This window comes from Dysidea avara, chromosome 6 (genome assembly GCF_963678975.1).
Source record: "Dysidea avara chromosome 6, odDysAvar1.4, whole genome shotgun sequence".
Classification (NCBI taxonomy): domain Eukaryota; kingdom Metazoa; phylum Porifera; class Demospongiae; order Dictyoceratida; family Dysideidae; genus Dysidea; species Dysidea avara.
Genome location: NC_089277.1, coordinates 14,512,150 through 14,573,097, shown reverse-complemented (window position 1 = coordinate 14,573,097; position 60,948 = coordinate 14,512,150). Strand labels below are relative to the sequence as shown.

At 38.2% G+C, this 60,948-nt stretch overlaps 5 protein-coding genes across 10 annotated transcripts in view; all 5 read left to right on the top strand.

The window, feature by feature from the left end:
* Nucleotides 1-12,511: 12,511 nt before the first annotated feature.
* LOC136257767 (rap guanine nucleotide exchange factor 2-like) lies at nucleotides 12,512-27,949 on the top strand. Of its 2 annotated transcripts, XM_066051078.1 has the most exons (9): nucleotides 12,531-12,606; nucleotides 12,665-13,277; nucleotides 19,871-19,902; nucleotides 20,222-20,329; nucleotides 21,617-21,724; nucleotides 21,972-22,054; nucleotides 22,132-22,201; nucleotides 22,302-22,451; nucleotides 27,815-27,949. In XM_066051078.1, exons 3-8 carry the CDS (start codon nucleotides 19,894-19,896, stop codon nucleotides 22,449-22,451), a joined length of 528 nt encoding a protein of 175 aa, XP_065907150.1. In that variant the 5' UTR covers nucleotides 12,531-12,606; nucleotides 12,665-13,277; nucleotides 19,871-19,893; the 3' UTR covers nucleotides 27,815-27,949. The 2 variants fall into 2 exon arrangements, with proteins under 2 accessions (XP_065907151.1, XP_065907150.1); XM_066051079.1 differs by having other exon boundaries at nucleotides 12,512-13,277; nucleotides 22,132-22,156.
* LOC136259274 (uncharacterized) lies at nucleotides 14,287-15,975 on the top strand. Its single transcript, XM_066052763.1, has one exon. It carries the CDS (start codon nucleotides 14,287-14,289, stop codon nucleotides 15,973-15,975), a length of 1,689 nt encoding a protein of 562 aa, XP_065908835.1.
* Nucleotides 27,950-31,701: 3,752 nt separating the features above from the next.
* The window catches only part of LOC136259180 (rap guanine nucleotide exchange factor 2-like), a 117,282-nt gene continuing 88,035 nt past the window's right edge, over nucleotides 31,702-60,948 (top strand). For 4 of the 5 annotated variants that reach the window (XR_010703234.1, XM_066052639.1, XM_066052636.1 and 1 more), the window contains exons 1-11: nucleotides 31,702-31,843; nucleotides 31,909-31,985; nucleotides 32,040-32,139; nucleotides 32,202-32,259; nucleotides 32,328-32,408; nucleotides 32,513-32,614; nucleotides 33,182-33,281; nucleotides 33,340-33,388; nucleotides 33,557-33,635; nucleotides 33,689-33,841; nucleotides 33,897-33,971. Coding sequence is in view for 4 of the 5 variants with exons in the window: in XM_066052639.1 (XP_065908711.1) it covers nucleotides 32,331-32,408; nucleotides 32,513-32,614; nucleotides 33,182-33,281; nucleotides 33,340-33,388; nucleotides 33,557-33,635; nucleotides 33,689-33,841; nucleotides 33,897-33,971 (636 nt within the window). In the remaining variant the exon portion in view is untranslated. Of the gene's footprint in view, nucleotides 31,844-31,908; nucleotides 31,986-32,039; nucleotides 32,140-32,201; nucleotides 32,260-32,327; nucleotides 32,409-32,512; nucleotides 32,615-33,181; nucleotides 33,282-33,339; nucleotides 33,389-33,556; nucleotides 33,636-33,688; nucleotides 33,842-33,896; nucleotides 33,972-34,107; nucleotides 34,240-34,340; nucleotides 34,438-34,566; nucleotides 34,723-34,774; nucleotides 34,844-35,546; nucleotides 35,848-60,948 lie in introns of those variants that run through there. The other variant, XM_066052638.1, reaches the window with a different exon arrangement.
* Nucleotides 35,981-53,033, top strand: LOC136259190 (tripartite motif-containing protein 2-like). The gene is made up of 2 exons (XM_066052673.1): nucleotides 35,981-36,072; nucleotides 50,477-53,033. The coding sequence occupies exon 2, from the start codon at nucleotides 50,483-50,485 to the stop codon at nucleotides 52,673-52,675; it is 2,193 nt and encodes a 730-aa protein (XP_065908745.1). The 5' UTR covers nucleotides 35,981-36,072; nucleotides 50,477-50,482; the 3' UTR covers nucleotides 52,676-53,033.
* Nucleotides 38,978-60,948, top strand: part of LOC136259174 (tripartite motif-containing protein 2-like) — a 58,753-nt gene continuing 36,782 nt past the window's right edge. Inside the window, exon 1 of the mRNA XM_066052623.1 lies at nucleotides 38,978-39,105. The gene's annotated coding sequence lies outside the window, so the exon portion shown is untranslated. The remainder of the gene's footprint in view (nucleotides 39,106-60,948) is intronic.

Here is a 60,948-nt window from a genome sequence, read left to right as displayed (position 1 = left end):
AGTTAAAGCACCGCACACAGCTGCAAGAACAGTGTACAAATACAGTTTACAAAGATTGAGAACCTCTAGTGTTCTAAGTTGAAAACAGATTAACACACAACCACAAATGACATTAAATGGTGATAACATAATATTAATATACCGCATTTTGCTTTTTTTTCGTTGTAAAATAATTTTTGTATGCAAAACTTATATGAAAATTTCTTACACGAAATTTTTACATAAGATCAAACTATTCTAATAGAGTAGTTCATTCACATAAATTATATGAAAATAATTTTACACCAAAATTGTATCACGAAATTTTTTTTGCATGAAAATAAAGTGTATTACGGTAGTGGAAGGCGAATTTACAGGAAATACAAATACGTATGCAAAAATTTCTGGCTGTCTGGCTGGGTCAAAGGGTCACAAACCTCAGTGGCTGTCTTATCTGGTCCATGTTCTGTCAGTGATATGGTAAGTAAATTACGTGGTTTGAACACTACAACTGAAATTGAACCAAAACATATGCAATGTTTATAAAGGTACATCCGCAGTTGGAATGTTCAACCCAGTCTGCTAGTAGGTACACATGCACACACACTCTCTATCCCCCCCCCCCCACACACACACACAAGCTTCCCAGCAAATCAGCACCGGGATGTCTGTAGGCACTTGAGCCTTGTGCAGGCAAATCCACCTGGGGCAAGGCTAGTAACGCATAGGAGGACTGTCCAGGTCTCACATGGAACCTGAAGTTTTACAATGACCCCAACACCACTAAATGAGACAAGGATAGTTGGGCATTTACTTACCCAGTAAACATCAGATATCCGTTGATGTTACAGCTGGGTGGGCTGCTTCCCCAGTTGACACCAGGCCACCAATATACAGCTGGATAGGCTGGAGCAATGTGAGTAAAGTTTCTTGCTCAAGAAAACAACACCACCAAATTGACACACACACACACGCGCGCACAAAAAAAAACACCTTCAGCTGCCGTGCTAGCACAGTCATGCCTACCCAGTGAACCAGCACTGGGACACCTGTGCACTACTCAGGTGTTAGGAGTCAGTGCAGGAAAATCCTCCTGGGGCAGGTCTAGTAACCCACAGGAGGCTGTACCATGTCCCACAGGTGAAGGTGAGGGCACCCGAAGTCGCACCTGAACCTTCACCGGCTGTGTGAGACATGAACAGTTGGCATTTGCTTCCCTAGTTAATACCAGGTACCCATTGATGTTACAGTTAGGTGGGCTGCTTTCCCAGTTGGCACCAGGCCACCAGGTCCCCATCTAAACAGCATAGCCAAGTGGCTAGAGCATCAGCCTGGTAATCGAAAGGTCCAAGGTTCGATACTCAGTTATGCCAAGTTGGTGTTGTTGTTTCCTTGACTAATAAACTTTACTCACATTGCTCCAGTTTACCCAGCTGTTTAGATGGGGACCTGGTGGCCTGGTGCCAACTGGGATGGCAGCCCACCTAGCTGTAACATCAATGGGGATGCTCTAGCCACTTGGCTATGCTGCCAAGTGGCTAGAGAACACACGCACACACACTAGTTACACTGTCACTGTACACTACATGTGTACCCTTGTTTCTTAACACGTTTCTTCCTAAATTCTTTCTGATCGACAGGAGGTTGTAGTGTGCAACCCATATCTCTACACAAACAGCATATTTTTTAAATTATGGAACACAACACAACAAAGATAAACTATTATTTTTAAGACTTTTATACAAAACATTACAAATGAACTTTTAAGTTTCAACAAAGACTGGAGGTGTAACATTTTCTACTAGATCATTTTGAGATGAGTCAAAATAAGGGTCTGTGGTTTACATTACCACCCCAGTGATCCCTTCTTGTTTCATGGCTTTTTTCAGTGATCCCTATTCTCCCTCTTAATATTAGAATTTTTTGTTTTTCTAGTTTATGTACTTTTTATTAATCCAGTAATGGATTGTGGATACTGTAGCCAGTGAGAAGGGAGGTTGGTTCTTTTAGCTCTGTTGTAGCTTCTTTGTTTTTGTCTTCTTAACTGTATCAACCTATATACAAGTATCAACCTACATACAAGTTATCCATGGTTGTCAAGAATTATTATTTTGTTTCTTGACTTTAATGGAACAAATGTCTCTAAGAGTTTGTCACGAAGAGCACCCCATAGGGTATCAACAGGAGTGTCTACAGTAAACAGGTGTGTAAATACTTGAGCATAATTTGTAAGTGTTGCACTCATCTCTTTTAAGTTAGCCTTTTTCCATATAAACAGATTTTGTGACTATGTGGTTCCTGGTAGGTAATTTTAGATTTAGCAGTGATTAAAATTATGTTGTGATCACTAATACCAGGGAGAGGTGTGCATTGTTGGATGAGAGATGGGTGTGATGTGAAAAATAGGTCTAATGTGTTTGATTCATGAGTTGGAAAATCCACCATTTGAGTGAAGCCACATTCTGCCGACATAATTATTAATCAGCAATTCATTAAGGGGTCATCCATTATTTTCAGCCTTTACGCAAGAGTACAAAGAGTACACTAGGGGGGAGGGGATTAAATCACATGTACACTTATAAAATGATGAATAATCATCATGTATATACTGTACATAGTATCAACATTTATACAGTATGCTTTGTGAAGGAGGGAGGGGGTTAGAAAAAAGAGTACTCTTTGTACGCTTGCATAAAGACTGAAAATTATGGATGGTCCCTAATAAGAAACAGATATCTATGTGCTGAAATAGAATCATCTTCCCAGTTGATATCTGGTAGGTTAAAATCACCTGTACAGCATACAATCACTTCTGGATGTTTAGAGACTAAGCTACATCAATCACGTAATTACATAAATTTGTTTGATAAGATATGTCAGGATATGGGGGTCTATACGCACAAATGACAATCAGTTTTTTTGTTGTGGGATAGCTGGATTTGAACAGAGCAAGCTTCAGATTCAGAGGACAAATCAACTAAATCAGATAGGACATTACATTTTACACCAATAAGTATGCCACCATATCCATCAGTACGGTCCTCACGAAATAATTTGTATGATTGGGATAATACTTCATTATTCAGAATGTTAGGGTTTAACCAATTAAGTCTCACATACACAAATAACATCAGGGTTATGATGATCAAGAAGGTTCCAGAGTGACTCCTTTTTATTCATGATACTTTGAACATTAAGGGTTAAAAATTTTAATGGAGGAATCAATGCTACTAGGGGAAGCCAGTCAATTTGAAGAGGATGTATTATTCATTGCTGCTGGAGCATTTGAGGGTTTAGATGTTTGAAATTCTAGCTGTGTTCCTACTACTTTACAGTGCAGCTGATTATTTTAAAAGATGCAATTACGAAGCTTTATCTACTTACGTTCAGTACCTTTTTGGATCAGTGAGCGTCTTTCTTTCAACAGTAGAGACTCTTTATTATATAAGCTTGACCATTATTGTTTATACACACAAACTCTAGAAATTTCAGGGAGCTGGCAGCTAGTAGCAGTAGCACAGTGGAAACATGCAATCTGATGTATTGTAAGTAGTGAGTTCAATCCCAATAGCTACTAGAAATTCCAGTTCTTTTTTACCCTCAGTTTACTTTTATACATTTTATAGTGGCAAGCTAAATTAAAGGTCGAAAGTGTGCGTTACACTATACACAAGTTCCAGAACACACTGTCATAGCAACACGTCACACATGTGACCTGACTATATAAAATGCTCAGCACAAATACAACACTACAAACTGTAGAGATATCTGCAGTGATGGCAATTCAAAGAACGTACTAGAGAGAATAAGGTGAGGTATTGCCACATTTTCAGTGTCACCATACTTTAATTTTGTTTAATAGCTCAACAGAAATACTGCATATGAAACATTGCAGCAGATAAAACTGAAGCGACAGATGAAACAGGACACATGCCAGTGGTAATCCACTCTCCAAATTGTGCAGCATACTGAGTACACAGGACCACAATAGAATTGGGAATGAATGCAGTTTGTATGTAGCTCGTACCCCAACCACACATAAACCCACTGGGGCCATAGCCATCAAACTACAATTATATGTTTTATAGTAGCAAGCTAAATTTAAGGTCAAAAGTGTGCACTATACACAAGTTCCACAACACACTGCCATAACAGCATGTCACACATGTGACCTGACTGGTGGCCTATAAAACGGCCTGCACAAATACAGCACTACTTCACTATAGAGATTTTTGGCAGCAATGGGAAACAAGCAGCTGCTGGAAGAGAAGATTGGAGAGGTACTTAATAGAATGTACGACAGAGGAAAAGGTGAGGTATTGCCACGTTTTCAGTGTCACCATGCTTTAAATTTGTTTTTAATAGCTCAAAGGAAAGATACACAGTCTATGTATATGAGATCACAAGGTGAGGTACTGCTACATTTTAGTGTCACAATACTTTACAGTTTGTTTAATATAGAACAAGAAAGACTTACGTTACATCTACAACACATTGGTGCAAATGAATGAGTAAATTAAGAAGAAACGTAAACAAGTGGTGAAGCAGACGAAGTACATGGGACCACTACACTGATAAATGGTTTTGTAACAAGCTGCATCCAAGATACCTACCCATCTGGTCATCTAATGCAAGCTGACTTGATTCTGTAATACATGATTGTATTGATTTATGATTATTAAATATTAAAGAGGCATGCAAGTCTCGTGCCCATTAAGCTACAAGTGTTTTCTTCTTTACAAAGACACACAACTATATTGTTTCTTCTACAGCCAATACATCTTGAGATGAAGGCAATACATCTTGAGATGAAGGAAATATGTATGCAAAGTCTCGTGCCCATTAAGCTACAAGTGTTTTCTTCTTTACAAAGACACACAACTATATTGTTTCTTCTACAGCCAATACATCTTGAGATGAAGGAAATATGTAGTTTGAAGAGTGCATCACTACTGAGAAGTGGCAATGAAACAATACAGAATTTTATCTGGGCTCCAATTTTAATCAGAGGGCTCTCACCCTCCTCAAGTATTGCAGAAGATTTTACTCAGATCTAGTAAAATATTTTTGTCATGTCTGATTTGCCTTATTCTTAAGGAGAGATGCAAGCACATGTCTCTACTACAAAGAGTGATGTCTGTTTTGTTATTATGGTCATGGAACTAGTCGAACAGGTACATACATTGGCAAGTAACCTCTTCTTAAGGAGCTTGTGATTTTGAATTCCCTTATTTGTACCACTTGGCCAGGATTCTCAGTGAATTCTTTTGAGAAGCTGAGTGAAGAGAAAGCTTACCTATGTGCACCTTGTCAGAAAAGCTTAGTTAATTACAATAAAACTGTTGTTAAAGATTTATTGACGTAATTTCCAATTTAAGTGCACTACCACAAACAGAGTTGTCATCTCATTCTAGACCACACAACGGAGAGAAATGATCTGTTGAGACTGCCCAACTACAGTAGGAGAAAGATGCTGAAGATGATGAAGCTACTCTAAGTATTTATAAGCACAGATATAGTTTATTTGAATTCTATATCGCATAAATCAATGTTAACGGAGTTTCTAAACATCTCGAGCAGTTCAGTTCGGAATTGTGCTTGGAATTGCAGGAAGTAGTTTCTACACTTAGGAAAACTTTAAAAATGTCTACTACCTAATCCAAGGAGATATTTTATCTGCTTTGTAGTTTCAATGGTGCTTAAGATGCAATGTAAGCAACTGTGCCAAGTTCAAAAGGCTGTGCCAATGATGCTGCATGGGAATGGAGTACACAAACAGGTATTACTGTTTTCCATTAGCTGGCTCTTACTTTTGTACAACAGGTTTACCAGTGCTTGCAACCTTTTAATGATAACTGTATCAGTGACAGCTGCTGCCAACATTGTTAAAGCTTTGTCTGATAAACATGAAGATGTGATCTCCTGGGAAACAACTTTTTGATGAATAGGTTAGTCATTTACATAATTCATTAGAATTATTCTTTTACTTTGAAATGAAATTAGATCACTGATGACTATCCACAGGCCAATACTGACCCATTACTCTGCTTGGATGTATTAGAGGATGAAAGTGATGATGATGCTACCAGCAGCGACTACTCAGTTGGAAACGTTGCATTATACGCTGTGTTGAATCAAGACACATGGTAGTGTGCCGTGCGGCCAAGAAAGCCGGCGACCACACCGTGAGTATATTGACAGGAAGAAAGAAAACAGCTTTTCCATGCGTGCATAGCTCCATGGCCACTTCTCCAAAGCATACCATTTTTGCATTATAGCTGTCCCCCAGGTAGGGTACACCACACAGCAAATTTGATTAAATTCCCAACAGCCATTTGTGAGATATGGGCGTTCAAAAATTTGTTTTAATTTCTTCGTTTTTTTCTTCTTGTTATGCTGTACAGGGGCTACGGGGGCTTCGATTTCTTTTCACATACTTTGCAGAAATTGCTATAAAATGCAAACGTGTAACTCGATTGCCTCAATCTTGGGCACAAATGAAGAGCATGTAACGGTGGATTCACGTACCAAGTTTGTTGTTAATCTGAGGAATATTCAAGGAGTTATGAGCTTTTATTCATGTAAAAAATATCTAACTTCAGTTACAGCTACAGGGTAAACCGAGTACAGAAATAACTTGAAAATAGGCCAGTTTCATGTAAGGGAAAGTATTTTAATTGATCTTTTGTCACATAGAATCTAATGGAAATATCCGAGTTTTTAAAGCAGCACTGTAGACTACATTGATTTCTATGCCCTGTGGTGTTTGTCTGCTGTAAATATGCTAAGCCACTAGCGAGTTTATGAGCCAATAAAAGTTAGAATGCATGATAAAAATGCTTTCTGAAGACGAAACACACAAGCAGCTGCTTGCTATCCTTGTTTACCAGATGTACAGTACAAGAGCAAGCCTTACTATCACCTGGATGATGTATCTGGGCTCCCTGAACACACTGTTAACTTATTAGCTCACATGCCAATTCAGTGCTTTCCTGCAAAGTGATTCACAACAAAGGCTATTGTTAAGACTTGTTGAAGTTCCTGTGTTATTTTCTACTTCGAACTTACAAATATCAGCTGTGGAAAGCCTTGTCTGGTGACATTTCTAACTTCACCACCCTATTAACTCGGGAATCTTTCGTCCTATTCACAGCGGACAACCACGAAACGAAAGAGAAATCAATGTAGTTTCTTTCCATGTACAGAAAATAAGAACATACCGTATACTTCATAAGTTACCGAAGTTTTACTGCCGGTTATCATCATTTTCCCAATGGCTTCATGGGCATCCACAGCATCCAGTGGTTATGCAATAGACAATTAACATTTTCTTAAGGCCTTATGTGAAACTGGCCTATTGGTCTGTAGATAGCTGATCATCGTAACAGTGCCTTTTGATAGTTTGAATAGCAATAGAGTTACAGCGACAAAGTTATAAAGCAAAAACCCAAGTAAGTGTAAAATTGGGGGATCAAGATACTCTAATAAAGCAGTCACCACGGGGTAAAAAAGGTGTGAAAAAATGTTGAAAAAAAAAACAACTTACCGGAGTTTGAACCAAGGACCTCCATACCTAACACCTGCATCCTTAACCACGGATATCTTGGCTGATCACCTCACTTAATTTCTGTTTTATAAATGCAATTTCTAGTTGAAATCTGCTTATAATCAAACGTTTGTAATTTCATAGACCTACCAATAGAAGTACTAGATTGTTCTAGAACATTCTATGTATGTTCTAATAGAAGTCCTCAAAAAAAAACGTGCACTCTATTAGAGTATTACAATAATATTATCAAATATTAAATCATGCAATGAAATACATTTATAAGTCTGTCTTCAATAATCATCATTGTATCTACATAGAAAAGAAGAAATGTGAGTAAAAACAAACCTCAAAGTCAGCCATAGGCTGGTTTTGGGGCCTTATAAAGTACAAAAAGAAGTGAAATCCACACAAAAACAGCCAAGCTGTGAAAAAGTGGTGTGGCCCTCAAAAGCCTGGGCGAAAAAAGTTGTGAAATCAAAGGTGGCGGCCAAGAAATGGCTGCAATGATGTTAATGATAAAAAAATTTAATAATGGCTGTCATTGTTAAAATTTATTAGCATTAACATCATTGCAGCCGCCACCTTTGATTTCACAACTTTTTTCACCCAGGCTTTTTAAGGCAGCACCATTTTTTCACAGCTAGTTGTGTGGATAGAATTAACATAGCTGATTTATTGGAAGATCTCCTTTCCTTCTCCAGATAAAATTTGCCCAGTCCAGTTGACGTAGAGAAATTGTTCAGTGAATATGAGGTCTTAGTAGCACGGCATTTTATCACTACTGGTTGCACCAAGAATTATTAACTCTTGGTTGTATGGAATACCAACATCATTTATGCAGGATTGTGGTGCAGAGCATGGACCAATTTAAGGGCCAACAACGTATGGTGACATGGCACATCCTCAGTACATTTTCTAAGGAAATGTCTTGTAAATCTGAAGTGGTACGTTGATAAAATGTACTTATTAACACAATTTCTCTTTTCTAGTTTGTGTTTTTAAACGTAATATCAAGCACAAGAATGGTGTGCTAATATTTTTATGGATTGTAACACAGCCAGTGTGCATGTTGATTTACGTTCCTGTCCAGGTGGCAACAAAAGACGGTGTCTGTAAGAGGAAAGGATTGCAATGTTGATGACTCAAGATTGATCCGAATCTTGCTGTTTGACGATCACCTGACTATTGTTCATGGTAGAGGTGCCATTACATTATGTGATAATGGCAAATCAACTTTGCATTGTTTGGAGGGCTTTGTTCCAGCTGTTGCTGACTGGCATACCAGAACGTGCCTATACAGGTAAAATATTATCTCCTAATAAGTACTTAACATATTTTTAGTATACTAAGGCAAGGCTGTACAAGAAGTCCGGCAGAGACAAAGTATCAACTAAGGAACTTAATACATCGGACAGTCATCAAAGACGATCCTTCTAAGAACATGAAAGCTACAGAAGATTTTTTAATGGTTATATTGCATGGGGATATTGTTGCTGAAGCTACAAAGCTCATGAGGGATGAGCTACGTATTTAGAGATTTTACGTGCAATGACATAGCCAAATGCTTAGTGAGGAGTTGGATCAATTATCTTCAAGCAATACTACCACAGCCACACGTACAGAGACACCACCCAAATGTATACCGACTACAGTTATGCACTGGACATCCTGAGTTTAGGACTGCTGTGGCATGGCTTCCACAATGCTGCGAGGGAAGGTGATGGAGATCGCATCATGAGATATTGGAAATTTCTGTTGTCTATTTTTAAACATTCTGGCTGCTGAAATTATACGTTGGAGGCATTCAAATTACTAACACAATTAATACTATACTTTTGTCACCAAGGCAGGTCACACAGTTAAAGTAGGGAAGAACTGTCAACAGTTGGGGGCCTAAGCATATTTCCTATTATGCTTTTAAAATTTCCTGTTGCGCTTTTGAGCAATGCTCCAAATTTTCCCAAATTATGCTCCAGTGTGCCTAATTATGTGGCATTATGCTCCATAAGTTCTTGTACACTAAATTTGCTTTATATACAGACATGGGTATAATGTTATCCTGTAGGCTTCTTTCTTGCTGGTCATTGAATGAAGAATTTAACAGAGAAAAATACTCTTTCCGTAGCTGCAGAAGATGGTTGAAAGACAAGCACCTTGAGAGTAGCAGACACCAAATTGGCAGCTTACCAGCATTCAGTTTCCACCATGCACTCAAGGGGATCAAACTGTTCACTGACATCAGCTGTTGTTGCTAAGTATTATAACAATTCACTTTGTAATGATGGTATTTGGCGTATAAGAAATGGAAACACTTGTAATGTATCCACCATTTCATCATTGGATAAGTCTTAAGGAGTGAAAACAGCTGCATTAAACATCTATAAACTAGTGGTGCTAAGTTGTCCATTGTGCAGTTCTTAACATGCTAAGCTTTTCCTTAATTGTGTGAGACCCTTTTGATATACAGTTGATTTACGCCTCAGTGTTATTTCTATCCTTTTGATAGCGAGTAAGTATCTACTATTTCATGGCGAATTCACCAAGTAGTGATGTTCCAACGATAGCCTCATTGCACTGCATTGATGTACGAAACTCAGTACTGCAAGGGAATCCGTATGCAAGGTGAGTGGAACACTGAACAGTGTCTTATCAAAGTACAGTTGCTATCAAAGTTTCGTAAAGGAGAAGAAATTATCCATTAGCTAATACACACTTTGACCACCGAGTACAAAATTGGTAACAATAACCTATTAGCTGACATGAGAGATCAAGCGTTCTCTAATGGTGTTGCTATGAAGACGGTGAAGGTTCTGTGTCCTAATCTGGTTGACACATAGGATGCTTCTCACACACGATTGACAGGGAGGGAGAAAATTTTTGTACTCCCATACTTCATGAGTTTGCATTGCTTGGGTAAGTATGAACCAAACTACTTTGGAATGAACTGATAGGAAGGCAAAGGATTACCTATTGTCCTACATGATGGTGGAGCTGGTGGGAAGTATACTATCAGATCATGGTATATTTTGGGGATGTAGAGCCATTTCTAAAGAAAAATGAGAACCAGACTGCTCTCATTCTTTACCAGGAGCTTATAAGTGCCGAATTCTATACTGATGACAAAAAAACAACAACTTCAAGTTGAGTTAGCAGCTGTAATTGATTATGTGAGGAGTTTGTTACAACAATGACCATAGGCAGTGGAGATGGGGGGGCATGACCACTCCACTTTTATGGGACAATGTTTGCAAGAAAAGATGAAGATACTCTAATAGAGCAGTCACAGTATTTGGAGAAGCAGTGTAGCAAGCTATGTAGTAGTTATAAATAAGGAGTATAGTTTTTTATTTATTACAAGTACGCAAAATACAATAATAGCTAAGTGCTAAATTGGCGGAGGGCAGCTATTCTCAGCAGGTAGTTACTTCTTTTTTTTTGTCTTCAGCTTAGTTGGCCTGGCCCCCTCACTCTTTGGCCTGCTCCACTGCCCGACGTCGACCACTTTATTTGTCAGGTCTCCATCAACCTTCACTGGATAGCTACTAACTTGAATCATTACAACTGTAGATGACTCACTGCTTCTCAAGGGGGTGACACACAGGCACTCACTGTAGGTAGATCTGCGACCGCAGTCAAAGTCTAAGTCAAAGCCAACAAAATCATGCCAATTCAACAGTCAAGGGTAAAAGCTTCCAACCCACAGTTGAAAAGTGCTGAAATATCGTTGCTAAGTCACCGGTCTAAAAGGCTCTTAGTCACAGGTCAAAGCGAAATTTTGGCCGGTCAAGACTTTGACCGTGGTCGCAGATCTACCTACAGCGCGTACCTGCATGACACCCCCTTGCTTCTCACTGCAGTAGATGATCATAAAGTGCAACAATCGTGTGCTTGGTGAATGACCGATGTCCACCTCTCACTTTCCTTTTTCTACTCAAGCCTTCAGCCATGTCGAAAATGTAGTCTATCTACTCTTAATTATTTATACTACTCACGTACTCCAGTAGTCTCGCGTGGCCAGACCGCTTTTTCTCCGTCACGGCGCTTATCGATTAGAGATTATAAGCGCCTACTCCGAAATAGGGTCTGGTCCAGAATCAATACGTAAACTCGTTTTCACATCCCAAGCAAGAGCTCGGGGGTGTTTAATCAACTTTCGTCATAAAACGTATACTTTCTTTTAATTTTCAAGCCACGTACGCACTGTAAATGCCATGAACGATAGCCGGTAGAGTCGATAAGAAACACTGTGGCTGGTTTTCTAAGGCTAAAAAGAACACGGGTTGATTCCTTGCTCAGTTCGCCTTTAGCCTTTTCGTTTTCACAAGGAATCGATCCGTTACCTTTTTAACCGTAGAATACCAGCCTCAGTGTCTCTCATCAACAGTCTACCGGGTATCGTTCATGGCATTTCCAGTGCGTACGTGGCTTGAAATTTAAAAGGAAGTATACGTTTTATGACGAAAGTTGATTAAACACCCCGAGCTCTTGCTTGGGGTGTGAAAACGAGTTTACGTATTGATTCTGGACCAGACCCTATTTCGGAGTAGGCGCTTATAATCTCTAATCGATAAGCGCCGTGACGGAGAAAAAGCGGTCTGGCTACGCGAGACTAGTACTCCAGTACAGTCTGGCGGCAGCAATCAGCTTCACCAGGATTCCCACCTCTGGTGCTCCCCCATCCAATTGAAGAGCACCAACTAAAGTGTAAAAGGAAACAAAAACACTTAAACACAGTTTGTCACTTGCCTCTTCGGATACCATTACCCCGGTACCAAGGAATTTTCTCGTTTGGGAGGCGAGCGTCTCTTAACATAGGCTTGCTCAGCCCCACAATGCTCGCGAGTGTAGTAGCTGACAGTTCGCTGCGTCGTGATCGGCTCGAAGGACCATGTAAGATATTATCATGGAATATCCCCGAGTTCTGGTTCTGACTACAAAGTGGTCAGTCTCGTGATCTAATGACTAATCAGCTTAGCACCGTGGCGTTTAATCTTAAATAATTATTTCTGATAGGTGCTACTTGCTGCTGGGGATATAAGCAGGAAAATACAGTACTTTAGCATTTCACTACCTAAGAGGTACGTCTCGAGGCACGTATACTGGACATATTTAGTAAAATGACGTTTAAATACGCAGGATTTAAGGAATGAGCTGAGGTGAGCTGACAGTGGAAATGGCGTCGAGACTGTCCTCAAACACTCGCTCAAACATCAAGCGAATATCGAAATACTTCGCCGTGCTGATCAGCAATTGAACTTTTACGTTAACGTTTGTATAGTCTATACACCTTCATCGATATTGTTAACTCCTTACCGTCCAGACACAATGAAACATGCAACTCTGTGCATTACGAGGTGCATTACTTGACTTGCCCTTTGGATTCCATGCAACATCTGGAAGCTGCGAGGGATCGTAAGCAATCCAAGGAGGAGTACCTTCAAATTCTTGCCGAGTTATGGGATTTCCTTCTCATTATGACACAGTGTATTGGGTCATTGCTTGCTTTAAAACTGTTCACTATTTCCACCAAGCAATCTCAAAGTCTATATGTAGGAGGCTACTTGATAAGGCAGCTGGGTTTTCGGTTTCAGCTTCACGGAAGATTTTTCTGGCTAGAAATTGTTTGGAGTGAATGGTAATATGTGCTAAGTCAGGAGATGACAGTGAACTGGCCAGTAGTAATTATAAGAATGGCAAGAGTCTGGATGTGCCCGGCCACTTGAGTGGATCCGTGTCTTCATTATTGTCTGTAAGTATGTGTGTATGCAATAGGCGCATGTACACTACACACACACAGAGTACACATACACACATGGTACACACTCACACATGGTACACACACACACACACACACGGTACACACACACGGTACACACACACACACACACGGTACACACACACACACACGGTACACACACACACACACGGTACACACACACGGTACACACACACACTCACACACACACACACTCACACACACACACACACACACACACACACACACACACACACACACACACACACACACACACACACACACACACACACACACACACACACACACACACTCCAGACAGGGATATAGACAACTAAAAGTGATAATCTAATTTGGAGGGCACTTAACTCAACAAACACAATCACATTTGGAGTCACATCAACTCCACTACAACCACTATCTATTGGAGCCATCTATTGTCATTAGTAACACCTGAATGGTGTGGTAGCCAGTAGCCCATAGGAATGTGTTTTGTGTTAGAACTAAACCATATACATGCACTGTTTATGTTTTGTGTTGTAGCTTCATGTTGTTGATTGCTCTAGGCTATGTTACATATATATGTATGTGCTCATATTACAATGTATTAAACAAGATTTGGCATTGTATGGTTGCTGGATATCTAGTATAATTACGATGGGTGTGTGTACTTAGCAAAAATTGACAAAACTGTAAACTGTTAACAGTTTCCAAAATTGGCAACTTTTGTTTTTTTGCTTTGAACAACCACAAGATGGTGTTCAAAGCTATCAATTCTGGCAATAAGTGTACTACTCCTTTAATATAAAGGATGATGAACTGATTGATTGTGGGATTTAGTTTGCCAAAAATGGCAATTTTTTGATACCCAAAAGTGCCATTTATACAATAGACCATATGCATGGTCTAAAAACGCAACGGAATTATTTTACAAAAAAAAGTTGACGGTGAACGACTACCGGAGCGATTATTTTGAACTTGAAAACTAGACCAACGACGAATGATGTCTAAGCGACAATGCTGTGTTTGGGGTTGCCACAACAGGAAAGGAAGATGTGTGGAGGATATTGATGGAAATCGTCTTTGTGGATGCCCTCAGCTGCAGGTTGATGGTTGCCCCAAGCCCGAATTGGTGACACTCTACACCATTAGCAAAATGCCCCAGTCTATTAAACGCGCTGTTATACAAAGAATCAACCTTACTAGACAAGGTCCAGAACAGAGCAGGTGGAAAGCTTCTTCAACCGCGGTGATCTGCAACGTGCATTATGAGGACTTCATGGGTCCTAGCAAGACAAACAAATTTTGTATTCCTGTGTATTTTAAGAAGCCCAGCACCACTCCAGCATCAAAGAAAGCTAGGATAGAGGAAGAAGATATGCAGGATACAACCAGTGGATATCAGGATGAAGATCTTGATGATTTGTCACTGCAAGATACTCAGCCAGAAACTATCCGTGTAAGCCTTGATATTTGTACAGCCTCAAGTACTTCTCAACTGGACTTGGATGCTGAGTTGTACCTTGAATCTACTGAATTTACTGATAGAACTGAAGATACTCAGTCAGATACTGTTCCCATACAATCACATTTGCATGGTCTTGATGCTGAAGACCCAGGTACAGCCTCCAGTAGTACTCAACTGGTTAATGCTGAGCTGTGCTGTGAACCTGCTATGATAGTAAGTGGTACACCTGTTTCACAACCACATGATCTTAGTTCACCTGATGTTGCAAGTATTGTCTCCAGGTGTGCTCAGGTAGAGCAAGAAAACAGTGAGCTACGTGCAGAGAACTTGGCATTGAAACAAAAACTTGAGACTTTCAACAGCACTGTGCAGCGATTAAGTTTGAGCCTACTTACTGAAAGTAAACTACAAATGTACACTGGCCTTCCTCGGAAGGTATTTGAATGTCTTTTAGCGTGGATAATTCCTGCAGTAAGAAAAAGAGGAGCACGTGATGAACTAGATCCATCTCAAAAGTTGCTCTTGGTTATGATGAGGGTTCGTTACAACTTTCCGCAAAGTGATTTAGCTTTTCGCTTTAATATTGATCAAAGCACAGTATCCCGTATCCTAAATCAGTGGATACCAATGCTGAAAGTTCAGTTGAAACAACTTATTAGATGGCCACAAACAACTATTGGCCCAATTGATCCTCCCTACAATTTATTACCCAATGCTGTAGCCATTATTGATGGAACTGAAATTTTTATTGAAAGGCCAAGTAACTTAGCTACACAGAAATCTTCATACAGTGATTATAAAAGTCATACCACAGTAAAGTATTTAGTAGCTATAGACACTTTTACTGGAGTTTTTGTGTATGTTTCACCCGGATTTTCTGGAAACAGCAGTGATCGGTTTACTATAGAGCATAGTGGGATACTAGATCAATTGAAACCAGGCCAAAGAATCCTTGCTGACAAAGGATACAATGCACGGGATCTTTTTGCTCAGAAGAGATGTTTTTTGACCATTCCGAGTTTCTTAAGTGAAGGTCGCCTTACTGCACAGGAAGGTTTGAATTCTCGGACAATTGCCAGTGCACGGATTAGAGTGGAGAATGCCATCAAACGGTTAAAGGCTTTATCTGAAACATTAAGCAACAGAGTGAACAAGAAGATTGTGGATGATATGGTCCTTGTAGCTGGTGCACTATGTAACTTGAAACAAAAATTGATTAAGTAGCTATAATGTATACATATATATGTATTTTTTTTATTTTCTGGGTATTGTACAACAATAAGTGTAGTTGGTACTTTATAGCAGAACATTTATTGTAATTTACAAGTGACATAAAATAATTAGCTTACATTGAACTACACAACCCATCAATACTACATGTATACATAACCCATGCGTAATAACACACATAACCTTATATAAATTAATACTACATATTACATAACCTATCTAAAGCTTCAACACCTAGTGTAGAGAAGTAAAAATGAGAGAGTTTATCCTTCATATCTGTCCATAGTTCAACATCAAACATAATCCGCTCAATATGAATGTCTACGTCTGTCCATACCACAAAATCACAAAATTCTGCACCTGTGAGTGCAATCTGACCTGTCACTTGAAAGTAGTAATCATGCCGGCGATTGAGAGATATTTGGCCATTTTCGGTATTTCTAAACAAACAAAATGCAGGGTCCTTGCAAGCCACTTCAATAGAATTATTTCGGTGCTTATAGGGACACTTAACCTCTACCACTCCAAACTTTCCATTTGCAAGGGGAATGATTCCATCAGGAGATGTTGCCAGGTAAGGAAATTCTACACTCAGGTATACACCACATTCTTCAACCTGAGCACCACTCTGCTGAATGTATTGGTGTATAGCATTTGACTCGTGGTCACATCCCCACCGCAGTGCTGCTGTGTGGGGAATACCATAATCTCCTAACAGAGATTTAACCAGTGAAGGAGGATACAATCGTCGGAATGCTCTGTTGCAAACCCTACCAAAATTGCTAGACGTGATTCTCCACTGTCTTGCATCTAACCACAATGGATTATGTCTTTGACCAATGGTCATGACTTGGATTAACTCAACCTCTTCAGCTGTCGGCTTTAGCGCCTCAACAAGATCATCGACATTAACATCTCGAATAGAAGCGATGTCAGATAACTTATCAAGTGGGTCGATTAATACAGGATTAGCACTAGGTGGAGGAGCTGATTGCAAGGACCTTTCCTCTTCCTGCTTAAAATAATGCTGGACACCTGAGTCACATCCAGCACTCTCCAACTGTTGCAACAAGTCATCAACTTTTACAACAGGCCCAGTGAATGCAACATAGCCATCAACAGATGACTTTCCAAAATCTAAGTCTACTACAAAGGATGGCTTTCCACTTTGTGTAGGCCTAGACCAAGCACACCTCACACTTGTGCATGCTTGTGGAGTGATCTCGGTAAGTGTAATAAGTAGTGCAGCTATATGTACACAACTCTGTGTTTCCCCAGCAGGACACTTACAATTTCCAGCTACAGGTCTTCCATCCTGTAACTTTGTAAATAGAGAGTAGAATGGAGGGTTCTTCCGCATAGTAGGTCGACATTTAGCTTTTATGAAAGTAGTGTCATCAGCTTTTGCCATCTCCAAATCAAACAAGTGGCTACACTGACATAAACGAACACCAGTTTGAAAATTCTTGGTGTAGCCTCCCTTTTCCTTAAGATATGCGGTAACATTACCTTCCCTCACTAACGGAAAGTCGTCTCCTGTCCAACCATCAGCTGGCAGTTGCTCAAAGCTTGGTGGACTTGTATACGTGACACATTGAAATACGGTAGCCTCGATTTCCTCTTCTAATCTATCTGTATAAACAACATCAGCAACTTTTTGAACCAGTTCAGCCTTGTTTCCAGTTAGGAGTATCCGCCTCTCTCACAGAAAAGTCTTCAATTGATCAACAGTCCACGAACGATACAACTCTACACCTTCCGCCATTCAGCTCACTGACACCGTTCACCGTTGTGACGTAAAGAGGATCACGAGAGAATTAGAGATATACGGTACGCATATCGTCTATTGCCACATCTGGCAACAAAAAGTATCCACTTTTGGCAACTTTTGAGGTGCTCACAATTTCTATTTTGGGCAATTTCTGCAATTGTTATATAATTTTATTGAAAGTACATCATACAATATAGTAGGACTGTACATATATTAGGAATCATAAAAAGGTGCACACAAAAAAATAATATGACCAGAAACCAGCTTCACAATCCCATCATGGCAGTATTGGTTAGGTAGAATCAAACCAAAAAGTGTCTTCAGAGTGACTAAAATCACTTCAAATAAGAAGTTGATTCTTTAAGAAGATGCTTATTATACCATGTAAATACTCTATTCACCTACACAGCTAGGTTGCAATTATTATATCTCTTCAGGCAATCAGTTTCAACTGCCCTACAAATTTGAAGAAAATCATCTAAAGCATGCGCAAGTTATAGTGATTTTTTTCTAAAGTGTGGTGAAAAGAAGAATAACAAAAAAATGAGTGAATTTTTATGCGGGTAAGAAGGTATCTTTAAGTTTGTGTTGTAGGTGGCAAATTGCCAGTTTTGGCAAAAAAAAGATTACTTTTGAAAGTAAATATGCTAGCCTGCCAAAAATAACTGTACTAGATTGATGTGCTAGATTGTAGAAACCTGACTGATATTAAAAAGAACAGTATATATCCCTTAAAATAAGTCCTGTATTTAAGTGGTTAAATGCCACAGTGTTCACTACCTTAGTTGTCAAATTGATGTGGCGATTATACAAAATCTACCGCTACTCATGAAACGTTGTTTAAGTTTTTAAAATTGATTATGGAACCACTCAAGTGCAGCTATTATTGAAGGTGAGGCATCTAACCAATAAATAAGATATGTATATTTCATCGGTAGCGTGTTAATCACACTCATATTTTAAGCAGTTAAAATCTACGAAAAACTGAACAATAATATTTTTATCATATAAAAGTATAACTCGATGGCAATGGCAATCGAGTTGGTAGCTCCAATGGTAATTCTGTGGAAGTGCCAAGTCATGATGAGGAGGAAGCTGAAGAAGAGTGGGAGAGAAGAGAACACATAGAGGCCTCCATATCTCCTATGTCACCAGACAATGAAGAGGAGGTTGATGATGAAATTGTATAAGAAGAAGAAAACAACCGACGATGCAAGGAATTTACACCCTTGGCCAAGCGCAGGTGTAAAGGGTCATTAAGAAGCAGATGTGATATGGACAATCTTAACACTTCTACATTGTAGAAACTGATTAACTTGCATTTACTAAATCAACCCATTTATAGCATTTTATAATTAAAGTGGGATAACACTTAAGCACCATCTAGTTGTTGCTCAAAGCAACACAGACAATTCCAATTTTAGAACAGTTTCAGTTTTGGTAACTTTTGTTCAGCTTGAAAAGTGTCTAATAGCTATGATAATTCTGTGTAATTAAGAACTTGCCAATTTGGTCACAAAAACTTCCAACTTTGCATTGCATAAAAAATGATATGTTTAGTTGCTAGAAATAGCTAAATTGCCAAAAATGGTAATTTCTGGCAACCAAAAGTTGCCAAGTTTGGCTAATTTTGAACTGCTCTCAGCATTAAAAAGTTGCCACTTCTGGTAACTTTTGGCAAACTAAATCCCACAATCAATGAGTTTATCATCCTTTATAAGTAAAAATACAATTACTGCCACATTTGGTAGCTTTGTAGCACCAATTGTTGTGGTTGCTCAAAGCAAAACAATAATTGCCAATTTTGGACATTTTTAGTTTTGGCAACTTTTGAACTGCTCATAAATGCCAAAGATGGCAATTATGGGCAACTAGAAACTTGCCAGAATTGGCATCTTTCCTCCACTGCCCAAACTTTTTGAGCCGTCAAAAGTTGCCGGAAAAGGCTACTTTTGGTTGCCGGAAATTGCCACTTTTGGTAATTTCTGAGCAGTCTATTAGTTTCCAAAATTGGATCTATAACATATCTGTTGCTAAGGCATGTGATGAGTCATTGTGTTGTGTGTGTATTGTGTCTACAATTAAGTGTCCATTGTCTGTGTTGTCTCTAAACTGTAGTTGATTCCGATGAAGAATCTGAAATGTCCGAGGTATGTAAGCAGTGCGTACTTGTACATCTGTAATAGATCATGCATGCTTGCTTGACCACAGACAGTATGTGCGAGCAGCATACACTTACACACACTTACATGCATGCTCACAGTTATACATGAGCAAATACACCAGTAAGTTTGACTCGTGAAAAAAAAATAGCTGGAGCACTTTTATGGTCAGCATATATATATGCGACTACTATATATAGTTTTTCACTTATAATATATAATAATATTGCTTACAATAGTGAGAACGAAGGATACTGTATTATCTACACGATGCATACAGACATGTGTTACACTCATTTCCCTATAGGGGTCCAGTGGCACTCTGGATTGTGTATTATCATGTCTGTCAAAGCCACCCCATGAGAGAACTGAAGAAGACATAGAGGGATTGTTGGATGTGCTAGCAATGTTGCCGGTAAGTATACGTACCACTTCTGTTGACAAGATAAGAAGTGTATAAGTAATGTTGTGTACATTCATACACTGGTGTACAGGTGTATATGCCTACATGGCTAAGCATTCATATAGAATACATATAATATAAACTCTGTACGTATGCCATATGGGTCACGGGTGTAGATGTGTGCAGTAGTTTAGTTGTGATGCATGAATGAATGTAGCACTACACACACCTGCATGCACACACTCATGTATGCATATGTACGCACACGCACACACTGCTACGATCTACCACGTATACACACCAAGCGCACACAACTCTCTCTAACTCACTGGTCACCATAGTGTATTATCACATTTTAAAGTGCCATGTAATTTGCTTAGTCTATCATTGTAGTGTGTATTACACACTGAATGGAGCTCCATTGTCTCAACACTACTGGGTGTACACTAGTGTTATAACTCAATGGCTTACCTACTGTAGGTTACACATCAGTGACAAGAATTAACACCGCAACTTGTATCCAAAACAAACTGTTAGCGTAGCCATGCCATATTAGGCTGGGCTTAACTGTTAGGGAGTGTCACTTCAAAGGGTGTAGCTTTGTTTGCAGTGTGCTAATTTGTTTGTGGGTGGTATAATTTATAATGTATTTATAATGTATATGTGACCCGGTCTGCGAAAAGGGCTCTTATAACCTTTCCAATTGCATATATATGGTAACCCATAACTTGACTGGTGAATACGGTACAAGCCTACAATTTGGTCACTCAACAACCCTAACCTGGCAGTAGCTGTGGGTGTAATTACATGGTGATAGCTTTAGTAGATTAGGAGTTATGATTAGCCAAACATGGATAATTGGAAAGGCTATAAGAGCCCTTTTCGCAGACCGGGTTACATATTATTATTATGCTCATTAAATACCAGGGTATCTATGTAATCACAAATCATTGTTGTAATGTATTTATAAACACAGCCACCTCAATAATAAGGCCACCTCATTATAGTGACCATGCCAAACATAGGTTAGGTGTACTTTATAACCTCATTAATAAGACCACCTCGTTATAGTGACCATTGTCAAGTACATGTATGTAAGTCCCAAACATAGCTAAGGTATGTTTCATGACATCATTAATAAGACCCCTCATTATAGTAGCCGAGTTTTGTCCCATGAGTGGCTCTCTTAACGAGGTTTTACCATGTAATTAACTATGTACGTTAGGCCCTAATGTTCGTTCTTGTACATATAAGTCTATATACATGTTGACTGTCCTAATTTGTTTATTCTGTTACTAGGCCTTCTCTAAGCTCACATCTGCTGTACGTCGCTCCATTCTCAAGTTGATGGTACTCAAAACTGTTGATGAAGACAACACTGTTATTATCAACAATGGAGAAGAGGTGTGTGCGTGTGCGTGTGTGTGTGTGCATGTGTGTGTGTGCGTGTGTGTGTGTGTGTGCGTGTGTGTGTATGCAGCATTCAATCCTTGTTTACATCATAAACCATGATAGTGTTTCTTGTTATTTGCATACAAAGTTATAGCATTGGTTGTGTGCATTTAAGAGTTTAGCAGTTACTTCTGTACTAGGAGTTTCCCTTTTCAATCCCTATCTATACGTATATGTAATGATGAAATGTTCTGTACAAGTGGACAGCTGGTATGTAGTGTTCAATGGATGTCTGAAATTTTGTCGAGAACAAGAGCAAGAGAAACTATTACATGCTGGAGAAAGGTAAATAATAAAACAGCTTTATTTGTATGGTACATGTCCATCAGGTAATGTACTCTTTAGTGATTCTTTTCCAACAGTTATGGCATCAACCAATCACTAAAGGTGACACTTTACAGTGGTAGATTACTGGCATTAAAGGACTGTCAGGTGAGCATGCTCTAGTTTTGTTTGTGGGTGACCGTCTGTCTGTATATTTCAATATGTGTGACTGCGTACATTCAGTTTGTGACCTTCTCCTCCCTTCCAGTATGGGTTCCTACACATCAGTGAGTTCAGTGAGATCATCCATGAAGGAGAGGAACACATCAAGAGGGAGACTGATGAGGACGAACAAACTGTTAAAGTGATGGAGTTACGTGCGGCTGGTCCTAAAAGAGAAGGGTACTTTATTATCTAGGTGTGTGTGTGTGTGTGCACGCGCGTGCGTGTGTGTGAGTGTAGGGGGGAGTGGATGTATAGTATGTTTTTGGCAACAGGGATTATCAATTGTAGTGTAAGCCTGAAGAAATTGGTTCAATTGACACATTTTGTAGTGCCCAACTAAGTCTGGTGCAAGTCTTGTGTCTTCTTTGTAGTACATCTTCATTTTATATGCTTGCGTGCCTATTTTAAGCCCTTGTGCTAAAAAATACACACTTACATGTGTATCTTAATATAATGCAAACTATTTTACATCAAGACACACGGTAGTGTGTCGTGCGGCCCAAGAAGCCGGCGCGCAACCCCGTGAGTATATTGACAGGAAGAAAGAAAACGCAATTTTCGCACCTCCGTAGCTCTGTGCTGCCTTGATGAAACAAGACAAATTTTGCTGTGTAGCTTCCCTCCACCTTCAGCACTCCACATTCCAAATTTGAGCGAAATCGCTTCAGGCATTCCTGAGATATGCGACTTCAAAAATTGGCTTAGTTTCTTCGTTTTTTTTTTCTTATTATTTTTCTTCCTCTTTTCGCACACTTACAAAAACTGCTATAAAACGCAAACGCGTTATCCGATTGCCTTGAAATTTGGCACACAGAAGGGGGGTATAAAGGCGCATCTCGGTACCAACTTTGGCTGGAATACCATAAACAGGCAAAGAGTTATGAGCGATTATGCGCGAAAAATAACACCAATATGTTGTCACGCCTACAGGGTAAACCGCGTATGGGAAGAAGCTGAAAATCGGTGGGTGAATAGGTTAACTATTGAACCTCAAACCTTTTGTGGTTTGAAAGAAATCGAGCTAAAAACCAGGAAGATACAGCGAAAAAATCAACAGTGTGTAACAATTATGCAATCGAGATTAGCTAATTTATTATTATTATTATTATTATTATTATGCTTGCCACGCCTACCAGATAAATCACTTGGGGTAATGCTTTGAAAATCGCTGTACAGATGGAGTTATCATCTTAGAAAGGCTCTTCAATGGTGTAGAAGAATCAGACTTAAAGCCACGGAGTTATAACACGAAATCCAACTTGGTGTAGCAAGTGCGAGATCGAGATACTCTAATAGAGCGGTCATCCTAATAGAGCAGTCACCCTGAACAGAATTCAAGAGATCAGTTAGAAATAAGTAACCTGTATAGAGATCAGCTACAAACAAATCACCCTGTAGAGAGTTCAGCTACAAACAATTCACCCTGTTCAGACATCAGTTAGAAGAAGTTTTCTTGTAGAGAGTTCAGTTACAAACAAATCACCCTGTTGAAAGATCAGCTAGAAGATGTCACCTTGTAGATAGTTCAGTTACAAAGAAACCACCATGTAGAGAATTCAGCTACAAACTAGTGACCCTGTAGATACATCAGCTAGAAGAAGTTACCTTGTAGAGAGTTCAGCTACAAAGAAACCATTCTGTAAAGAGCTCAGCTGCAAACAAATCACCTATACAGAATTCAGCTACAAACAAATCACCCTGTAGAGAAATCAGCTAGAAGAAGTTACCTTGTAGATAGTTCAGCTACAAACAAATCATCCTGTAGAGAGATCAGCTAGAAGAAGTTACCTTGTAGATAGTTCAGCTACAAACAATTCACCCTGTACAGAGCTCAGTTAAAAGAGGTTTCCTTGTAGAAAGTTCAACTACAAACAAATCACCCTGTAGAGAGATAAGTAAGAAGAAGTTACCTTGTAGATCGTTCAGCTACAAACAATTCACCCTGTAAAGAGATCAGCTAGAAGAAGTTACCTTGCAGAGAGTTCAGCTACAAAGAAACCATCATATAGAGAATTCAGCTGCAAACAAATCATGTATAGAGAGTTCAGCTACAAACAAATCTCCCTGTAGAGAGATCAGCTAGAAGAAGTTTCCTTGTAGAGAGTTCTGCTACAAACAAATCACCCTGTAGAAAGATCAGCTAGAAGAAATCACCTTGTAGAGAGTTCAGCTTCAAAGAAACAATCATGTGAGAGTTCAGGTACAAACAAATTGTCCTGTAGAGAGATCAGCTAGAAGAAGTTACCTTGTAGAGAGTTCAGCTAAAAAGAAACCATCATGTAGATAGTTCAGTTACAAACAAATCACCCTGTAGAAAGATCAGCTATAGAAGAAATCACCTTGTAGAGAGTTCAGCTACAAAGAATATATCATGTAGAGAGTTCAACTACAAACAAATCACCCTGTAGAAAGATCAGCTATAGAAGAAATCACCTTGTAGAGAGTTCAGCTACAAAGAAACCATCATGTAGAGAGTTCAGCTACAAACAAATCAGCCTGTAGAGAGATCAGCTAGAAGAAATTACCTTGTAGAGAGTTCAGCTACAAAGAAACCATCATGTAGAGAGTTCAGCTGCAAACAAATCACCTGTAGAGAGTTAAGCTACAAACAAATCTCCCTGTAGAGAGATCAGCTAGAAGAAGTCACCTTGCAGGGAGTTCAGTTACAAAGAAATAAACCATGTAGAGAGTTCAGCTGCAAACAAATCACCTGTAGAGAGTTCAGCTAGAAACAAGTCACCCTGTAGAGAGATCAGCTAGAAACAAGTCACCTTGTAGAGAGTTCAGCTAGAAGAAGTCACACTGTAGAGCTACAAAGAAACTACCATGTAGAGTTCAGCTGCAAACAAATCACCCTGTAGAGAACTCAGCTACAAACAAATCGCCCTGTAGAAAGATTAGCTAGAAGAAGTTACCTTATAGGGAGTTCAGCTATGAACAGATCACCCTGTAGAGAGTTCAGCTACAAACAAATCACCCTGTAGAGAGTTAAGTTACAAAGAAACCACCATGTAGAGAGTTCAGCTGCAAAAAAAATCAATCACTCTGTAGAGAGTTCAGCTAGAAGAAGTCACCTTGTAGAGAGTTAAGCTGCAAATAAATCACCCTGTAGAGAATTCAGCTACAAACAAATCACCCTGTAGAAAGATCAGCTAGAAGAAGTTACCTTGTAGAGAGTTCAGCTACAAAGAAACCACCATGTAGAGAGTTCAGCTGCAAACAAATCACCTGTAGAGAGTTCAGCTAGAAACAAGTCACCCTGTAGAGAGATCAGCTAAAAACAAGTCACCCTGTAGAGAGTTCAGCTAGAAGAAGTCACATTGTAGAGAGTTCAGTTACAAAGAAACTACCACGTAGAGAGTTCAGCTGCAAACAAATCATCCTGTAGAGAGTTCAGCTAGAAGAAGTCACCTTTTAGAGACTTCAGCTACAAAGCAACCACCATGTAAAGAGTTCAGCTGCAAAAAACTCAATCACCTTGTAGAAAGATCGGCTAGAAGAAGTTACCTTGTAGAGAGTTCAGCTACAAAGAAACCACCATGTAGAGAGTTCAGCTGCGAACAAATCACCTGTAGAGAGTTCAGCTAGAAACAAGTCACCCTGTAGAGAGTTCAGCTAGAAGAAGTCACATTGTAGAGAGTTCAGCTACAATGAAACTCCCATGTAGAGAGTTCAGCTGCAAACAAATCACCCTGTAGAGAACTCAGCTACAAACAAATATGCAGTGTAAAAAGATCAGCTAGAAGAAGTTACCTTGTAGAGAGTTCAGCTACAACGAAACCACCATGTAGAGAGTTCAGCTACAAACAAATCACCTGTAGAGAGTTCAGCTAGAAACAAGTCACCCTGTAGAGAGATCAGCTAGAAACAAGTCACCTTGTAGAGAGTTCAGCTAGAAGAAGTCACATTGTAGAGAGTTCAGCTACAAAGAAACCACCATTTAGAGAGTTCAGCTGCAAACAAATCACCCAGTGGAAAGTTCAGCTATGAACAGATTACCCTGTTGAGAGTTCAGTTAGAAACAAAGAATCCTGTAGAGAGATCACCTAGAAGTATCGCCTTGTAGAGAATTCAGCTACAAACAAATCACCTGTAGAGAGTTCAGCTACAAACAAATCACCCTGTAGAGAGATCAGCTAGAAGAAGTTACCTTGTAGGGATTTCAGCTACAAACAAATCACCCTGTAGAGAGTTCAGCTACAAAGAAACCATTCTGTAAAGAGCTCAGCTGCAAACAAATCACTTGTACAGAATTCAGCTACAAACAAATCACCCTGTAGAGAGATCAGCAAGAAGAAATTACCTTGTAGATAGTTCAGTTACAAACAAATCACCCTGTAGAAAGATCAGTTAGAAGAAGTTACCTTGGAGAAAGTTCAGCTACAAAGAAACCATTTTGTAAAGAGCTCAGCTGCAAACAAATCACCTGTACAGAATTCAACTACGAACAAATCTCCCTGTAGAGAGATCAGCTAGAAGAAATTACCTTGTAGAGAGTTCAGCTACAAAGAAACCACCATGTAGAGAGTTCAGCTGCAAAGAAATCACCCTGTAGAAAATTCTGCCAGAAACAAATTGCCCTGTAGAAAGATCAGTTAGAAGAAGTTACCTTTTAGAGAGTTCAGCTACAAAGAAACCATTCTGTAAAGAACTCAGCTGCAAACAAATCACCTATACAAAATTCAGCTACAAACACATCACCCTGTAGAGAGATCAGCTAGAAGAAGTTACCTTGTAGATCGTTCAGCTACAAACAATTCACCCTGTAGAGAGAGCAATTAGAAGAAGTCACCTTGTAGAGTGTTCAGTTACAAAGAAACCACCATGGAGATTTCTGTAATCAATATAATTTATGTGACCGGATTTGCGAAAAGGGGTCTTCCACACACATCCAATTCCGTAAACGTTGGAGACCATAACTCAGTGTTCAAGTAACATATTAACCTGACAATTGCACCATGTATTCAGCTATAGTGGTGCTCACCACTGCCCAAATATCAAGGCAATAGCTCTTTCCAATCTGAAGTTATCAATTGTCAAAGTTGGCAAATTGGATGTGTGTGGAAGACCCCTTTTCGCAAATGCGGTCAAATATGTATTATACAGTATATATAATTTGTACATCTACTTCATCTTTTCTTCTTCCTGTAGTAAAGAAAAAAAAATGTGGGTTAAAAAAGTCCCAAAACTGGTATACAAATACAAAAAGAAATGAAATCTAATCCAAAACAGCCAAGCTGTAAAAAAAGTGTGCGGCCCTCAGAAAGGCTATGGTGAAAAAAGATGTGAAATCCAAGGTGGCGGCCAAGAAATGGCTGTGATGGTAGGTTAATGGTAAAAATTTTAATAAAGACAATTCAGGTGAATTTTTGTGCCGCTTCACACAATTTACCTAAATTGTCATTATTAAAATTTTTACCATTAACCTACCATCACAGCCATTTCTTGGCCGCCACCTTGGATTTCACATCTTTTTTCACCATAGCCTTTCTGAGGGCCGCACACTTTTTTTACAGCTTGGCTGTTTTGGATTAGATATCATTTACTGGTTGACAGGCTACTCCAGACCAACTACTAGATCACTTACTGGAGGATAGTGTGGATGATTCCTACCCTGCTGACTTCCTGTTGACATACCGAACATTCCTCACATCACCAGGACAGATCTTTGACAAGTTAATGACCAGCTGGAATGAGAGAACTGAAGTTCATGCTCCAGTAAGTGTGTACTTTAATTTGTGCATGTTTGTTTGTTTGTTTGTTTGTTCATCTCTTTATTTGCTTTTATGCTCACATGATCTAATTACAGACAATACACGTAGTACTACACTGGGTCACCAATCACTGTGGTGATTTTGATGGTGATTTTGATGGTGATTTTGATGGTGATTTTGATGGTGATTTTGATGGTGATTTTGATGGTGATGATGAGATGACTGGGTTCCTGGATAAGTTTGAAGAACTCCTAAAAGGAGAGGTGAGTTAGTTACCACTTGTTAGTATTCATAGACACATGTACATGTATATTTAAAATGTTCTAGAACAAACTTGGTCCTCTAAGAGTGCTGGATATTGCAAGAAGTACTTACTCTAAACCTCGTCCCATTGAATTGGTAAGTGACTTGCCAAGTGCTCATTATTTTATGATTACTACTGTGTTCTTTTTAATTCCCACCAGGAAAGAGAAGCAGCTAAGACTGCAATAGATTTCCAGATTGGTGGAGGACATGACATGGAGCCACTTATCTTTGTTATTGGTGTGCTAGTTGGGTCAACCGCCCACCAGAAGGGACTCCGAGTAGGAGATCAAGTAAGAATGTATGTATAATGTGTTTGTATATGTGTGTAGCTAGTGTGTGTGTGTGTAGTGCATGTGAGTGAGTGAGTGTGTAGCTAGTGTGTGTGAGTGAGTGAGTGTGTAGTGCGTGCGTGCGTGCGTGTGTGTGTGTGTGTGTGTGTGTGTGTGTGCAGAGTACAATATAACAGTCGGCCCTCGGCCATTTTCCGACCAAGTGATGCTGTTGACTGATCAATGTAGCCGTTTGTCGGCCATTTGTGCCGATCAAATTTTTTACAACTGTAATTCTTTATTATTAGTCTTTATAACATGTAATATTATAGTTATTATTATTGTCGTATCGTTAATTTTCCTTACCAAAGCTATTTAATCACTACGTGAAGTCTCGATTCCGTCGAAGCATTGACTCGATACGCATGCGTAAGCTAGAACACTGCACCTTGTATTTACCCAAATTATCGATTGTGGGTTACTGTCGATGTTGCGAAGAAGCGATCACTACACTGACTACACGAGTGGCGCCTTCCAAGAGAAGAAAAGAAAGTAATGTTTGCGAAGTGGAGGTACGATATTAAGTATAAGATGGCCATTTCGTGGTTATAATCTGTAGAGATGCAGTGGCTGGAGAAAGTTCTGCACACGGAAAGTTCGAGAGATAAGTTTTGATCTATTGCTATTCACAAGAGAAACTTTAGCAATAGCTAGTTGATAATTTAATCTGTGCTGACTCAACACCACTTGTAACAAAGCATTTAGCCTAGCTAAGTCTACAAACTGACTGTACAATACATTGATTCATAGTTTTTTTTGTAAAATATGTATGCAGCAACACAAATTTTGTACATGTATTACTAATAAACACAATTAATTCTCTGTAAAATGTATGTGCATAAAGTTCAGTGATAAGTAGCTGAAAGTAGTCTCAGATTCAATCTCAAGAGTGATCCTTTTTCAAAAATTTCCTGGGGGGGGGGCATGTCCCCAGACCCCCTAGAAGGCTTGTGCTTCACACTGCAGGGTGTACTTCGCACACTAGGATAGCACACCTCTATCTTATGGCCATGCAATTTCAGAAATGGCCAATCAAATTTACCTTTGATTGGCCATTCTGTCCGATCAATAATTTTCCCTTATATTGTACACTGTGTGTGTCAGACATGGGTCCAAGTACATGAGTACTTATACTTAAGTACACTTAAGTACAGATTTGAAAGTACTTGTACTTTACTTAAGTATTTTCTTAATTTCCCCAATGTACTTGTACTTATACTCAAGTACTTTGCTAAGTACTTGAGTACTTAAAGTACTTGTATATACTGCAAATATTGTACGTAGTTTGTACACAGTGGGTGAAAGTGCAGTTTACAACTTTTTGCGATTCTTCTACTGCCTTCCCCAACCTTACTATGTACCATGTTGCCACGATTAATGATGTCATAGCATTCTGGAAAACAAAAACAATGCTGCTGTTCAAGTCAGTGAATTTTAAGAGTTTAAGAGAGAGAATGGTTGACAAAAACCAACCCCCCTAGGTACACTTACATACTACAATACACTGAATACAGCATATATTTTACTACAGCAAAATATACTTGTACTTTACTTAAGTACTTCCAGCATGTACTTGTACTTTACTTAAGTACTCTCTTGATTGCTGCTGGAGTACTTGTACTTGTACTTGGAAAATTCAAAAGTACTTGTACTTTACTTAAGTACTTTTAAATGTACTTGACCCCATGTCTGGTGTGTGTGTAGTGTGTGTGTGTAGTGTGTGCTGCAAGCTTGGGTGTTTGTGTAAGCTGCTCTTGTTTGTATTTTTCTTTGCAGCTTGTTTCCATCAACAATTCTAAATGTGAAAAGATGTCACTGACAAAGGTACACATAAAGTATTACACAGTCAAGTAGTAATCAGTTTATTACATGTGTAGGCTCAAAAGTTACTACAGAACAACTACCAATTGGAATTAGTTGTGGAAAGCAATTTTCCAGGTAAAAGACTTTAGTGTAAAATTAAACCAGTAGTTACCGTACAGCGGGTTATCTGTGTAAGTTACAAAGTTTTGTGAATTTTGCATATTGACACTCACAAAATTCAAAATATTGGAGTGAAGAGGTAGTGTTTTCCAAACCCATAAAATTTTCTTCTGTCATAGTATCCACATAGAATTATGGAGAAATCGGTCATAGGTTTACAGTAGCAATCACAGAAATTTATGCTGGAGGCTGTTGCAAACGTTTAGAGCTTCCACAGACAACCCGCTGTATGCTACTGTACTACCCATATTATTTAATGATACATATAGCTAGCTGTTATGTGCTTGCTGTTTCTTTACAGCATACAAGAGTTTTGTTCGTAACACTCCATCATCAGTAATTGATCAGGTTGGTAGTGTTGTATATATTTACACATACATACTTAAACATGATACGTACCTTTGTATTTGTGTTAAGCATTAATTAGAATTTTATTTACTGTATTTATTGCTCACCACAGATGGATACAGCTAGTACAGTACAGACAAGAAACAATACATCAGCCCCTCCTCCAATGAGACCTCGTGGATCTTCCCTACAGACAAAACCCAGAGGTGGCAGCGGCTCCAGCAAGGAATCAGGTGATCTCTTTGAGCCACACCCAATATTGTAGTGTTATCCACACTTTGTACAATAGGGTCTCCAAGAATTAAGCTCAAAGATCCAGTGAAAATTCTTCATAGTATAAGTCACAAAGTTACTAAAGAAGTAAATAAAGCAATAAAACGGTAAGCATGCATGCAGACACACATTTTACATACATACGGATATATGGACATATATGCTTCTTCTTTTACTTGTAGGCAAAGCACTTATGATCCAGAAGAAACAGATCTACATCCTCCTCGGCCACGCAGTGCATCATCCATGCATACAACAAGCGTAGAAAGACGTAGTGGTTCAGGTAAACGGAAAGCTCCTCTAGCAAAACGAGCTTCTGTAGATGACATAGCAGCCTATGGAATGGACATGACAGATGGAGAGGTAGAGAATTGTTTCTGTGAATCTTCTGAGTTTTGTATGTAACTTTAAACAATTGATTGCAGTCTAGTACTCAAGCTTTTTGTGAATCTATAATTGTGGTTTTTAGATAAAACAATCTTCATCTGTTGGAAATCTAAACAACATTGATTTAAATGAGCCACTCACAGTTATAAATACGAACACTTCTGGTAAAAAATGGCACTTTTGTGGATGCTGTCATCAAGTTGTATACACTGGATCACTCCTACAAGTTTATAAGTGTCTCTCAAGTGAGTATGGATGTAGACATTAGAGTGCTCTTATATTTACTACTGTATTTATGTGTCAACTTTAGAAAACTACAGTTGGTGAGGTCATAGAAAGAGCTGTCCGAGAGTTTTTTCCAGATGACCTTAGCCAAAATGTCAGACAGTGTGTTGTGATATCTAAGTCATAGTCATTGTATGTGCCATTTATTCTGTACAGGAATTATTGTATCACTTTGGTAATGGTGGCCGGCAGTCCGTAACTCAGTACTACTCGAACACCTGGCTGACCTGCATAACTTCATTGGATTAAATAGCAGGTATTAAATATTTACTCCCTCAGTATTTTTAAACACACAATTCTCACACTTTGTGTTCACAGTTATTATCTAAAGAAAAGAGACACATTGGCAACTCTGATACAAGAAGAAGTTCAACAGGTGAGAGCAAGACATGCCTTAGAGATAAGCAGTTGTTACGTATTATTATTATTTGTTCCTTACTTCAGGAAATGATCAAAGAGAGCAAAATACATAAACAAATACTCAAGTTAGATCCACAAGTCATCGCACAAGAGTTCACTAGAATAGTAAGCATGATGTACCTAATGTGTGTTTGGTGTGTCCATAATTAAAATTGCACAGTGATAAGTAGTAATGTTGTGATGTGTTGATTGTGTTGTTATCCACGTAGGACTCTCTGGTGTTCTGTGATATTGATGCAACGGAATACCTTGATGATCTGTGGAGTAGACACGGACCACACTTACATGTCAATATTTCAAAGTTTGAAGAAGTATGTTTGTTATGTATTAATATGCACTGCACATATACTATGCATCCTTACAGTATATGCTGGAAGGTGTTGCCTTGTGTTTTTCAAACTGTATCATATTGATGACACGAGTGATGTTGCAAACTGTTGAAATCAATAACAAAATTGTGAATTAAAAGTTATTTATTAATGCTTTACAGCACAAATGCTGAAGGTTTGTTATCTTTACTGTTAGGATGCAAACAAGAAACCAAGTAGGGCTTCCACCTCGACACCTACAGTATTTGCTGTTCATTATTATGTATCAGATATTTTCTTAGATCACCCTTGATTTTCACTGATGTGTAGCAGTATACAGTAGTAGTCAATTATGCAAGCTGTTGTCACATCTTGTACCCATGTACTAACGGTTACACACACTTATGGATGCACACACTTACGGATGCACACACACACACACACACACACACACACACACACACACACACACACACACACACACACACACACACACACACACACACACACACACACACACACACACACACACACACGTATATGCATATGACACATGATGTTGTTTGACAGATGACCAACTATCACTTGTACTGGACCGTCACTACAATACTACAAGAGCAGAGCTCAACAAGAAGAGCAGAAATTATAAGACACATGATCAAGATAGCAAGTCAGTGACTGACTTCACTCACACTGTATGTTGATTATCAATGTCATTTGTTTTGTAGAATACTTGAAGGATTTGAGAAATTACAATGCAATGTTTGCCATACTAAGGTGAGTATAGTGAGAGTGTGTGTGTGCGTGTGTGTGTGTGTGTGTGTGTGTGTGTGTGTGTGTGTGTGTGTGTGTGTGTGTGTGTGTGTGTGTGTGTGTGTGTGTGTGTGTGTGTGTGTGTGTGTGTACATGTACTACATCCATCTTGTCTATGTACTAATCCTTTAGTGGTCTAAGTCATTCACTTGTACAAAGATTAAAACCAACATGGGAAAAAGTTGCTGGAAAATATCGTAAAATGAAAAAAGTATGTTGTGAAATTTGTATGTGTGATATGGTAATTAATTTGTGATTTCTTAGGATTTAGAATTATTCATGGACCCCACAAGAAATTTTGTAAAATACCGTAATCTTCTCAATGTATCAGATCGACCATTAATACCATATTTCCCAGTGGGCAAGAAGGATCTCACATTCATCTATCTGGGGAATGACTCAATGGTTGAGAACGTGGTATGTAATTTAATAATTAACATGGAAACTTTTACTTTGCATAAATTGTCTTTAGGTAAACTTTGAGAAGTTGAGAATGATAGCTCGAGAAGTGAAGAGCTGCAAACTATACTGTATGAAGCCAATGATGGTAAGAGAACCAAGTAACTGGTGACTGTTCTATTAAGAGTATTTCACCAGTGTACTACGTACACACATAGCAAATACAGTTCACCACTTCATTAACATTAAGTACATTGATAGTACACTTGTGTTCTTCCCAACAGCCTCCACCGGTAGAAGCTGTGATGGTACATCTGGGTACCCCACCCAAGTCATTACACGGTTCATTGAGAATAAAGTTGAGTCCTACAGCTTATCAAGCAACTGTCAATAATCTTAAGAGAGTTTATACTCAGGTTAGCAAGTTGTTAAGATTTATTGTATAGCCTTTGAGGTAATAATTTTATTCCGTTTTACTAACACAACTATGATTATGCCAACTTTTACATATTCACAGCATCAAATGAGAAAAAGAGTAAAAGCCTACGTGGAGCAACCTTACGTAATAACTGATGATGGTCACCTTGATGTGTTGTTTAAGATTTTAATGACAGGTTTGTTAAATTCTAATTAATGCACACTGAGTTTAACTGTTGCGTAAATGCTATGGTTACTTAGTGAGTATAGCAGTGTAATGCCTAACTGGGTCCATAGGTACTTTAGTTTGTTGATATTGTTTTTAGTTCACACACACAAGAAACCAGAGAGTCCATCGGCAAATCGTAGTCACAGAACATCATGGCAAGGCTCCATACCCAGCAGTATACCTATGTCTCCCAAACAGGGATCAGTGTCTTCAGACTCACCTCCACCGTCACCAAAAAAGACCAGTACTCTAGGTATGTAAATGCACTTACAGTACGTATGTATTTCATCTTTAACATTTCATAGGTCGCAGCTCCAAGTTAGTATCACTAATAAATGGAGGCAACAAACCCTCTAGCAAAAGAGCAGCTTCTCGTAAGTTAATTCTTATAGTATACCAGCAGTGTGTGCTTGTATAGTATACTGATGTCCCATATATGTAGCTAGTTTAGGAGTAGTGTGGCTTAGTAACAGTGAATAGAGGCTGAGTACTATATTAAGCTTGAGATCACACCCAAGTTGAGTTGGGAGCTAAAGAGAAAACTAACAACAACTGTAGCAGAAAGTTGAATAGTACACATCAAGTCACCATGTAACAGAATTCACTAACAAAGAAAAAAAAATGAGGCTAGTTGATAGAGTAACAACATTTTGCTCAATTGTTAGTGAGGAGTAGGCTGGTCTAACCAGACAAGTTTTCCACATGACACTTAATATGGATTAGGGATCATAAGTGTCAACTTATGATCTCTAGTCAATAAGCATCCTGCTGGGAAATCTGTCTGTCTGTCTATAGTTGTTGGTAAACAGCTAGTTAGCCATAATAATGTTCTCTAACATGTATTAAATCCCATTGTGTGAGAGTGTGTCAGAGTGGAGCGCTGTGTGATAACTAGGTAGAGTATTGTACAATAAGTTAGTTGTCATCCTCATTGTTATTACACTTGTCCTCAGCTTCACCTCATAGTAACAATGATGTCACCCTAGTAACAGAATATATAACTATCACATATACTGGCACCATTTTGACTATCACATATAGCATTATTGTGAATTTTGATTTCTCTTTTCTTTACAGCTAAAATTTGGGCACCATTATGATCCCACAGACTTTTTTGAATGCAATCACAAACCATCGAACATGTCATTTGTACATATTAATATACTATTTTATTGTCAGAGTGTCCTTATAGTTGTTATTGTATAGAGAAGAAGATATGTTAGCACTATTATAATATTGTAATATAATGTATTTTGTATGTATGTCCTGTATAAACAACATGTAAAACACACACACACATTCATTTCGTGGTTGTAAAGTGTGTTCTTGTAGTGTTTTGTTTTGTCTCCTTTTTTAATAATGATTATTGATGTTTATAATAATCTTCTACCACAAGGCTGTGAAGGGCAGAGATGCACAGCTAGCTACTCATTATCAGTGTACCTACGGCTGTCAAGTGTCACAGTACCTCGCGTGATAAAGCTGTGCACGTGATTAACGAGCAACTTTAGTTGGGCGTGAACGTCAAGTTGTAGCAGTGAATTGAACAGATCAAGAGAAGCTGTAGACTACTTGATTTTTTACTCCTTGAAGTGCGCATCAGGTAATTGTATAAGTGTGTATATTTGGTAAGGTAAATGATGGTATTTCCAGACACTCTTTGATAAAATCGTTTTAAAGCCTATCTTATGGTGCATCTGCAGTACAAATTTCGTTTTGATATAATCAACTGCTGAGGAGTTATGAGCTAAAGTTTAACAGCGTGTAAAAATGCAACATGCGGTTCATTATGGACACTTCGAGTAGCAATCAAGTAGGGCCTTCTACAGGTTACCACTCCTTTTAAAATTATAGAGACTAAAGTACCACTCACCTGCAGCTTATATATCAAGTAGAAAGGTCATACCCTTTGGGAGGAAGCCAACTTGGAGGAAGCAGCAGTGCGTATTTTTAAAAGTCAGTTTATGTCGGTAATTCGCGAATATTGAAAAATCCACTGCCACTCCGCCTGTGCTGCATGAATTCCGTTATGATATTTGTTATGCAATTACCCTAGGGTACGATCTTCTTATAGCTAAACCTTTGAAAATCGAAAATATGAGCTTGGGCTGTGTAACATTTTCCGAGGCAAAGTTTGAACAAAAATACCCATGGTTAGGCTACAAATTCGTGTCAAACTTCCCGATGGAATAACGGATTCGCTTCAATTTTGGTTTGTAAATAGGCCACAGGACACTGCATTAGTATAACAAATTATAGGCCCAGGGATTCTGCTGTTGTTGAGAACGATCTAGGTGTCTGGAATTAGCTACCTGCATTTACCTTACTCATTGAACTGATCAGTAGAACTGTATTAGTATCATAATTGTAACTCGTGTGAGACGTGGTCACGTGCATTCAGCCTTTCTCTCACTTGCACACACGCAGTCATCAATCTCACTCAATTCACTCCAGCTTGGTAGGGGAGGCGGAAGGTGGGAGCTAGTGCCCCCAAACTTTTAGATGAGAGGGACAGAGCTCTGCCAATAATTGCATTGTGTGACGTTACATGTGATTAAATGTCGTGGTTTCTAAACTGGCAGCATGTAGTGGAAGGATTCGTGCATATGTTGTACCTAGTCTTGCCGCATAGTCAGACCCTTTTCTTTCTTTTGTATGGGGGCGGGGAAAGAAAATGGTCTGGTGAACATCATCCCGAGATCAACTGTGCAGCTTCTGAATTGTTTGTGGGTGCAAATGATGTGTTTTGCTAATCATTGTGTCATTTGCATTCTGCTGCCATAGATATAAGGCATGATCATAGATATACTAGTACCAAGGATTGAGTATTTTCACGTGAGTCCATTGACTTCAATGCAAACACCTTTGCCAGATCATTGTTACCCCTTTTGAAAAGGTGGAATAGTGAAATACGCCATTCACAATACGTTTCTGTAAAATGTCAATAAGTGAGAGTGTTTGTTTAGTTGTTGGTAAACCTTCCTCGCAAAAGAGGGTGGTAAATTAGTGGTAGGGCCTGGCTTGTAGGTGTGTCTCTCGATGCGGCTGCCGATACATAGCCACCATTAAGAAAGGAATCAGACATATAGCGCACGGCAACTAATTATTAATGTTTTAAGAAGTAGTCTAAAGAGTAGAACTAGTCTTCTATGTGATAAATTCGAAGATGTTGCTACTTCCAGTAACAATGATACGGCACGAAAAACCGGATAATTCAAATCCCGGGTACTTGTCTGTATATCTATGGCGTGATCTGCTGATCTTTGCATCATTTGCATTCTATTACCATAGCTACTGCTTTATATCTATGGCAACAGGATGCAAAATGATGCAAAGATTAGCAAAACACGTCATTTGCACCCACAAACAATCCGGAAGCTGTGCATTAGAATCCCACAATCTCTGGATAGGCCAATGACGATGCTAAACTATGTTCACCAGATCCTTTTCTTTCCCCACCCCCACACAAAAGAAAGAAAAGGGTCTGGTTACACGAGACTATGTTGTACCTGAAAGATTTTAATTGACTGCTTTTGCAAAAAGTGTCACCAGATTCAATCTCGCCAGCACTTACAGTATTTTTTAGTGTTGGGTGATATAACGATATTAAATTGTATCATTTGATTTTTGCCAATATCGAAAAGTATCGATATATCTTTTAGATTGTGATATTTCGATACGATATATCACGTCATCTGAATTAACTTTAAAACATGTATTTGAGCTTATTAATAGTTAATTGTAGCTTTCCATTACCTTCAGCAACTTTTAAATCACTCAGTATGTGGGCTGAAAAATCCCCATTGTGTATAGCCATATAGCTAAATTATGTAAGAAAACTAGCTATTTACTCATGCAAATTCATGTTACAATATTGTATTGAAAAGTATCAATTTCGACCAACTTTAGTCAATATCATATTGATATCATATCGTTCTGATAATCCTGGTATTGCCCGGCCAGCTGGCCATCACTACTTTTTTCAAGACTTTAAAACTTTTCCTGGGGAGGGGGGGGTGCCATGCCCCATCCCCTAAAAAATGAGCATGCCACTGAGTGTGTTTCGCGCATTGTATTGTTTATTCACTGCAACCATGAGCCAGCCTCCAGCTTCCACACAAGTGTCAGCTAAAATATCCTCCCCCCCCATCTTTTCGGGAAGGTATAAAAACTGGAACAGAACCAATTAGGACATGCGCCTACTTTAATATTGCTTTTCAACAAGTTGTAAAACATTTTCAGCCATTGCACAATGGCTATTCCAATGATAGCGTGTATCCAAGCTTTTTATAATAATTAGGCTGGTTTTCTGAACTTGCTATTATTTTAGCTTATTGGTTTGCTTTTGCACAGAGTAATATGTTTATTGTGAAGAACTGTACATTAGGAGACTTGAAGATAGCCTTTTGCAGCGTAAGCTAAGGTGTAGACTCATAATAAATATTTGTGTGGTGGATGTTAAATAGAAACTACACGTAGACAGCTTCTTATGTCTGTAGGTAGAAATAGCGAAGATTACAACACAAACATTATGATGTTTTACCTGCTGGTACAACTAAAGTAATTCTACCCCATGATTGTCCTTCAATGGAAGAATTCGCCAAAGAAAGCATGCAGAATGATGGGCATTTAATAGGTATTAAATAGAAATTCAGTGTAAAAAGTTTCGAATGCAGCTGCAAGCAAGTCCAGGGTAATATTGCAATGGTTGGGGAAGGTGTATAAACTTGTCAAAATGATTTTAAAATTGATGCACGTCCTAATTTGTTCTGTTCCGTTCCGGCTTTTATATACCTAGCTTCCCCATCTTATCTACTTTCCTTTGCCTCTACTTTGTACAAGCAATAAAATCATAAGGTAGAATAAAGGCAACAGTCTCATGTAATCTGTACCCATAAAAAATAGATGTTACCACCATGTAGCACGAAGTAGCTGAGCAGGAACAGAACCAAAAGTTATTATACAGGATACTTCATAGTTTAATTGTGGGTGCATGACCTCAAAATCTGCTTTCTAAAGTCAAGATTAGTTGCATGTGATCTGGCAGTCATACTCGGAGATGGGATGGGATGGTGAAATGATGTGTTAAGATTACAGACAGAATTGAATCTGCATTGAAAAGTCTATTGATGTAGCATACAATACAATATATGAAGTGCTGGGATTTTCCAGCCAAAATTATCACCCTAAAGCCAGCCTCAATTTCCCTTCATGACAACTTGGCAGCATTAATTCAAAAATGTCTTCAGAGCAACCCCAAACCCCTCCAAGAAAGTTTCTATGGAACTTTAAAAATTCTACTTGCAGAATTTTTTTGCTGATCATGACTAACTGATGCCTCCAAGATCAACAATGGATAAGGCTACAGGCTTTACTGTTTGATGTCCCTTCCCCCCTTTTCGCCAACCACAGTACATACAAAACATGCATCATGGACTGGCCTTTGTTCTCCTTTGTGTTCCAATTCTTTTTGCTGACAACATAAGGTGTCAATTTTGCGATGTGGTTTCCCTGTTGTTGGCTATTATTCTTATCACCCATATATTCTGTAGCAACTGGATTGATTGTGTCTGTACTATTCTTTATTTGTAATGCTGTGTAATTATTATTATTAGTGCTTTACAGTGACCAGCACTGAAGGTCTAACAGCAACATGTGCTCCAGCCTTAGGATTACCTAACCTACAAGGACTTAGACCTAGTGACTTGACTTACTGACTGAATAAGGTGTAACAGAAAAGGGGCCAAAGTAAGGGAAAAAATCCCTCCAGTCCCAGGATTCGAACTGCAGGTCACCCAATGTCTAGTCGGGGCCACACTCAGTCTTCTTCCAGGAGGGATGGATTTTCTTCCTTAAACTTAAAGTATTTATTATTAGTGCTTTACAGTGACCAATGGGTGGAGCATAGCAGAAAACAAAGTGTAGTGGCCACCTTCCTTTCCATTATGTAACTGAATGTTGGGGCGTGTATTCTGACGGCATAAAATTACTTTTATGGCATGACTGGCACCATTCTGTCTTTTATAGCAGTATGTGCAGATTTGTTTGTCATAATAATGTCATTTAAAAAGTACACAAGTAGAATGAAAAATTAAGAAGATTAGGGATCATAGAAAAAAGTTGCAAAACAAGGAAGGCTACCTATACCTGCAGATATACTAGTGGATATTAAATCCCTAAACTTCAGTCTTTATAACAGGTATAGGCAACCTTCCTTGTTCACCACTGTTTAGCTATTCCCTTGTTTCGCTATACTGTTTTTCTTTAATCCTTAATCCGACTTAAAATTCGTTCTATACTTGTATATGAACAAAGGCATAGGAACAATTTTCAGAGTGGGGGAGGGGGGGGGGACAAAGATAGCCATAACCAGACACCCAAGGTTCCATTGATACAGCTCCTGTAATCAGTTCATATGTGCATTTATATAAAGGTGTTGTGGAGTGTGTTATCACTAGCTAATAACTCTACACCTATACTGCATAGCTATATCTACATAGCTGTCCTGCTAATGGCTGTTATGCTCCTCTACACCTACTGCATGTGCTTGATGTATGTATATATCACGTGAGAAATCATGATCATGTGAAAATCTTCTCTTTATGCTACCTTTACATACTTTACACTACAAAGATTACAACATTAATAGTTTTTACCCACAAAGTGAAACACTGTTACCTTTAAGGAAGTACAAGCTAGGATGCCTGCTCTAGCAGGTGTTCCAAACTGAGTTTAGATCACGTGAATACCACACTGCCTTCACGTTTAGCCACTTTTATTTTCAGTATCTTGTATATTTCTCTTTAGACTACTTTCTTCTTAAGAGTCTAGACTACTTGATAAATCAACTTCACCTAATTCTGGTTTATTCGTTGGTAGTCAGTAACTCCCATACACTTGTGAGACTGCCCTGTTAGATCTGTTACCACCCTATCAATTTGAGTTAAATATCATATAAAGCCATGTATGTGGCGCTCTTTCTACTATGTAAACTTCTCACTGCATTGGATCCAGGAAATATTTGAACAACAGATATCACATGCAAGCATGACAGAAATAAAATTACAGGTTTTGTATTTTATACAGTACAATGAATGGCTTGACAGTTGTGGTGGACTGGTGATGCCACACCCCAGAGAGTGCTTTTGTGTGATGGTTGTATGGCTTCCTGTATGGAGGTATTTCTTTGTATGTGTATACATAGCTTTGGCTGATTGGCTAGTTGGCCCAAAAAGTGGGGGGACCAAAACATGCTTTTGAAAATAGTGTGAGGGCCATGGCCCCCTACTCCCCTCCCCCACCCCAACCCAGTTCCGATGTTCTTGTATATAAATATAAATACCGGGTACAAAGATTATATGCAGTTCTCAGTGAACGGGGTTATGCTGGTGCACATGAGACCAGCCAGAAAGTACAGTTATCTAAGCAGGATTAGTAACACGCACAAAGTTTAACCATGCATATTATTCTGTAATATACCCACATGTAGCTGTATCCAGTTAAAGAATAGCTATATAACCACAGTACAGTATAAATGTATTGGCGAAACAGTTTTGCTATAACCAACACAGAGAAACCATGCCGGTATAATGACATGGAATCCTACGCTGCTAGTTATGAAGTTGATTGCATGCTGCGGTTTCGTCACGTTTGGAAGAATTTCACTTATTCTGTATTGTTCAACTTGACAGCCCTGAACATTAACGTAGGCTTTGATCATTCCTGCAGGAGGCTGAGTTTACGCTAATCACTTGAGTCTACGCTGTCATGGTGATTCAAACAATGCAAACATCAGTGCAGTGAAGAGTACCGTATGGAGGGAAACTTTGGTGCCGTTAAAATTTGGCGAATGACCATGAATTTGCCAAATTTTCCCCATCCAAATATTTTGCTGGTGAAGAAAATAGCAAACCTAACCTTGAACTAGTCAATTTTCTACTCAACCAAGGGCTACTAGGCCAGGCATCACACTAGAGCCAAGCCTGCCTCGACTACCTCACTAGGTAGCTAGCTACAGTACACGTGGTATCCTCAAACCTCACCTCGAAACGGGCATGACAAGTAGCGAGTCCTACCATATTAAGTACAACATTCACTATTCCAGAGGGTGTAGATCTACTATCTATAATATAGTATTACCTTTTAGTTGATAACTGACTCCAGGCACCGAAGATGTATGGCACTCCTAGTTCTCGCTTCAGACACAGCAATTAGTAATCTAATTAATTAAATATAGGGTGTGCCCTTTGCTAACAATTCGCCAAATTTTATTTGCCAACTGATATTTTGCTTGATTCGCCAAACTTTTCCTCCTCCAAAGTTTCCCTCTGTACGGTACTAGTACATGTACTAGGGCATGAACAAATGTTGATTTTAAACATTCAAACATTCTCTCAAAATCCTTAACAAATGTTAAAATGTTAAATTTTACCAAACACCCATCACACATGTCATAATTTTTGTATTATACAGTACTATAATTTATTGTGATAGTTATTGTAAATATTTTGACAATAAGTGATAAAATGATAAAACATGCATGTACAAGTAGACACCTCTTATATAGTTACTTCAAGTCACAATCAAGACTACAGAAAGTCCATATCTTAAAAAGGTAAGGAAGTACAACTGTACATAAGTGAGTCAAGAGTTTGGTAACAAGTCAGCCAACAGTCGGAAATTTTTATTTAGAGAAACAAATGCATCTACATTTTCAGGTTTAAGACAGCTTCGTAGATTGGTCACTGTAAGCCCAGCTGTTGAAAACAGCCTTTCACTTGCTGTTGATGTAGCTGGCACACATAAAATAGACCTGGCCACTCTAGACAAGTGCTTGAATCTAAGTTCAATCATCTTTCACCATTGCAAGGGATTTGTATTCCTGGGAACCACTTTCTCAGCAAAATACTGGCTGACTTCATCTTCACAATCATGATGAGGATCATCATTTTCTTCACCAAGAAGGATTCCAAGTGCAGTTTTAGTCTTCTTGCATGGCAACTGAACTGGCACAACGTGTACTGAGTCTGCTGACTCCACCCATTCTTTCATCAGCCTTGTAATCTCAAGCTTAACATCACCCTTCAGCTTGTCATCCAAAAACTTCAAGTTACGGAATCTTGGATCACTAGAACTTGCTAACACTAGTATTTCAGTAGGGTTTAAATAGTCAAGCCCTCATCTTCGTCGTAAAGCAATAGAAACCTTTGTTTTGAACTCCTTAATGCAGGAGGAATCATCATCATTGACTTCCAACTTCATAATCAGCCCATGTACAGTTGGCAACATACCAGAAATTGACACATTATTTTCTTCACTAAGAAACACTGTAGCAACCTCTAGATGCTCCAACACCTTTGACAAATCCTCCAAAATGACCCAATGTGCTGGTGACAACTCTACGTATCGATACTGACGTTATGTCACACTCTCGTCATCAAGCACTGCAGTCAGAGGCCACCTGTTGTGCAGTATACTCTGTATCATGTACAGTGTACTATTCTATGTAGTAATGCAGGCCTGCTGCAACTTCTTTGGTTCAACAGACTTTGCTTCTTGTCATCTTCTGAGTTCAGCAGTGGCAAGAGCACTGTGCCGAAAGTGAGTTACTAGCTTTTTTGCTTCACCTAAAGTTTGTGAAATGGCAGTGAGACTCAAGCCTTCCTCAATACAAAGTTACAACTGATGTACAGCACAACTGTAGCTCTGTCAATTACCAGTCTCTTCATGCATTTTGTCACCAGCCAACTCCATGTTTGAGCACTGGTCATGTACCACTGATAGCAGACGTTTCTTCTTCAAATCGTAATCTGCCATCACCTGCTGCACTTTCTCGACAATGTTGTCTGCTGTATGGTGCTCAGGGAATGGAGATGTTGCCAGAACACAGGTAACCATATTCCATCTGCTGGTAATAAAATGACAGGTAAGTGATAAGTAAGCATCATTGGCTTGACTGCTCCAACTATCCATTGTAAAATCAAAGAACTCCACTTCTGTTGAAGGTAATCTTTGATGGCAGCTTTTCCATTTGTAATCGGTAAGAATTTATATAGTTCAGGTGTGGTAGTAAAACAAACAAATTATATCTTTTTGGCTACTTCTGACGATTTAAAATGATACACACGTGATCAAAAATGTTGTATTTTCCATTATGGAAATAATAGCAATCTTATTTGTTTGATCTTCACTCACACAAGTGCTTTAACTTTGTGGACTGTCTTCCTTCTGGGGTCTAGTAGTTTATGTTGACATGGGTGGTGGTTGTTGTTGTTTGGGGATGGCATTCATACTGTATCAGCTGTTGCCACCATTGCATCGGTAGTAGCCCTCTAGAGAGAAGAGTCAGTGCTGGTATAATAATGATTGGTCATCTTGAAGTTGGGGATCTATGTAACAGCAATCTGAGTATGCCATAGGAGGTAGGACTGTATGCTACTTTCTGTAATTGCATGTTAGTATTTCATGTGAATTTCAATAACTGTATGTAGTACAAATATAAAACGTGGTTTGTAGGTCTCAGTAGATGTTTAGTTATCATTTAACATAAGCTTCAAAGAAATCTATGTTGATTTGTTAGTGCCCCTAACAAAATAATGATTATTGCCAGTAAAGTCTTGTGAAACAAAATATCTTTTAAGCATTTAAATGAATATACAAGCATAGTTTGAGGGTTTTATACTGCAGACTCACATGAAATACCAAATAGTAATATAGCAGCAGCACTTACAATGCATGTTCTACCTCCTCTGTGACTATGCTGTAGTAGCTATTGACAAGTCTTTACTGTGTACTACAAGGAACTGGATTGCATTGGTGAAGGTACGTATTCCCAGTTGAGAGTATACAAGGGGCTATCCAGTGTTTGTTGTGTCACTGTTGGTTCCTTAGCAAAGTAGGACTAACTGACTAACTGTTTACAAGTGCAAAGCTGACAAGTCGATGTCTTGAGCTTCTTCGTCACTGTTCTTCATGAAGACCATGTGACCTTTATGGTAGTGGAGAGGAGGAGTGCATGTGTGTGTGTGTGTGTGTGTGCGTGCGTGCGTGCGTGCGTGCGTGCGTGCGTGCGTGCGTGCGTGCGTGCGTGCGTGCGTGCGTGCGTGCGTGCGTGTGTGTGTGGAGGGTGAGAATAGCAACAAAGTTTTGAGGATCACAGGTTTTAATCACATTATCCTCATGTCTATGATCCTTTGACATCTAAATGACAAATGAAGGATATAGGACAAGTCTGTTTGAAGTCATGTAGAATTGTCTCCTCACCCCCACTCTCAATACCTCCTCGTTATTAATACCACTGAAAAAGGTTGAATCGTTTGTGACCGGATTTGCGAAAAGGTACCTTTTCCACACATTTTACATGCCAGCAAACAAAATTATGTAACACTTGACTCCTTATATGTAACTGATTAACTTGCTCTTAGTTTCAAAATGTAGCCAGATACTTTAGCTACATGCATGGAAAATTTCAGGGAATTATATGCAAAGATACAAAAGTTACGAAATTTCAAAGTTCAAAAAATTGGATCAAATTTTGTTTGTGAAAAAGGTACTTTTTGCAAATCCAGTCACATTTTAGCACAAAACACATCATATCACACAGTACCTATGGTGAAAATTATGTACCTACAACTGTATATCTTGGCAAGTTACATGTACATCCTAATCCAATATCATTAGTGTGAATCAAGTGGCTACTGGGAAATAATCTGACTTGTGAATATAGTCTGGAGTCGCCTGCCCTTTTGTAAAAAGTAAGGGTGTGGTGAAATACAGATACCATATAATTTCAGAATGAATTCAATTAGACAGTGTATGTAACTGCTGGATACGTCAGTTGATTGCCCTTCAATTTGAGCAAAAACATTGTGTTACCAAGGTGATATGTGTGTGAACATCATTGACACGCATTAATTAGCTACCACTGAATCCGAGCAGTAGAAATTAGTATCTTGTAATTCACCGAACTCTTACTTTTTGGTAAAGGGGCAGGCAGCGCCAGACTGTTGTGAATACTCATGAGCATATTGTACAGAACCACAAACAACTATTTACTCTCATATGCACTAGTCTATTTCCGCTCATTTTTTTTTTTTCAAAACACAGTTACAGTGTAGATTGTGTAATTTTCAGCTGTGTTCCTGACAGTGGTGAGGAACACAAAAAAATTTTTAATTGTTATGCAATTATTTTCAATAAAGTCATTTCTACAGGTACTTCAACCATTAAAGGAAGCTTTCCACTTTTGTTTGCCTGTAGCTATGTCTCTAGCCTTAACCTATTGTCTTAGCTAAAACTTCAGTGATACTATAACTGCATCTAAAATAGCAAGACATCTACTAAGGCTTGTACTGTTAATTTAATTGCAATGAATTGATCATTCCAAGTCATACACTGATTGCCATTAGGGGTCAGTGAATAATATCTGGGTCAGCATTGTAAGTGGGCTGGATCATTTGGGTCACATTTTGCCCGGATGAAGTGGATCTTATCCACGTACTTCACTGAATTCCTGGGTTTCACCTAGATGAGATCACATGTGACTATAAGTTAACAAGCTTGATTGTATTCAATATAAATGCAGTTATAAATGCTCAAGAAAGTTACGTGGAGCCATGCCCACCATTCAGGAATATGTTTTACTGTCTGTGCAGGATATGTAGAGCCACGCCCACTTATCAGAATTGTATTAGCTGTTCTCTGTAAGTATGCATAGCATTACATGCACTTTCGGGATCCGTGTTGCTAATTATAGGTAACTATTCTGGATTGCTGTAGCTGCATGTAGACTTACGTGTAGCCACACCCACTTGATAATACATAGCCTCGTATGTAGTGCTGGGCAATATCACAATATTATCCTATATAGGGATATTTACTTCTGATATCATCTTCAAATTGCAATATTGTCATATCATATTTCAGTAATTCTCTGTTTTTAGTGTAATTCTGCATATTTACACATATTTATGCAATTCTTTGAAGGAAGTGCTAGCCAAATTATATCCAAGAAAATTAGTGCTGGTATGTATTTCTTGGAAAATATATTTTTGCTACACCACTTAAGTATGGATATCGTGATATTTAGTAATATCATGATGTTTCAGGTGGTGATATATCGTTGGTAGGAAGTTGTGATATCGCCCAGCTCTACTTGTATGTAGCTACTTGCTTCTTGCAGACGATCCTTTCTATAGTGTAAAAAATGTAGGGCTAACTAATGGAGCTTGGGACTTGTGGACTTTTAATCTAGTTGTTGAGTAGGCATGAGGCTATTGTGCTCCAAAAATTGAGCATTATGCTTTTGAGCAGTGCTCAAAAAATCACCTATTATGCTTTTGAGAATTACCCATTATTCCCAAAATTATGCCACCATAATTGGTTGATAATGCCAGTTTATTGCTGTATCATACCATTTTCGTTGATATTTAAGCTTTGAATTCTTTAGCTGGTTGCTGTATTAGAGTATTTCATCAATGTGACTGCTTTATTAGAGTAAATAATAGTCGGTGACTGTTCTATTAGAGTTTCTGACTGCTCTATTAGAGTATCTCGATCTTTTTTTAACGGAATTGTGCAATCTGCAGATTTTCCTACTGTTAAAGCTTTATAATCACCTCAAAATGCTAGCATAATTCCTGATTTCCACACATACCTATTATGCCCGAAATTATGCCGGCATAATCGCCGCATCCCTATTGTTGAGGCACACCTCTATTTTAATTAGGGCTAAAACGAATATTCTATATTTTAGTGTAATACTGAAATACAGTGTATATGTGTTATTTCTTATTATTTGTATTCAGTTGTAAAACATCATTAAAATTTGGCATCTTAAAACCTCAGTAGGAAGCTTTTGAAATGAAGTAGAAGTGTCTGATGATGTAGCTACTAGAGGTGTACCGATAAGAATTTTTCAGTTGTATTGATATCCAATTAATCTATATCTAAAAGAGCTGATACTGATTATATAGCTACTGATTAAATTATTGTATATTCTGTAAAGTGTAAATCAAATAGAGCTACAGGTGTAGCTACTGCATGATGTATATTCTCAAGGGCGGATTCAGGACCTGGCAAGGGGAGGGGCACAACAGGCCAAGTTGTAGGTGGTTGGGGAGAGTCAGCTGCAGATTCTCTTGTTAGCTAGTTGCTGCATTTTTGAACCAGCAAATAATACACCTCTTAGTAGTATCTCACTGTTGATTTTTACCAGTTTGGCCTTTGCAGATGATTGTGAAGTCTTAAAAGCTGTTTAAAAGGTTCTGAATGTCTTAAACAACAGCAATACGATAATTATTTTTAGAGGCACTTAGCACGCAAAAAAAGTGCATGGTGACAATTTCATAGCTAATTTGACTTTGGTTTCAGGTGAATTTGTAATAAATGTTAATGAAAAATGCGCACTTTGCATGAGTTATATAAGCTGATATATGGCCTGACATAAAGTTTCTAGTAGTATTTTAATCAGAAGTATGGCTCCTCCACAAGGTGGGGGGGGGGGGGGGGGCAAATGCCCCATCCTGGATCCGTCATTGATTCTAATGATTTGTAACATTGAGAAAATAGAAGTGATGTAACTTTGCTATATTGCACAACTACCTATGTTCTATTACACAACCCAGAAGGCACCACAAAAATAGTATACATTCAGTAGGCACCACAAATATTTTAATACATGCACCCTTGTCTGGATTACTCTGTGTTTTGATTAGTTACCAAGATGGCTGTTATACACAGATCAGTATAGCTTTCCTGTGGTGTAGTTTTGTTCTTAAAGTGTAACAGCTACTGTTCTAGGTAAAAATATTTCAGTACTTACAGACGCACTCGTATGGCTTCTCGTAAATTAGCGTTTTATGGAATTGTATACAGAGGGTTTCTCAGTATTTGTTTGTAGTGAGCAAAAAGGCTTTTCATAGCTGTTACTCATATTTGCCATGCTGGCAAACTAATTGGCTCACAGACCATTTGTGCCCATTTGGAAGACATATATCAGCAACCAATCTGATCACGCTCGCGATTACAGATCCGATTGTTGGTACATTTCTAGTCCAGTGTCTGATGTTGTTGCAGTTGTAGAGACTGACAAAGATTCCTCATTATAACTACTAGTGTCCGCCATCTTTACTGTAATTTTGATGTTTCGAATTCCAAGAATTGCTACAAACGAATTCGAATCAAACACGAATTCAAATATTCGGTATATTCGTTTTAGCCCAAATTTTAATTAAACCGGGTCACATGTGGGTCAGATCCGGATCCCATTCAGATTACTATTCTGGTCAGTGGGTCAACTGGGTCAACAGTACTGACCCACTTACAATGCTGATCTAGGTCAACAAACCAGTTTTTATCTACAATGTGTTGTTTTGTATTAGAGAGTGGTATACATAAAATCCTTTGATCTTAGGGAGATAATGAGGTCTATAAAATCCCTTAAGAGACCTCTGGAGAGGTTCTCTAAAATGATTAGAGACCTCCTATCTCCAGTTAAGGGAGTCACCACCAAGCTAATGCTCACTGATCTGCTATGCCTCTTCAGGAGGCAGAGTAGATCAGTGATATACAAAATGTAGAAAGTGATTGTGGGTTTGCATTTTGTGCAAGATATGATGACATGATGATGTTTTTACTCAATCCATAATCAATCTATGTGCAAGTTTTGCCTACTTTTTATAATCCTTGAAGGTCCTCATGGTAGGTCTCTAACTATTACTTACGAACCGTCTATTTGTTGAACACTGTCCTTTAAAGATGGGACCCATCATGGGGGAATATACTAATTGTAGCCTACAATGTATGCTGTGGTGATTGATGTAATTTAGCTACCTGTATTTGATAGATACACTTTGTCTTATCTGTACACAATTACTGCATGTACACTGAATTACGCAGTACAATACAGTAAAGCCACAGAATAATTATTGTATCATTTGAGTTGCTACTGTATGTGATCTGTTTACTGTTATCATGTGTATAATATTTTGTTATTCTTCACATTATAGTGAACAATGTCTGCAGTGGAGGTGAAGAAAGCTCAAAATAATTTAAGTTGTCCAGTTTGTTATCAACTGTTCAACAACCCCAAGTATCTGCCTTGTTATCATTCCTACTGTGAAGGATGTCTGGAGAAGATGCAGGTACAATCCAAGATCATCTGTCCTGAGTGCAGGAAGGAAGCTAAGGTACCTGCAGGAGGAGTGAAGGAATTTGCTACCAATTTCTTCATCAACCGACTAGTTGATGATTTGATTCTGAAGAAGAAAGTAGCTGGGGAAGAGAAAGTCAATTGTGACAGCTGTGAAGAGAATGATCCTGTGGTGTCATTTTGTCCTGACTGTAATTCTTTTCTGTGCCGTACTTGTAATGACTTCCACAAACGCAACAAGCAACTAAGAAGCCATGGTGTTGTACCATTAACTGAACTGAGATCAAACAAAGATACACCAGCCATCCAAGCTAAGGTGAAGATCCCACTTTGTAAGGAACATGATTATGAACTGAAGCACTACTGTGAGACATGTGATGAACTGGTGTGTATGTATTGTACAATGAAAGATCACAATGGCCATGGTCATGACACTGTGAACAAGATGGCTAGTAAGCACCGGTCTCAGTTAAAGAAGGTCACCACTCCAATAGAAGGAATGATCCAAGATCTGTCTGGTGTACATGATAACATCAACAAGATGGTGAAGAAGATAAGAAAACAAGGTGATGAAGTGAACAAGCAAGTTGATCAACATTATGATTATCTAGTTGAAGAGCTGATGAAGCAGAAAGATCAAGTGAAGCAACAAGTACGTGACACAGTGTCACAGAAAGAGAAGGCACTTACAACACAACTTGATGAAGTGGATTCAACACAAGCTGAACTTGTGAGCATGAAGGAACTGAATGATGCTCTAGAGAAGAGCTCTGACCAAGAAGCATTGTCTGCAAAGAAGCAAGTGATTGATGGTATGCAGCAACTAACTGAGAAGTACAAGAAACTGAACAAACATCCTGTACAATCAGCCTCAATGGAGTTTACACTAAGTAAAGATCCTTTTCCACAATTTGGTTCTTTCTCTGCTGTTGTAAACCTCTGTAGTTCTGAGGTAGCTGATCTTCCACAATCCATCATTGTAGGTAAAAAGGTAGAAGTCACCATCATCACCAAGGATAGCAATGGAGATCATTGTTCCATAGGAGGTCACAAGGTATTTGTCCAGTTAAAATCATTTACAGGCAATGTGACTGTTGGGGAGGTGAGGGATAACAATGATGGTAGTTATGTGGCTTCTTTAGTAGGTGAGAATGTTGGAGAGGCAAAGTTACATGTGTCCATAAATGGTCAAGAAATTAAGGGAAGTCCCTACAGCATTGTGGTTAGGAATTACAAGGCACTTAACCTGCCTAACAAGATAGTGAATAATAATGGTAGCATGGGTAATCCCTGGGGTGTTGCATTTGGTAGGAATGGAGTATGGGCAGTAACTGACTGTTCCAACAATTGTGTGTATGTATTTGATGGTCAGGATAAGTTAGTTAGGAAGGTTGGTAGCGGTGGTAGTAATAATAGTCAATTCAGCACTCTTCGTGGTGTTGCATTTGATAATGGCAATCACTTGTATGTGGCTGATTGTGGTAACTACAGAGTACAGAAGTTTGATGTCAATGGTAACTACTTGTTACAGTTTGGAGGTCGTGGTTCAGGTGATGGTCAACTAACCACTCCACTAGGTATCACAACACATAATGGTAGGGTATATGTTGCTGATAATGGTAACCATCATATATCAGTGTTCCAGTACAATGGTCAGTTTTGCATCTCTTTTGGTTCTGATCAGTTAGGTAGTCCCTATGATGTAGCAGTTAATGTCAATAATCAGTTGCTTGTTGCTGATGGTGGTAATTACTGCATAGTCACTTTTACTCTTGATGGTCATTATGTAGGCAAGTTTGGTACACAAGGATCTAATAGGGGTCAGTTGAGTGGTCCATATAGTCTTGCCACTGATGTGAATGGCTTCATCTTAGTTAGTGATAATCATCATGTGTCTGTCTTTGACCATGTTGGTAACTTCATTCATTGCTTTGGATCTGAGGGATCTGCTAATGGTCAGTTTAGTTGTCCTGTTGGCATAGCTCTTAGTCCTAATGGTAGCATCTATGTTAGTGACCACAACAACAAAAGGATTCAGATCTTTACCAACTACTGACCTTATAACAATAATATGTTTATATTTTACAGGAAGTGAAGTGACTATGTAAACTATACACTAGTAGTGTAACACTAACACTGTTGTGTTTTGATGATAATTGTATTAGTAGTTATTTCATTTTATTTTTGTTTATTGTTTAGTTATAATATTCCAATTTTGTAGCTAGGTTACCTTTATGTGTAATTTATTCTGGTTGTTATAGTTACCATCTTGTACAACACTACACTACATAATATTGTAATGATTTGTATACATCACATTGTTGTTTGTATACCATATTTGGATGTGTGTTTGCAATGTAATTAATTTAAAATGTTTTAAATTTCACAGTTTCATCATTAGTGTACATGTACTATGTATCAAAGGAAATAACAACACCAGGTGTGTACGTGTGAGACAATAACTTATACATACACCCTGTGCCACATTAATAAGTGATGTATGTATAGTGTGTAGTTATGTTCTTATAATTTTCTGCCTCTACACATGAAGATAGCCACATGATGATGTGAATGTGGCCTAGAATTTTTGCTTTCTCCAAGCTCCAAGCTTATTAGCCTCCAATTGTTGATGTGAATGTGGTATATACAAAATCTTTGAAAAGAGTCTTTCATGATCAATTGCATGTACATGCAATCCATAACTTGATTTGTGAGTACATGCGGTATAGTACCAGCCTGAAATTTGGTCACCTTATAATTACACTTCTAACATAGAACTATTCTTGGATGTAATTTTTAGACAATGGGCTAAACACACGATGATTTGTCAAACTAATTGTGACCGAATTTGACAAAACAGGGCTTCCACACATATCCACTTTTATGACTTTTAAGCATCACAGCTCAATGTAGGAGTATGCCATTAGTTTCAAATTTTGACCTGGTATTTTACAATGCTATGGAAGAATATTGTTGGAAAATTTTAGGTCCATAGCTTGCTGATCAGTTGGTTAAAGTCAGAAAATTTGATGTGTGTGGAAGCCTTGTTTTGTCAAATTTGGTCGCAATTGGAGGTTTGAAAAAGCTACAAGACCCCTTTTCACAGATCCGTCACATGAAACTGCAAAACCTAAACCATTGATGTGCCACAGTAATTAAAATTTAAACCTACCGTCATATCACCTGTATAAATAGGTCACCTGTTGTTAAACTGACCATTCTGCAAATAGATCATGCACAAAAATAATGATCTGTCTGAAATTAAAATGTAGCCATGTACCTCCAGCTGGTCAGCAATTATTGGCCCAAGTAACTGACAGGTTTTACATAATAATTATACTGTGCTGTAATCTAGTCTGAACATCTTAAGCTTGAGCTGTCAATGAAGACAAATGCACTGTAAAACTGAAGTGTAGGCCTCAAGGAATTATGCCTGCATAATTTTGAGCATAATGATGGGGTAAAAGAATTGGGAATTATTCCAGCATTTTGGAGCAATTATTTTTAAGAACATAGTTGGCATAGTATGCAATTGATATACTCTAATAGAGCAGTCACCTACTTTAATAGAGCATTCAGCAAAGTGATGTTTAGTTAGCTTCACATGTTTCAACAGTAACTAAGTGACTTGCCAGCTAAAAGCTAGCTTTCCTGTCTAGCAGAACAGCATGATCACTACTCCCAAATTTTGCTAAACATTATAAATTTCAAAAATCAAATATTTTATAACAGTTTGGAATAATTTTGAGAATAATGAGTACATTTTGGAAATAATAAAAGCATGTTTTGAGAAATTTGAAATAGAATAATGATAAAAATTTGGAGCATAATCCCCCGAGGCCTACTGAAGTGTCTTTTGGATGTCAAAGTGGACACCAATGTTACAATATTGTGGTGTCTGTATTGACACTTCAGGCCTGAGTCAAATATGATCAAAGTTTTTCCCAAATGCTTTCTCGAATTTCACCTATTATGTTCTTCAGTGTTCCCAACTTTCCATTATGCTTGCAGTATGCTCCTAGGTTACCAACATTTCTTACAACCATCTTGGAACATTTTAAATGGTGAATGCTCTATTAGAGTATTTCACTACAAAGGGACTGTTCTATTAGAGAGTATATCAATGTCTGTATTAGAGTATTCTATTGCAGTCTCTACTGAGTGTTTTATTAAGGAGTATTGATCTATCTTAAGCTCCATAGTTTGAATATCCACCTATTATGGTGGCATAACACTACTCCAGCCTATTATGCTGGCATTATTTTGACACATACAGGCCTATTTTACAGTGTGGGACACAGTTGCAGAGGACAAAGGTAATTCCACATGCAAACATGATGTGTACTGTTTATATACATTGACGAAAGGTATACACCTGTACATGTGTAGCTGACTTGTGGACTTTGTAGCTGATTTTTGGTCATCAGAATTTTGTGAGAATCAAAAGGTACTATAATCTTCATGTAGTACATACAACACTACCATACTGTATGATTAGTTTTGTAATATTTGTAACTGTATGTGTACAAATGTGTTGTATACATATGCAAAAATATTTTTTCTCCTTTTGTAAAATGTTCTTTTTTACAGTGAAGGTGTTTTGGGAGGATATTATGCATGGACTCTGTTTGTGAAATATTCAATTCAGTGATTCCCCACAAGTGAGCTGCATGGTCCTAGAGTGTAATTCACTGGTCTCAATTAGCTATAAAGGGTTTCCAGGACATTAGATTACTTTGTCTTAAAATATGTTTAGACAGGGCTATATACTTACTGCAAGATAGTGGTTTGTGTATGCTCTTCCCTTTACTTTAAGCTCTTCAAACTTATACAAGCATTAAATTGATCAAGGTGCTATAAGTAATCAAGGCCGGCTCTAGGAATTTTGGTGACAGGTTTCCAATTTTGTTACTTGCAAACTTGGGGGTCTGGACGGGGCAATTGGAAACAGTGGAAATGGAAACAAGAAACAAAAAGTGGAAATGGTCAAATTGTCATATAAATGTACGCTAGAGCAAAACCCTTGTTTAGTGGCCACCTCTGTACAAATACCACATTGTAATTAGATCCCAAAGAAGGCTAAGGACCACTTTATGGTCACCTTTGATAAAGACCACCTCATTACATGGTAGACTTCAAACATGTATTTCATGACTCAAATCAATGTTATCTTTTTGTACACACTCCACTCAAGTCATATAAAATCATCACTTACTTTATACCAGCATAGATAATACTGTGGTACCAGAATGTGTCATACAAAAATATTCCACGCAAGTGAAATGTAGCTAGTACACTATCCAACCTACTGTATCAACAAAGAGCTTAGTCTTTTTACCTGTTTTGATAAAGTGGTCTGACGTATGATGTTTGGAACCTAGCTATTATTGCAATGTGAAGAGGTGGTCTTTGCAAAGAGGTGATCTTTAAAAAAGATGATCATGAAGTGGTCAGTATGCCTTCGAGATCTAATTATAATGTGGTTTCGGTGGTCTTTATAAGAAGGGTGGTCTTTAAGAAGTGGCCACTAAACAAGGGTTTCACTATAGGGTAGTGACAATTTGACCATTTCCAGTTTCCATTTCCACTGTTTCTAATTGCCAGTCTGGAAGTATGCTCCTCCAGGATATCATGTAGTGAGTGATCAGGGATTAAATCTGATAACAATTTTCACCATAAATGTTTAAAGCTAAACATGTTAAGATTGAACTGATTGAAGTTATAAGAGGTGGAGCTGTGTGAAGTTTGAAGCATACAATGAACACACCAACATGGATATCATTCTGGGGTCTGGGAAAATTTTCAGGTTTTAAATATGTTGAGATAAAACTAGTTTTACTGTGTTGGCACAGGAAAAATGAGTAACTTTTATAAAATACAAAAATAATATGATTGTTCTATTAGGACTGGAGTATTTCAATCTCTAGATACCTACATGTATATAGTAGACATGCATTACTCAATTGTTTGTGTACATGTATTGCATCAATTTTTGATCATGATAGTAATACCAATGGTTGTATAATGGACATCCTGTGAATGTGATTACTTACCCCTGAGATAAACTCTAGCTTGGCAATAGAGTATTTAGGCATCCAATTTTATTCAAAAGTTGTTATCACATCTGAGTGGTCTAAATGGATTTTAAAGATCTTGTTAAGTGACTCTAGTTCATGCATGATTGTGATGGTTGCACTGTTAAAGTTTTTGGCTGCTTTATTAAAAGTGTCTTGATTGTCTATGAAATTCTTTTCGTCTGAACTTTATATTATCCACTCATGGTTGTAAATATGAACACTTCTGGTAAAGAGGGTACTCTTGTGGATACTGTCAAGTTACCAGGTATATATACACACTGGATCACTCCTGCAAGTTTATAAGTATCTCTCAAGTACACGTATCATTTTTCCTGTTTATATAGGAATTATAGTATCACAGTGGCTGGCATGGAGGGTATATAACTCAATACTACCCAAACACCTGGCTGACCGCTGACCTGCTTTTTATTGGATTAATAGCAGGTAGTACATAACTTTATTCACTCCCACACATATTGTACACAGCACTCAGTGGTAGCTAATATTATCCTTACGTTCTTGCTCATTCCGTGTTACAAATGGGAGCCTTTGATCTGCACACACCCTATACCAAAATTAGTTAGAACACACCCATTCAGTTTTTATCTGATTTGTAAATAATTAACTCAACACTCGGGTGTCGTGTTTAACAAATCAGATACAAACCTCATGGGTGTGTTACAACTATTACTTGTATTCTGTTCACATGTAGTAATACTGTGATATTCCGTCATCCATTTCATTTAAATTTTATGTTACAAAAGTGTTAGTTAGGTGGCTTAGCAAAAAAATGTGGACACAACTGACAAAAAGCACCAATTTTTATCTGTGAGTTACTTACCACATAAGATTAAATTTTTTTGATTGGATCCACCTCAGGCATGCCTCTTGGGAAGCCATTAAATGCTCTGAAATGTGCCCTTTTGCAAATTTGATGTTTTAAAGTTGAAACTTTAGAATAATCTAGAGCATTTAAAGTGACATTAAATTATAAATTATGTCATTACATTTAATTAAATATTTATCAGCACATCTATATTGTGTTTTATTCACAATTACTCTATTAGAGCAGTTGGACAGTACTGTTCCCTCCTGTAAAACAAAGATAAGCACATCTCCACTCTGCTTTTTACATACACTTGAACCACAATCACTTAAAGCATCACCACTACAAGTATCCCTAGGCTGTGTTGCACCCCACAGAGAAATCCATATGCACTCTCCTTAAGCATGTACGTATTTTGACAGATGAAATCTTTAACTATGAATTGTACAATTTCCAGCCTAGGGTCCCAGATCTAGGAGCATTTACTTCCTCAGAAATTTGACCAAGTACTTGCTATAGGATAAGCTAGTAGAATACATTTCATCAATTGTTTGCTTATGATACAACATAGCAATCATATCACAATATTAAATGTGGGAATTTGTAAGACTAATACTGCTAGAGCAGTCAACATCTATAAAGTTCTGCTACACAGTGATAAAATTACCATCATGACCACTGTGCTCTTCTTAACATGTAGCTTCAGCACAGCTATCTTACCCAATTGTGTCAAACATATCATAGTTGAAATTCTACACTTTTGATTACCTGATCAATGGAAAATTGCAATTCTTTGATTGATTGATTGATTGATTTATTATAACTTCATAGTACTGCATACATAGAATAACGGATAAACAATTAATAAAATCTTTAGGGTACAATACTGATGGTCCGCTAGCTCAAGGCTACCAGCCATTAAAAATCTAAAATTTACTTACCCCTTATTCTTTATATCCTAACCTAGTATGCCAAAACTATCTATGTGTATTATCTTTGGCTGCTAAGTTTCACCAGGAGCTTATAAGCGCCGAAGGCGCGAAGCGCCAAAGGAGCTTATAAGCGCCGAAGGTACATTGAATCATCAGGAGCACTTGAGGATGTAATTATAGGTCGGGTATACCAATTCCCTAACAGCTTTGGCAACAGGCATGAACGAAATAAATTACTAGCCTTAAGCAAACAGGTTTCCCAGAATTCTTCATTCCTTTTGATGTATTTGATATGTGGCAAAGATCCCTCCTCTTTGGGAAAAGTGCAAACACAGAAGTCACAGTATTCAACACCGCAGACAAACATCTGAGTCTGAACTTGATAATAGTATGAGTGTCCAGGATCAAGATGTAGTGCACCATCTCCAGATCTAGGAGCATTTACCTCCTCAGAAATTTGACCAAGTACTTGCTATAGGAAAAGTTAGTAGAATACATTTCATCAATTGTTTGCTTATGGTACAACATAGCAATCATATCACAATATTAAATGTGGGAATTTGTAAGACTAATATTGCTAGAGCAGTCAACATCTATAAAGTTCTGCTACACAGTGATAAAATTACCATCATGACCACTGTGCTATTCTTAACATGTAGCTTCAGCACAGCTATCTTACCCAATTGTGTCAAACATATCATAGTTGAAATTCTACACTTTTGATTACCTGATCAATGGAAAATTGCAATTCTTTGATTGATTGATTTATTATAACTTCACAGTACTGCATACATAGAATAACAGATATACAATTAATAAAATCTTTAGGGTACAATACTGATGGTCCGCTAGCTCAAGGCTACCAGCCATTAAAAATCTAAAATTTACTTACCCTTTATTCTTTATATCCTAACCTAGTATGCCAAAACTATCTATGTGTATTATCTTTGGCTGCTAAGTTTCACGGTAATGGTGAATGTAAACTGCAAATTCACATTTTTAGTAGCTAGAGACTTGAGTAAAGGAATCTTAACTTACATGGGTGTAGTATACAGCTGTACTGCTGGATTAATGGTATGAAGAACCTTACTGATGTGGTCATGCACGTGATTTCAGCATAAATGCTTTGTCATGCATGCAGCAATAAAACTTGTTTTCATACTAAATAACAAGAGCTTGTGTAGTAACAGCTGGTACGTTATCAAGCTATAGCTACTTTGCAAACAAGCACAAAATGAATTCTGTAAGATGCATCCTGTGACATCTGAATGACTACAGTACATGTAAGAGATATTTCATTTCTATACATATCACAAACTAATTACTGCAAATATTAAAGTGTATGTGCAGTGAGCAACTATAGAGAAATTCCTCTAAACAGTTGCGGATCATAATAAAGCTGTACAGCTACACTGTAATATATTGTGAATGAAAAAAATCACTTGTCTGCATTGAACAAAGCTTGTGAGAGTACTATTACTGTTTATTAAGCCTTGGTTTGATGTGTAACTGTGCACAATGTTCTCTTGCATGATAAAGAGCGAAATCCGCACTTATATGGCTTACCGATTTTAAAAATTCTTTAGTTACATAACTATAAATGCTTTTATGTTTTTAGAATAAGATGATCTTCCACACATGTTATATATGCTCACAGACACACTTACACTCTCTGTATATGCACACGTATATACTTGACATGAAATAATATTGCCATGTAGAATACTTGAAGGATTTAAGAAATTACAATCAATGCATGTCATACTAAGGTGAGTAAAGTGTACATGTACATGTATGTCCACTTTGTCTATGTGGTAAAATCTGATGTCTTATCCTATAGTGGTCTAAGTCATTAACTTGTACAATTACATAATAATTCATAAACAACATGTCAAGATATTCTAATAGAACAGTCACTATGTACTCTAATAGAGTAGTCATGTCCAAAATTACTCTAATAGAACAATCAAAATTTATCCAATGCGAGGTTAGCTAGGGCTCACGCCTATTAGCCAAATAATGTGAAATTCATAAACTCTTGTTCAAGACACTCCCATGTACACTCTCTACGGGTGTCAGATAGTGACTGCTCCCTTACATACACCTCTGGGAGGTGTTATATAATAACACTTCTGTTTCAACTACATGTACACATGGTATGAGGAGGCATAGCTATATCATACATATGATATGCAGCCATTTAACTGCTCTAACAGTGGTGTGATGTTTTTGCTTTGGTTCAGCTTCTTACTATATAGATTATTGTTTACATATACAAAGAGTCAAAATTTCAGTGAGCTGGCAGCTAGTAGCAGTAGTACAGTGGATATAGCTAACAACATGCAATCTGATGTATCATAAGTAAGTAGTGAGTCAACCCCAATAGCTACTAGAAATTCAGTTTCTATTTTTCCGCAGTTTTTTTATACATTGCATAGTGGCAAGCTAAATTAAAGGTCACTGCACTACAAACAAATTCCAGAACACACTGCCA

What these genes read in the sequence shown, in the direction of transcription:
- LOC136259274 (XM_066052763.1), top strand. Translation starts at nt 14,287, where the DNA reads ATGTCTAAGCGACAATGCTGTGTTTGGGGTTGCCACAACAGGAAAGGA.
- LOC136257767 (XM_066051078.1), top strand. An exon ending in ATGTGCTAGCAATGTTGCCG is followed by an intron (nt 20,330 to 21,616) that starts GTAAGTATACGT and finishes TTCTGTTACTAG; the next exon opens with GCCTTCTCTAAGCTCACATC. An exon ending in CTATTACATGCTGGAGAAAG is followed by an intron (nt 22,055 to 22,131) that starts GTAAATAATAAA and finishes CTTTTCCAACAG; the next exon opens with TTATGGCATCAACCAATCAC.
- LOC136259190 (XM_066052673.1), top strand. Translation starts at nt 50,483, where the DNA reads ATGTCTGCAGTGGAGGTGAAGAAAGCTCAAAATAATTTAAGTTGTCCA.